At 35.8% G+C, this 72,089-nt stretch overlaps 2 protein-coding genes across 2 annotated transcripts in view; both read right to left on the bottom strand.

Moving 5' to 3' along the window:
• IDO2 (indoleamine 2,3-dioxygenase 2) overlaps positions 1-6,059 on the bottom strand; it is a 67,185-nt gene extending 61,126 nt beyond the window's left edge. The window contains exon 1 of the mRNA XM_008051637.2: positions 5,952-6,059. Coding sequence (XP_008049828.1) covers positions 5,952-6,047 — 96 coding nt within the window. The 5' untranslated portion in view covers positions 6,048-6,059. The remainder of the gene's footprint in view (positions 1-5,951) is intronic.
• Positions 6,060-22,265: 16,206 nt separating this feature from the next.
• On the bottom strand, positions 22,266-36,955 carry IDO1 (indoleamine 2,3-dioxygenase 1). The gene is made up of 10 exons (XM_008051636.1): positions 36,857-36,955; positions 32,822-32,917; positions 32,582-32,701; positions 29,921-30,039; positions 28,934-28,948; positions 27,370-27,469; positions 25,821-25,938; positions 24,829-24,880; positions 24,225-24,371; positions 22,266-22,875 (listed from the first exon to the last, which is right to left on the bottom strand). The coding sequence occupies exons 1-10, from the start codon at positions 36,953-36,955 to the stop codon at positions 22,527-22,529; spliced, it is 1,215 nt and encodes a 404-aa protein (XP_008049827.1). The 3' UTR covers positions 22,266-22,526.
• Between the last annotated feature and the right edge of the window lie 35,134 nt (positions 36,956-72,089).

Genomic DNA, 72,089 nt, shown 5'->3' with positions numbered 1-72,089 from the left:
TAATATACCATGAAATTTGTCTTCACAACCTTGAAGGTAAAAGTTTATAGCAACCTGTCTGAGGCACTAGCAAAGGCTCAGAGGATTTCTTACAACAGGGAATTCTCACCTAAGATAAATACTGAGCTCAGAGCATCTGCCCAAACCAAAATCTAAAGTGTAGAGTCACTAAGGTCTTACATGAAATGAGTTGGGGACTAGAATGTAACTAAGAGTAGAGTTCACATGGTCTTTTTTATCACAGCTGTATCCTAAGCATCTACCTAAATGCTCTTACACATAGAAAGCACTGAGTGTTTTCACTGAATTGAAATAGTAAAATGCCCAGAAAAAATTTTGAGAGAACAGTAAATTCAGGGATTGTTATTAATTTGAAATTAGAGGGACAGAGCAAATTGTAAGAGGTTGGAATGGAGGATGAGGAGGGGTTCTAAACAATTAGTCTCAAAATTAGCTAGTGATTACAAGTTATTTTTAGGGACTAGAAGGGAATTTTGTGCAAGTGGTTTAATTTAAATTAAAATATCAAGGGTAGAATAGAAAAGTTTTATATATCAGTTTAATCATATGGAAACATAAATGACCACGAATAACCAAAACAATTCTCAGCCAAAGAAACAAAGCTGGAGATATCACACTTCCAGACTTCAAACTTTACTATAAGGCTACAATAATAAAAAACAACCTGGTATTGGTACAAGAATAGGTATATGAACCAGTAGAGCAAGATAGAGATTCCAGAAGCAAAATCTCAATTTCTCAACCAACTCATCTTCAACAAAACCTCCACCACCAACCACTGGGGAGAGGAGAACCTATTCAGTAAACGGTGCTGGGAAAACTGGTTGAATACATTCAGAAGATTGAAACAGGACCCCTACCTATCACCATACACAAAAATAAACTCTAAATGGATCAAAGACCTAAATGTAAAACCTCAAACTAGAAGAACTTTAGAAAATGCAGGAGACACCCTTATGGAAATTGGAACTGGCAACAAATTCGTGATCAAAAACCCAAGTGCCTATGCCATAAGAGATAAGAGAGACAAGTGGGACCTCATCAAACTGAAAAGCTTCTGCAAAGCAAAAGAAACCATCAAGAGAGCAGGGAAATAGCTCACAGAATGGGAAAAAATATTTGCCAACTGTATATCTGACCAAAGCCTAACATCCAGGATCTACAAGGAACTCAGATGTGTTGAAAGGAAAAAAACCAAATAACCCTCTTAAAAAGTGGTCTAGGCGGGTGCGGTGGCTCTAGCCTGTAATCCCAGCACTTTGGGAGGCTGAGGTGAGAGGATTGCCTGAACCCATGAGTTTGAGACCAGCCTGGGCAAGTTGGCGAGACTTCATCTCCGCAATAAAAAAAAAAAATTAGCCGGGCATGGTAGCACGTGTCTGTAGTTCTGGCTACTCGGAAGGCTGAGGAGGAAGGATTGCCTCAGCCTAGTGAATCAATGCTGGGGTGACTGTGAGTGTGCCACTGCATTCCAGCCTGGGAGACCAAGTGAGACTCCAGCTACAAAAAAAAAAAAAGTGAGCTTAAAGATATGAATAGACACTTCTCAAAAGAAGATATACGGGCAGCCAACAGACACAAAAAAGTGCTCAGCCTCCTTAATTATCAGAGAAATGAAATCAAAACTACATTGAGACACCACCTAATCCCAGTAAGAATGGCCATCATTAATAAAGCAAACAATAACTGATGCTGGTGAGGATGTGGAGGAAAAGGAATGCTTCTACACTGCTGGTGGAAATGCAAACTAGTGCAACCTTTTTGAAAAATAGTGTGGTGTTTTTTAAAAGAACTAGACATTGACCTGTCACATGACCCAGCAGTCCTCCTACTGGGAATATACCCAGAGAAACTCAAATTATTCTACAAAAAAGACACCTGCACATACATGTTTATTGCAACACTATTTCCAATAGCAAAAACATGGAACTAACCATGCTGCCCATCAAAGCTGGACTGGATTAAAAAAATATCATACATATACATAATGGAATATTATGCAGCCATAAAGGAGGACAAACATATGAACTTCGCAGCAACTTGGATGAATTTAGGTTCTATCATACTCAGCGATCTGTTACAGAAATAAAGAACAGAGTACCACATGCTCTCACTCATTAGCAGACCCTGAACACTTACCATAATACTATAAGAAAGGGATTTGCAGTAGTGGGATACTGCCAGGATGGGGGTAGGGGAGACACAACGTCAATAAGGGTAACTGATCTCAAACCAGGCAAAGTGGGGACCAAAGGGAGACCCACACTTTACCTGTACAATATCACTTGTATGCCTAATCCTGAATTGTACCCCACATCTTTTTTAAAGCAGAACATAGATTTGGATATGCAAGAGGCTTACAAGTTTCTAAACACACATACACAAAGGCCTAGAGATAAACACACTGTAAGATAAATACTACCAAACACCAAAGCTATTTTGATTCTGTGATGAGGCAATGAATAATCAGCTTCATACTTAATTTTCCAAGTTTTATTTAGTATACTTTTACTAATTAAATAACAGAATACTTGCATTTAAAATATTTTTTCATAAAAATGTTGTGACTACCAATGAGCCACTTTGCTTCAGTAGTCTCTCAGTTTCTAAAGAATAATAGCAAACTAAAATAATCAGTAAAAATACAGGCAAAATAAAACTTCAAACAGTGAATTGTCAGCTTATGGCACTCATTAACTTGAGATGACATATAAGCAAAAGATTTATATCAATAATCAAGGTATGAGATATTATTAAAGGCAGTTGACAGATACTTATAATAATCATATTTCACATATTGAGGCCAGTTAGGTTAGAGATCATGAGTAAACTGTTCCAAGAGGTTCAGCTCTGGCATCCGTACTTTTAAAAACTCCCCAAGAAGTTTTGCTAAGCAGTCCAGAAATCACTGCTCTAAATCATCCTGCACCTAACATTCTTTGAGAAAACTCTTAAAATATCAATCACATTATGTCATTTACCAGATGTATTCAATTAAAAATCTGAAGCCTCTCAGTTCTGTTCAATCTAGCCTTCTGCTGTAACCTCTTTTATGCCAAACTAATTTCTTTGTGTTTTCCATGTCTAAAGAGAAATTACACCCCCCACAAACACACACATGGGACACATAACCTGGCAAAAGATTTTTGTAGTATATTAATGAATATGAGTCTGCAAGGCATTAATTTTCCACGCTGAAACGCTGGAACTTGGAAATGTTTGTGCATTTATGGGAACAATGGGATAGATTATTTGAAAAATGTCAGACTCCTCTTACTAGGCCAGAATGTTTTTATAGTTACTAACTTGACCATGTTTTCTTCAGAGAGAATTTTAAGTAACTATTTACAGTAAGAAACCAAAAAAGCATGTGAGGGAGATGCTGAAGGAGAATCTCTGCCACCGAGTGACACAGAGGAACAGCCCTCCTGATGCTTTCCTTTGAGTTAAAGGAAAGGAAGGCTGGGCTGTGCCCTTGAGCAGAGCTGAGGTCTGTGATTTCGCAATCTGTGATTGCAACACTGCTGTCTTGTGATACTGGTGACTGGGTCTCTCTGCATCTATGGAGCAACCTGGGATATATTTTGATGAAGCCATCCTTCCCCACCTCTTCCTGGAAAGGGAACCATTTAAAATTTACTCACCAATAAAATACAAGCAAAACTGAAACTATATTTTGAGAGTCCTGAGGAATGCGACTATAACAGAGTGGAACCAGTTTGCTAGGGGAATTTTTACATGAACTCACAAATGGAAATTTCTCTAAGAGGTATCCTTCAACTAAACCGCAGCACAGATTCTGTTGTGCCCAGGATGTCACAAGAACTTGATGCTGCTATTGTTTCTCATCTGGTTTCCATATTCATTTAAAAAGGAAATAACAAAGGGGAGAAGTCTAAAACTGTGGCCACACCCAATGTTTACCTCTTTGTGGTACTTTTTTATTCTTCCTCACAGCTCAGTGTACGTATTTAATCCCAATAAAGGCATGTCAAACTAGTGACCTTTTCTTCTTTGGGAACATTTCTTAATCTGGTTCTATACATAGAATACAACAGTCTTTTAGCAAACACTGGACAGAGGTCAGGAAAACTGGCTTCTAGTCCTTACACTATATTTATCAAAGTGCTTTTACACTCACTTTCCATAGCAATTTAATGAAGGTGGCCCCAGATCTCCATCCCATAAATGTGATACTAAGGTCAGGTGATATGTGTATTTCACTCAAAGTACAAATTAGGGTGACTGTCTCATTTTTATTTTCCCAGGACTTTCCTGGTTTATAATTCAAAGTTCTGCATTTCAGGAATCTGTTCAGTACCTAGCAAATGGGGAAACTTGGTCAACCTAGTGACAGTGTCAGATAACATAGTCCATTACTCTGGACCACAACCCTACTCTGCATAACACCCCCTGTTGTCATTACTTCAAATGCCCGAGTTACTTACAGATTTGTGACTTGATCTCAAAACTAACAGCTTTCCATAGAGGACTTAGGAAAGCAGTAAATAGTTCTTATCTTCATCTATATCACTCCAATAACACTCAGAAGTAAACAAGCATCAGAGTAGGCATTCAATAAAAGTTCATTCAATTCTAGACACTTTATCTATCTATATCTATCTATCTATCTATCCATTTATTTATGAGATGGGAATCTCAATTTGTCACCCAGGCTGGAGAGCAGTGGCACAATCATGGCTCACTGCAGCCTCAACTTCTAGGCTTATGCAATCCTTCCATTTCAACTTCCTGAGTAGATGCGACTATGGGCATGTACCACCATGCCTGGCTAGTTTTTATTTTATTTTATTTTATTTTTTATAGAGGCAGGGTCTCGTTATGTTGCCCTGGCTGGTCCTGAGCTCCTGACACTCAAGCAGTTCTTCTGCTTCAGCCTCCCAAAATGTTGACGACTATTCTTTAATCATAGTGAAGCGGCAAGTTAGGCTGGGGTGGGAGGGAGTTTCTAATAAGTAACTGCAATTACATTAGATCCCTAGATTTTTAACTTCGTGGACTTGGTCCTTATTTCAGATATAATGAAAAGAAAAGATGCCAAGAGTCTTGAGTTAATACTGAGTTCTGCTTTTGCTACTCATATGATTTTGGCCCATCATTTTCTCTGCACTGAAGCTAGCCCACATGTAAAAAGAGAGGGTTGAGACCAGATGATTTATAAGAAATCATACAGTTTTAGGATTCGAGAATTTGGACACTCTTCAATGAGATGAACAGTTTTGATAAGGGATAGATGATGAAACAGATTTTCATCACAGGTTAAGCCCTAAGTAGAAGTAAGAAAGAGGTACTGCTTGTTATCAAGTGTTTCTTCCTCTTTTCAGAAATTCTGGTAAACCCTGAAAGCACCCGAAGTCCCACATGTTCTCTTTTTTCTCTCCCATTTAGCAATTTAAGGTAAATGAATTCACATAAAAATGTCAGCAGTGTTGACCCAGAAGAGTTTATGAGTTGTCCCTCTTAGAGGAGAAGGATGGAATACGCAACAGAAAAATTCCAGTTATTTTCTCTTCAAGGAAACTGCATCTTGTTACTACCTTACATCACATTGTAGAACATACCTTGGAAGTACTGTGCTGCTATTGCTGAGACTTTATATTAGTCTGCATAATTTATCTCTATCTAAGTCCATTCTTTTCCTTGATAACTACAAATTGACTTATAATTTTCCTTGCCTAACAATCTAGTAAAAAAAAAGTTGCACAAAATCTTTCCATCTGAACTACTCTCTGCTGTAGCTGTCACTTCTCTTTTGTTGGTAATTATATTCTATGTTATGTGTAGCCTCTATCTCAGATGATGGCTTCATATTTATTTTGCATTTCTCTTAGTAACCACATACATTTCAAAACAAACAAACCAGTATTTCAAGAAACTTACTCTGACCTGGTTCAAGGTTCCATTCTTACCAGAGGATTTGGAAGAAGAAAGCCATACTCTTCAGAAATGTGATAACTTTCTAAAGACAACGGCATCATCTTCACATTCTGTCTTTGAGGTTCCATTATTTTGTTTGAAGTATCTGTACAGAAGCTGCCAGTGAAGAGACAACTGCTCTAAATATATCGAAGTTCCAGGTTATGGGAACTTCGAAACCTTGTCTTTTGGCTGCAATTGGTTTTTCAGTGTCTCGGACACAGGGAAGAACCTTGCCCTGAGGTTGAATTCCAGATGACCATGGACTTTCTCTGAGACTAGGCTGAGTAAATAAGTAAAGACTGCTGACTAAAACAAACAAATACGACCAACTTAAACAAAAAACTCTCCTTTTCTTTCACACACTCACAATATGAAAAAGATAGATTTTAAATCCAGAGACAAATTCGTTTTACTTTGGAAAATAGGAAGTAAACCTGTGGTTATAGCTGATCAAACCCTTACCCTGACAGGAACCTTGGTCCATCATGAATTTTGACAACTAGGTCAAAGTTACTCCAAAAGGAATAAACTATTAAAACTAGAAGTTGCATTCAGACAGTTGTTTCAGCAGTCAATGGTGAGGAGGGTAAGGAGGAAGCCTCTAAAGACCTGTTAGAAGAATAGAAGAGTTTTAGATGTAACTGAGCAGTATTGTCTAAGATTATGCTTGTTTCCATTTATTTTAAGAAATAATACTTATTTTTTGAAATATTTGATCACATTAAGTGAGGATATATATTTTTAAGTTTAATAAATGAGGCAAAAAACTTGAAATAGCCTAAAGAGATTACTTGATTTAGCCCTCTACTTTTATTAAACAACTTTTGAGAACCTATCACTAAGATAATGGTTTACTTACAGAGTAGACACTACCAGCGTTTGCAGATTAGTAAACCGAAGCACACACATGTAAATAATCCTGTTCAGCATCACTCTACTAATTATAGGCAGAGTAAGGAGTAGAGCTTATGTATCTAAATTTTCAATCCATTGTTCTGCTCGCTGGATCAGGTTGCCAGCCTGTGTGTCAAAGCTGCCATCACAGTTTGAATATGCACTAGTGGGGAGCCTGGCACAGTAATGTCCAGGTCATAGATTTACACTAGGGAGAATCTAAAGACCCTGCCCTTTGCTCAGTAGACCCTGAACTTAGGTCATAATGTTGTAAACAATTTCTTCTGGATGTTAACTTTTCCATACACATCTCTCTTTCCTTCCTTTTTCTAAGGTACTTACAAAAGCTAAAAGCAGGAAGTGCCCTGATAACTCATTTAACAGTTCCCATAGAAGTTTCGGTTTTAAAGACTGTGTGCCAAAGCAACCTAACTGATTTATAGTACATTCTGAGACACCTGAGAGCCATTCTCAATTATCCACTTCCCTTGCCTGATTGGCCTGGCTAGGACTTCCAGTGCTATGTTGAATAAGAGTGGTGAGAGGCAGCATTTTTGTCTCGCTCCAGTTCTTAGAGAAAAGGCTTTCAACTGTTCCCTATTCAGTATGATGTTATGGCCCTCATTGCATTGAAGTATGTTTCTTCTATACCTAATTTGTTAAGAGTTTTTATCATACAAAATTATCCACTTCCCTTCAGTGCAATATCTAATCAAACTCAAAGTTTAGTGTCTGAAGCTTTCTAAATGAAATTTCTCAAACTTTGTATATTGAATCATCCTCTTGTCCTTGTCTTCAAACTCAGATAAAAAGGATGGCCCAATTATTTTTTATGCCAGTCATATGATTTTTCATCTATTCCCTCTGCCACCTCTCAAGAATTTACTGTAATATAAATAACCATAGAATCATAAAATAATAGAACTGAAAGAATCATTATGTAATACATTATATAGTTCAACACCCTCATTAAACATATGAATAACACAAGATTTATGGGAATGAGATGGCATGTCAAGTGCCATCCTGGGAGTTGGCATCAGAATTGGTCTGGGACTTTCTTCCTGTTCCCTCAGGACTTACCAGAGTGTGGATCTCTGTTCTATCATCTGTTAGCTGTATCATTTTCCAATAAGTAGCTTAAAATTCTGAGCCCCTGTTTCCACATAAGGGAATAAGCAATATTTATCCGAGAGAGAGTATGTGATGAATTAATGAGAAACTGTAAGTGAAGCTCCTAACATGTAGCAGTGAATGTTAATTTTGTTTTTTCTTATTCTGGAAGTCCTTTCTTCACATCACATATTTCTGATTTTTTTTTCTACTTTCTGACTGTATCTTTTCTGTTGCAGTAGCTGACTCCTTTTTCTATTTCATCCCTAAACACAGAGACATTTTTAGCATTGTTACCACCATTTCTCTACCTCAGTGTTTCTTATGTATTTCCATCTGATCCTAACTATCATTTCTATCTCAGGTTCCCAAATCCTCATATTCATTCTTTACTTTTCTTGTTAGCAAGGTAATGTGTGAACTTGATCCCATGCTATTTGTGAGTCTGTAACTATCTCAGGTCCTCCCATAAAAACTTTCAAGAACCCCTCACTGTCAATGAAATAAAGTTCAAATTGTCTTGGCCTGGCATTCAAGGATGTCCATGATTCACTCCTAAGCACCTTTCTAGCTGTCCACAAGATTCTTGCTCAAGTCCTCAGAAATGATTGCCGCTCCTGAAACAACCAGTATTTGCTAACTTTTGTCTGTTAATTGATAATATATCCCCTTTCCAAAATAATTTCTTGACGGTCACAATGTCTAAACTCCACTTACCCTTTTAAAGTTTTTTTTTAAACTTTTCTTTATAATTGATATATGATAATGGTACATACTTGTCTTTATGGAGTGCATGTGATATCGCTATACATGCATATAATGTGTAATGAACAAATCAGGATCATTGGCATTTTCATCACCTCAAATATTTATTGTTTCTTTGCATTGGAAAGCAGAGAGTAGAAGAGTGGTTACCAGAGGCTGGGAAGGGTGAGGGAGGAGGGATAGACAGTGGTTGGCTAAGGGGCAGAAAATTACGCTTGGACAGCAGGCATGAGTTCTAGTATTTATAACACAGTAGGATGACTTTAGTTATCAGTAATGTAATAAATGTTTCAAAATTGCTAGAAAGGAAGATTTTGAATGTTCCTAACAGAAACTCTTTTTTAAAACTAATACTTTCATGAACACTTTTTCAGAATTGTGCTCCCTTGCTGCAAAATTCTATCATCAGTTTGTATCTCTTTCCTATCACATTTAAGTTCTACCTCCTTGGAATGTTACTAATGTATTCACCTTGTCTTTTATAAACTTCTTGAAAACAGAACCTATTTCAAACCCAAATTTGTATTTTCTTTGCACATTCAGTCCTGCATCTGGGGCTCAGTAAATATTTGTTGAATTAATGATCTCTTGATATCTCCTTATGGACCCTGTATTGTTAGAAGTGGGGTCTTCGTGTCAGGTAGAACTTTGTACCCACTTCTGCTGAAGCACTTTACTACCAGTCCCAGAAATTTACTCTCCAGTAAGGAACATAGGGCCACATCCTGCCTTGCATTTTTCTTTTTTATCAAGAGCAAGTTGGTTAAATATCATTGTGCCCAGAAACTTCCTTTCCTAATAGTAGAGCTGGCAGTTTTAGAGTCTTTGGCTCCATAATCAGCTTTTCCACAAATTACATTAGAATCAGTATACAATAAGGGTTCCATGTCTTTTAGGTTGGGTATTAGGGCCTTTGGAAATGGGCAGGGAGAAATTAGAAGAGGAAGAAAACATATTCACAGTGGAAATTTTTAGAACACCACGTACGTGTTTGCTGATAGCAACATCAGATAAACTTAGCTTCAGTTTCTAAATTAATAAAGTCCTAAATCTGAATGGTTAGAAGCAATCAGCCTAAACAGTACTGGGACAATGAGAGTGTTCTTGCCCAACTCACTGATTATTTCTTTGTTTTTACATTGAATGGGGACTTTTGAGTCCTTTCTTTGGTTGACCGCTCAGGCATTTGGCATTGCAGCCTACTCTTTCATTTTTTTTAACTCTCTTCTTGCCGTCTCCCATGTCATTTATTTCTCCTCATTTTATTGCACTTAATAATAATGATGAGAAGAAGGAGAAGGAGAAGGAGAAGGAGAAGGAGAAGGAGAAGTAATAGCTAATTATCTCTGAATTTTCTTTTGTGCCGAGTCCTGTGGTAAGCATTTTCCATGGAGCATTTCATTTAACCTTTACTACAGCCCCGTGTGTTAGATGTTACTATTATTCCCCTTACTCAGGTGAGGACACTGCAGCACCTCAGCAAAGGTAAGTTAAAGCCAGGACTGGAGTCTAAACATTCTCACTTTGCAGTCATTGCTCCTATCCACAGAAGCATGGCTTCCTTTCTCTACTTATTCTTTTCTGTTTTTCTGGTTATAGTTTATTATTGGTCATCTCCATGGTTCAGGCTTTGACTTTCCCCTCTTCTTCCTTTGTTCCCTCCTCCCTGGGTGATTCTGTTCATTCAACAAGGTCAGTAGTCTTCTCAAGGCTGATGCCACTCTGTTTCCTGATCTCCGGACCCATATATCCTCCCATCTGCTGGCCATTTCCCCTTGATGGCTCTAGAGATGCTTTACATGAAACATCTCAGCTCATCAGACAATTGCGAAGTATTGCCTGCTAAGGCATGGATAAAGGCTTATAGAATCTCAAGCCACAAACTGAAGGCCTTGAGCAGAAAGCTCACTGCTTTGGGACAGGTCTAAGTTGTACTTAGCACTTATTCTTTCACAACAGGAACTAAATTCATCTTCCTCTTAGACTTCCTCTTAGACTCCATGTCTTAGTGAATGGTATCTCTCAGAATTACAATGTAATTTGAGGGTCCCAGTGATGAATTAAAATGCAAGTTCCCTTGTTCTAAATTGTTAAGAATTTTAAGACCCTGACAACAGAGCATTAAGCCAAGTGTGGGGCCCTTATGCATGCGAGACCTGTGTGACCCCATGGAGCTGGTCCTATCACCCCTGTTGCCACGGTTGACCAGACCGAGACCTGCAAGTCATCCCTCCATCAGAGCCACATCCAACAGAACACCAATCTTGCCAGTCCAACTGCTTTCATATTTCTCACGTTTCTCTTTGTTTTCCATCCACTGTTTCCATTTTAAGTTTCTTATCATTTACTATTGAAATATTATACCATAGTAATCACCTAACTAATGCCTCTGCCTCAATTTGACTCCTGTCATAGTTCCTCTCATTTCACACTTGGATTATTCATGTAGGCTCCTAATTCATCCCCCTGCCTTAATTATCATCCCCATGTGACGTTATCCCACCCCACAATACTTCTTTCCAGATACTCCTGGAATCATTTAAAGATGTATTATTTAAATGTTTATCTACTTACAAATTTGCAGCCATTCATTTAAATGTTATTCAGCTATTCAAACATAATAAAGTTGTTTCTCTGCTTAAAATCTTTCCCTTTGTTTTCAGGATAAATCAAAACCACCTCCTGGCCTGGCCCTGGAAGTCAATTTAACTTCACCAGCACACCCAGTACTGTCTATTAGCACTTCAGTCATTCTTTCCATTCCTTTATGCTTCAGGGATTCTGAACTGTGTGCCCTTCCTCAAACAGACCGTACTTATCCTGTTGTGCTTTGCACATCCCTTTTTCCTCTTCCTGGAATTTTCTAACCTTTTTTTTTTTTCACTTACATGTATACAATCATTTTTAAAAACTCATCTCATGTTTTCTTGCATCTAGGAAGGTTTGTTTTCACCACACCCTTTCCAGTATTATCCCCTCCTTCCTTGCTCTGTCCTTGAAGGCTCCCATCTCCCTCCACCCTCCTTTCCTTTTCCTTTCCTCTAGTCTTGGAGGGTCCTCTGCTCTATGCTCCTCTTTCCTCTGCTTACATCCATACAGCCCTCATGGCTTTGTGTTGAAATAACCCATTTGTCAATTTACCACTAGCAGGCTCCTTGAGAGTAGGCTCAGTGCCCTTAATCTTTCTATTCCTATTGTCTCCTCAGGAACTAGCTCACCATGCTTGATTGTTAAATGATTACTGAGTAAATGAGTAGAATCTGGGTAGAGATTCTGATGCTCATAGGGTCAGGTCTAATCTCATTCATGGAGCAATCCTCTGAATCAATAAGGTATTTGATTATTCTTCTTTTAATGGCCAATGTTTTAAAAACATTGATAAATGCAATGATGTAAAAATGAAAAAAATCATGAAACTATCCACAGGGAACTGACAAGTCACCAAATGAAATAATGCACAAACACACACACACACACACACACACACACACACACACACAAGGGTAAAAATAACATGTACTAAAAAAGAATTTTTTAAAAATCTATGGGAACAGAGTTAAGACAGAGTTTTCAACAAGTTAGTTCTTTATTTTGGGTTGTAAGTGCCCTAAAACAGCATTCACAAATAGGAATGGACAGGTGGGTGGTAGTTATATTAGCATGATCAAACTCCAGAGACTCTGAATATCTTTGGAGAAGGGTCCAAAATGTATATTCTTCTAAAAATACTCTCTTCAAAAGATAGGTGATTCTGGTGTCCCCCTTTCCTCATTTAGCCTGCCTCCAACACTTTGGAAGTCAATACAAAATAAGAAAAAGTGTTCCTCCTCTGACTTAACTGACAGGGTTGTAGAAAGGAATAAGATTTAATGAAAAACTTTTTAAACTTTTAAAACATATAAATATACACAAATAATTATTATATCAAAATATTGTCCTTATGATCTGGAAAAAAAGTACTATTTTACTTTTGAGCACATTTTAACTTTTTTATTTAAAATTTTCATGATAATTGAGCCTATCAAACAATTTTCTTTATGGACAGAATGTGCAGACGTATATATGATTGAATCATAGGGTTGGAAGGGACCTTAAAATGATCTATTCATCTCTGATAATTTTAGATGTATAAGACAGACCAGAGAAGTCAAGTGAATTATCTAAGTTCATATAACAATTTCATTTTTTTTTTTTAAGTGAGAAAACAGGATTTATTGAGAGGACAGAAAAGCTCCCATAGTGGGAGGGGACCTGAAGGGGTTGCCCAACAATTTCATTTTTAATAGAGTATTTTTAAAGTAGTTCCAAATTTATAACAAAACTAAGCAGAAAAAGCAGAGTTCCGATATACCACCTTTGCCCACATGCACAACCTCCCCCATTACCAACATGGCTCCCTGGTTATAATTGAAGAAACTCCACTGACACATCATTATCAACGAAATATCCTGACTCACATTAGGATTCACACTTGGTGTTGTACATTCTGTGGATTTTGACCAATGTATAACGACATGTATTCACCATTATAATACCATACCGAATAGTTTCAGCACCCTAAAAATTCTCTGCCTCTGCCTGTTTATCCCTTCCTCCTCCTTAACCCCTGCCAATCGCTGATCTTTTAACTGCCTCCATAATTTTGTCTTTTCTAGAATTTCATACAATTGAATGCCTCCATATGTAGTCTGTTTGGACTGACTTCCTCCACTTAGTAATATGCATTTAAGGTTCATCTATGTCTTTTCATGGCTTGACAGCTCACTTCTTCTTAGCACTGAATAATATTCCCCATTGTCTGGATGTATCACAGTTTGTTTACCCATTTACCTACTGAAGGACATCTTTGTTTCAAGTTTTGGCAGTTGGGAATAAAGCTGCTATAAATATCTGTGTCCGAGTTTTGTGCAGACATAGTTTTCAACCTCTTTGGATAAATATCCAGGTGCACAATCACTGGATCATGTGGTAAGAGTGCCTTTCATTTTATAAGAAACTGCCAAACTGTCTTCCAAAGTGGCTATAGCATTTTGAATTCCCACCAGCAATGAATGAGAGTTTCTGTTGTTCCACATCTCCCTAGCATTAGTTGTTCTCAGTATTCTGAATTTTTGTTATTGTGTTGCAAATATAGTTGTGTCTCGCTGTTTTAATTTGCAGTTTCCTAATGACATGTGATGCTGATAATCTTTTTATATGCTTAGTTGCCATCAGTTATATCTTCTTTGGTGAGGTGTGTATTCAGATATTTTGTCCATTATGTATTTGAGGTATTCATTTTCTTCTTTTTGAGTTTTAAGAATCTTTGTATATTTTTGATAATAGTCCCTTATCAGATATGTCCTTTGCAAATATTTTCTCCCAGTTTGTGGCTTGTCTTTTCATTTTCATGTTAGTGTCTTTCACAAAACAGAGAATTTTAACCTGAATGAAGAACAGTTTATCAATTTTTTCTCATGGATTATGCCTTTGATGTTGTATGTAAAAGTAACTGCTAAACCCAAGGTCACCTAGATTTTTTCTCCTATGTTATCTCTAGTAGTTTTATGGTCATGATAATTTTTAAAAATGAATTTATTAGTAAATTACTTTAGAATAATTATTAAATAAAATAACAAGAATAAAGTAACTTATTTGTTACAGTCTATACAATTTATTTGCAGAAATATTTTCTCAGAAACTTCTGATACAAAAGAAATAGAAAACAAGCGTATTTTAATGTGTTACTTGTAACATAGATACAAATTATTTAAGTGTTTGCAAATTTCAATATCTTTCATCCATAATTCTCAACGTATATAAAAAGTAGGGAAACATATTTTTTTGTATGTGTGTGGTATTTGCCATATGTCAAGCAGTCTTTTGTTTTTTTAATAATTTTTTTTATTTTAAATATGTGGGGTACAACTCAGGGTTAGGTATACAAATGTTCGTTATGCAGGTACCCTTGTTGAAGTGTGCCTCCCTTCACCCACCCACACCCAGTTTCCCACTGCTGTCACTCCCACCCCGCCCACCCCTGGCAGTTTCCAACTACTGTCAATCAAAAGTAGGGAAACATTAAAAGCACAAATATAACACACATATTTTTACTTTAATAAAACAGTTCATTAAAAATATATGAAGGTGGCTGGGCGCGGTGGCTCAAGCCTGTAAACCCAGCACTTTGGGAGACCGAGGTGAGAGGATTACCTGAGCCCAGGGGTTCCGAGACCAGCCCAATCAACTTGGTGAGACCTCCTCTCTACAATACATCAAGAAATTAGCCGGACGTGGTAGCACACAACTGTACTTCCAGCTACTAGGAAGGCTGAGGCAGAAGGATTGCCTGAGCCCAGCAGGTGGACACTGGGGTAGCCGTGAGTGTGCCACTGCTATCTAGCCTGGGCAACAGAGTGAGAGTCTGACTTAAAAAAGAAAAAAAAGAAGGAAATAAGTTTGTAGGTATGTTCTAAAAGCAAAGTTATATTGAATAGCTATTCAATATGATAGATATTATTTTTTGGTCATGACATTATAAGGAGTGAAATTTCTTTTCCTTTGGTTCTCTCATTGAAATACAGAGACTGGTCAACCTATCCAGGTCCCCTCCCACAGCTGGGAGCTTTCCTACCTTCTAATAAATTCCTACTTACCAAAAAAAGAAAAAAGAACTACAGAGACTTTTGGAAATTAAAATTCTCTTTTAGAAAGGCTTTCTGAAATAGAAAGTTAAATTAAACAAAGTAGTCACTTCCCATTAAGCAAACAAAAAGTACTTTATTAAACATATCTACCTAAAAAGTTGTAATTGATGAAAACTTAGATTTGGTTAGAAAACATTAAAGGGTTAACCAGACAAAGTGGGGACCAAAGGGAGGCCCAAACTTTACTTGTACGATGAACACTTGTGTACCTAATCCTGAATTGTACCCCACATCTTAAAAAAAAGTATTTTAGAATTTTTTTTTAAATCAAAGGATTAAAATAAAGATACTGCATATCTGTTTGATGCAAACTGGAAAAATTGTATTTTCTCTGTACTTGATGATCTTGCCTCTTAATGATTTAAAACTGGTAGAAGATAATCTTGCCTGGATGATAAACTGGGAGCTACCTTTAAAATGTATCCATACAAAACCACTAGTTTACAGTGTAGTCCAAACAGCATTTTCCACAAAAATAGATGTCAAAAGTGGTGTTGATTTTGGAAGACAATCCTTTAGACTACTAGAAGAGGAGTTTGTCACAAAGTTGTAGCTGAATGACCATATTGTTTGTAATATAATAGGTATATGACATGGATCTCTATTGATGATCTATTCTTTTAAAAGATAATATCTCTGTCACTGGAAAGCTTGATCCACAGAAGGAGGAGGTGACAAGATCTTAGAGGAACCAATTCTACCAGATTGTCCTTTTATGATTACAAGAAAGGAGGGAGTGTTTCCATTTTTATTTTTATTTTCTGAATTTATATATTCCAATGTTAAACAAATGCAATGACCTTCATTAGCATGGGCCATATATATTTTTATTTCCTCTTTCAAACTATTAACTTCACTTTCTCCTTTCAAGGTATAAGATTTCTCAGTTATTTTTTAATCACTTGAATTAAATCTCTTTTGGGTATTTTTGCTCCATCATCATAACAAATCTCAAATCAACACCAGGGTAGTTTTTTTTGTTTGTTTGTTTTACCAGAATGCATTTATAGTGGCAAAATGGATAACTTTTGGAGGCAGACCTTATAAGCTGAATAAATTTGGAAGCATATTCATATTTTCTCCAGTACCTTCTGGTAAATATTAAACATGTATCTACTGATGTTGTCAGTAGGTAGGTTCATTCTATCAACAAGAGAAAACTTCTTCCATCATTTGGATAATACATAGTAATAATATTTCCACCACTGTATACATGAAGACCTCTTTCAGAAGTTTAACAAACATCTCTGAATGAAGCATGTTCACCACTGCCCTTTTGGTTTTCAACCTGACTAATTTGAACCTATACGCAGTTAGAGAAGATATAATACTTTAAAATGTACATTTCTGAAAATTTAATGGTGGCTTTTCACCTCAAGTTTTGCTTTATTCTGAAAAAAATAACCTTTTCACAATCTTCCAATACTACTTTATTTCATGTGTTCTTAACTGTGTCATTGTCAAAAGGTAATTTCCCAGTAAGTAATGTACAAAGTGTACAGGTCATGGCCCAAGCATTAAATGCAAGTCTATGTGAACTTTGCAATTTCTAGGATAATGTAATTAAGAGTTCTACCATGAGTACAGTGCTTTTTGTATCGCATTTTCAATTGAGTTGTTATCCCTATATTGGCAGTCTTGATGATTATATTATGCATAAGAGACTAGAAGGTGTGAGTGAGTTCTCAATGTCCTATGCCATGATAATGAAGATACAACATTCTTGTGATGATCTGGTGCATGAAGTGGTCAAGCTTTCTTTTCTGAGAAGGCTTTCATTCTGCTCTTTATATATCTGTTTCTTTCTCTATTATGGCACATTTCTAATACTAGGTTCACATAATCACTGTCTTCAAAATAGTTATAAAGCTCCAAGGTGGAAGGATGTTCCAGCTGATGATGTGTTTTCACTTCATGTTGAACCCTGTATTATTAAAATTTGTTTATCTATCATTTTGAAGAAAACATCCAATCTGGTGTGAATGGACCCCACCCTGTAGACATGAGCAAATTATCTCTTAGCAAGCACATTTCCCGCTTTAAAATTCTTTATCTTCTTTCCAATGCAGGTTCCCACATTTCCAGGCATCAGCCTCTGCACTCATTAGGCTCATCTTCCTTTGGTTGCAGCTTCTATGGCAAAGGCACAAGCATCTCAAGGACTCCAGGGCAAGATCCAAGATCAGGGACATGCTTCTGAGCTCCCATTTTGAAAAGCTTGAGCCATTGCTCCACATAGCACCAACTAGGCAAAAAATAGCTCTTTTTCTACCCTACCTCCACTACTCTCTTATTAATACAACATAATACAAAATCATGCACGAGTTGGGAATTTTGGGGGAATTCGTGCAATTGATTATTCAACATTTTGATGGGAAAGTTCAAAAGGAACAGAGTTCCCTTGTAGGAGAAGATTTTCCAATAGGAGAGGCTGTATTGTGTAATGGTTTGAAATATTCTGTAGACAGAATGGCTGGGTCAATCTTTTGCTTTGCCATAGTCATGTGGCTTTTAAAAACTACTGAAATACATGTGTATCAATTTTATTATGAGAAAAAATAGTTAATGATAGTAACTATCTCATAGATTCATTGTAACAATTAAGTGAATTAATGTATGTGAACCTTTTAGAATTTCAACAAGCTATGGAAAAATTAAGTATCGATGATCACTATTCATTTATAGTTTAAAAGGTAACTCTACCAAAATAGAAGTTTCTACATAATAGATGGTCCTGATGCCAACTTACAGAATTCATATTTTTTAATATTTACTTTTGGAAATATATGAGGCTAGGTCAATAAGTAAAGCTATATATTTGCTTAATGCTGGGAATTCAGAAGACAATTTTCAATTAAACTGGAGCAATAAATTTACCTTCAAAAGTGAGTAGTAAATTTATTTCCTGTAAAAAACTTTTCTCAACTTTCCAAGCAGAATGAATCATCTCTTAGTCTATGCCTCTATCACACACAATTTTTTCTTATTAGCCTAACAATTAGAAAGGTAATCACCCCAAAGAAACACAATATGTCATCTTGTCTCTGTGTGCTGATTAAGATTAAGGAACACGCTTTATTAACTTTTAAATATTAAGCAACTACAAGAGCTTCTATGTAAAATTAAGTCAAGCTGTCTCTGTATTGATGACTTTCCCTTCCTTAGAGGATTCCCACAGAAGCTGAACACATTTCTTCCTTTATATTATAGTAAATAAGAGCTCCACCTTTGGAGTCAGACTTCCTGGGTTGATACTCTAGCTTTGCCTCTCAATTGTTATATTCTGGAATGAACTTCTTGATCCATTGGCATATCAGTTTCCTCAATATGTAAAATGGTGAGGATAATAATACATACTTCTTTGTAGATTACATGAGTTAATATATAAAGAACACTTGAAGTAGTAAGCTCCAAATATGAGTTTTCTGTATGCCAGAAGCATTGGAGATGGAATTCATGCCTGTGTGGGTCATTGTGTCTCAGAGCTGGCTAGAATCTTAGAAATCATCAAGAACATGTTTACATGAAAAAGAATGTGTTCTGCCTGAACTTCTAACTTTTTAATTGCTTATTGTCACTTAAAACAATTCTGTGGAAATGAGCAAATTTCTATTTCTAGCTCATGGCTGACTAGTAACAATTGCATGACTCTGTGCCAGCTCTTGTATAAGGACAGGAGGTCAAAGTGGTATGAATTGAGAAATACAGCCGGGTACAGTGGCTCAAGCCTGTAATCTCAGCACTTTGGAAGGCAGAGGCAAGAGGATTACCTGAGACCAGGGGTTTGAGACCAGCCTGGGCAACTTGGTGAGATCTCATTTCTACAACAAATAATAAAAAAAAAAATTAGCTGGGCATGGTGGCACACACCTGTAGTTTCAGTTACTTGGAAGGCTGAGACAGAAGGATCATCTGAACTCAGCAGGTTGAGGCTGTGGTGGCCATGACCGTGCCACTGTACTCCAGCCTGGGCAACAGTGTGAGACTCCAACTCAAAAAAAAAAAAAATAGCTTATACTTCGAGAAATACTTTTCTTAATTCCATGCAAGATTATATTTAATATATTACAGTAAGAAAAAATAGAATTAAATAATACATAAAGAACTTCAATGTGCAAAAGTTAATTATAGAAGGCAAGGGCTAAAGAATACTTACTTTTCTGAATCCTTAATATGAAAATCAGACATATTTTAAGCTAAATTGTCATTACTTATGGAAAACAATCTATGGAGGAGTACACCACTGTGAATTTCTGATTTTCCCAGGACTTAGACTGGGAGAGAATTATTGATATCATTCAAATAGGAGCCATGTGACTAAGAATTTATTACATCTGGTTGAAACCTTCCCCTGTGATGGAATACCCTCTTCTCCCTCTGGTGACCCTGCTTGCCCCAAAAAGAGCATATGCTGTGGTGTGTAGAGAATACATGAGGCAGGATGTTGAAGCAGTAGGGCTTCTTATGAAACACATCCAGCATTTTGCTGTGCATCTCCCAGTCCAGAGATCTTCTAACTAGAGTAAAATCAGGAGTCTTGATTTCTACCACTTCGGCAGACAGAAGAAAATTGACTCTGAAACAAGTGCCACACCCTCTGTAGGTGGACTTGGAGCCCAGAGTCAGTCACTCTCTCACCCACACAGCAGCACTGCAGTGTCGGTGACAATACCCTTGCTTCTTCTTTCTTCCACCTCTCTTCTCTTCCTCAATGTCAGAATAGATGCAATGTTTTAAAGGAGATGGTGTGGGCTCCGGGTCTTTCTCTGGGATCCAGAGATGATCTGCATCTTAAGGTGATTCAATAATTCAATACTAATTAGGTAAAAACCAATACTGGAAGAGAAAAACACCTAAAGTGAAACATTTTGAGATCTGTGGGCTAGAGTGATAAGCGTTGCAGGCAGGAGAACACAGGATAGAAAACATCTTGACCTGGAGCCAATAAATGATACTCAGCAATTGACTCACTTATAGTCTAGTAATGCTTTATAGCTTCCTAATAATTCAACACCATATTCCATTCAGGGATTACAATAACTTGTGAAAGAGACAGGGCAAATATTATGTTTACTTTACAGAAATATAATGAGTTTGCCTAGGGTCACAAATGGTACAAATGGAACACAAAATGTCACAAATAACCGTCCAAATGTAACCCGTGTCTCAGTCTCCTGACTCATGGTTTAGATATTTCTGACAACGTCAAATTCTAAATGTAGTGATGTTTCTGGTTATCCCTTAAAAATTGTACATGTGAAGCCAGGCACAGTGGCTCATGCCTGTAATCCCAGCACTTTGGGAGACCTCATAGGGAGGACCACTTGAGTCCAGGAGTTCAGGCCTGGGCAACATAGTGAGACCTCCCATCTCTACATAAATATACATTTTTAAAATTAGCCAGGCCTGGCAGCGTGCACCTGTAGTTCCAGCTACTCAGGAGGTTGAGGGTAGGAGGATTGCTTGATCCTAGGAGTTCGAGGCTGCCTTGAGTTATGACCATGCCACTGAACTCCAGCCTGGACAATAGAGCAAGATTCTGTTTCTCAAAAAAAAAAAAAAAAAAAAAATTATGCATATACCTATACATATATATTTAGTATGTATATGTGCATGCAGATATACTTTTCTCAGTATAAATTATGTACTCATTGCAGAAACACTGACAAGAGAATAAAGAAGAAAATGTACCCCATCACATAAATACTATTACCATTGACAACCTGAAATACATGTGGCACAGAAAACTGTTATTACTCGGCCAGTAATACACTGGAGGGGGGATGGGAAAGCTGGTCATTTTTTTTTTTAATGGAATGATCTGTGCTAGTTCAAAGTTAAGGTTCCACTCCTAGAATATTTATGCCAAGTATGTTCAGAATTTGGTATGTTTTCTTGGAAGTCTAGTGAAATTTTGCTGCGAGCAGGAAGATTTCACTTTATTTCATTGGGCTGGGTAAATTTGAGAAACACTGCTAAAATGATTTCACAAGTTTGGCTTCTAGAAGCATTTGACTACATTTCTTTCCTTTAAACTACTTGGTAGACTCTTAAATTCCTATATTACGGCTCACCTCTTCAGAACTTTGGCTTTCTAAATACAAAGTGCTTGCTAATTTCACACTCAAGAGACCATTGTGTCCTTTCTGTCCTCTCATCTTCTGTAACATACCTGGCTCCTGGTTAACCAGTTAACTATCCCATGAGATCCTGCCAAGTCATCTCATTTTCTCTCCTCTCCCTCCCAAAATTCATTTTCTCTCTTACCTTGGCTACTTCAAGTTGAGAGATAGAAAAACAAAGATAAGGTTTCTCAAACATCTTAAGTTATCTCATTTTCAACTATTTGTGTAACCCTAAGTGAGTTACTTCACTCTTTTGAACCTCATTGTTGTCTTCTTTCAAATGAAGAGTCTGGCTTAGATTATTTTTAAGTTCCTCTCAAACCCATGCCAGTGTGTGAGTTTCTAATAACCTTGACCTCCAGAATAAACTGCACTTCAAAGGTGAGTTCTTTTAGCTTGAATTAATTTGTTCATACTTTCATTCATTCTTTTATATATTCACTCAGTGAATATTTACTCAATATCTACTAAAAACTGGGGTCCATGAGTCTGGCAAACAATAGGGCATCCCTGGCATCAAGAAGCTTAGCCCTGCTGATGGGGTAATGGCGTGGAGTAAGTTTCATCTGAAGAAAAATTTAATTATGGTTATAAGAAAAACAAGATTTATTATACCATATACATTTAATTATGGTTATCAGAAAAACAAGATTTATTATACCATATACATTTAATTATGGTTATCAGAAAAACAAGATTTATTATACCATATACATTTTTATTTATTGTAGTTCATTGTTATATCCCAATGATAAAATATAGATGATGATACTTCCAATATTAATTTTTAACATTCATGTATAATTATCTTTTGTTGTTTTTCTACAAGAAATGCACAGATATCAGAAAAAATTTATTTTGAGGTCTTTTGTAGTATATTATTGATAAATTGTTGCATATTATTAATTCACGGGTCTGATATAATGAGTGGTGACAGGAATACATCTTGGCTGTGATAAAATGTACTCCTGCTTAAGTTACATTAACCTTCCTTCAAGAGGGATTTCTGAGTTGTGCTTCTTACAGTTTTTAGGAAATTCATGATATCGGTGCCTCCAGTTCCTTTGTTTTCCAATCCTGAAGGCTCTCTTGACTGCTGGCTTGCCGGAATCACAATGTACTTAGTGACTATTTGCAGATGGTAGCTCCTTAGTGAGACCAACGCTCTTACACAGGCATCATAAGCCTCTTGCAGGCCAGGATCCCCTTTTGAGAGGACAAACTCACGGACTGAAGGACCTGATTCTAATGAGCGTAGAAAGTGCTGGTGAGCTGGTGGCATATATGTTCTCATATCCTGGAGGAACTCTGCAGCAGATTCTAAAGGAACAAGAGAAAGATGAGGGAACAGAGAGGACAAAGCATTCCCTGATCCAGAGAGAGGCAGAGGGAGGTCAGATGGTGTGGGAGATCACCAACTAACACCACACAGGGGTCACTGAGGTCAAGGCCATCTTATGTGAAAGCTAATGTCTAGTTATTAGTCTTGCTGCTAGCAATAGTAATTCTTGTAAAATATCGTTAATTCTGAAAGCCAAATGAGCTAAATTCCTTCTTTCATCGTAAAACATTTTGTTTGTACTTCCTTTCTCATTTTCTACTATAGTTGATCATTCCAAGAAGCTGATGATATAGACAGGGTATATATAATCTGTACCTGACAGATTATGACACTAAGTCTAAGAGAGTTTGTTTTATTTTTTATTTTTATTTTTTTGTAGAGACAAGGTCTCACTATGTTGCCCAGGCTGATCTAGAACTCCTGAGTTCAAGTGATTCTCCTGCCTCAGCCTCCCAAAGTGCTGGGATTATGGGTATGAGTCACAACACAGGCGATCATTTTAAAATAAGAGATAGAATTAAGAAAAAAAACCATATTTTTACCCAGTCCAGTACTTTCCCCTTTTACTGTTAAGTAGAAGTATAAGGAAACAGAGAAAAGTAGAAGGAAGTTCTTCCTGGAGCTTCTTCCTATCTTCCTTCAAAGCCCCTAGAAAGAATATACTGAGTGTGGTTCATCTTTAAACTTTGGTTCAGTAACTGTTCTGGCTGTTGGGGCCACAGGACAGTGAACAAGAGTGAGGCCCAGTCTCTCTTGTCACTGAGGTCTCTATTTCCCCAACTCTTGCTCTCAGCCGTGACTCATTTGCAGATGAATCTGATCACACATTTTCAGGACATGTGATACTGGCATCACCAGAGTCAATTCAACTTTAATTACATGTTCATATCTCAAGATGGAGAGAACGACGAACTTGGGAGCAGGTCAAGCTCTGCCACTTTCTAACTGGCTAACAAGGTGCCAATCACTGATCTTCTTTTAAGTTTCTGCATCTTTTTTTTAGATGAGAAAATATAGTTTATTTAGAAAGTAAATTAAGAGAGAAGCAATAGAAGATTCACCTTTCCAAGGTAGGAGAGAGGACCACAGCTTAGAAAACAGGGTGGGGGCCATAGCTCAAAGAGTACATGGCCACAACAGAGTTTAGTGAAGCAATGGTCAGTTTCTGCATCTTGGCTTTGAAAATGGGATGATGGCAACAGATCCCTGCTTCACTGATTCTTCTAAAAGCATCAGAGAAGCTCAGGTGAGATCCCAGTGGCAGGGTGCCTTTTAGATATCAAAATGCTGTGATATTCATGTAAGCGATAATTATTTTTTGTCATCCTCCACTCACCTCCACTAGCACTCTGCTGGATGCCCAGCAGGACATCAAAGCACTGGAAGATGCTGCTTTGGGCGGCGCTGCCCCCCGCGAACTTTTTTGGAGTGTCCCAGACCCCCTTATACAGCAAACCCTCTGACAGCTGGGGGTTGCCTTTCCAGCTAAGACAGGAAAGAAAGACAAAAATTATGCTTTGGATTGACTGCCAATTTTCAGACAGCACAAATCTTGCATTAGAGGTGATCGAAGGTGACAGGAGATGGATTTCATGATTCTTTTTGCACATCTCCTTCCCCCACTCATTTTCATTTATGAGAGAAATAGTATAATTCTGAGCATTTTGGGCATAAATATTCTAGGAAGGGAATATTATCTTTGCACTGGCACAGATCATTTCATTAAAAAAAAAATGACTTGCTTTCCCATTCCCTCTCCAGTGCATGACTGGCCAAGTAATCAAGTAGTAACAGACAGAACAATCTAGTTTTCTGTGCCACATGTATTTCAGGATATGAATTGTTATCTAAATCCAACAGAGTAACAGGGACCACCAAAGAGAGTTTGGTGTGTTTTGTGTGTTAATTGAGAGTAAACAAATTAAAGTATATGACTACATACCCAGACAAATATATGCGAAGAACGTTGAAAAACAGCTTTGGGTCCACATGCTCTGTGAAAAGATAGAATGTGTTTAATTAAGCAGCATCAGAGATATACAGAGAAATCAAAGTGTTGTGTACAGCTGATAGGGGATTTCAGTATGGCCTGCAGGAAAGGCATTAGGTCAATCCACGCAGAACAAACCCCCATGGACACATGCTCACTCTCCTGCTCTCTCCTAGGAGGCCAGTTCAACTTTGTCAACATTTATTTAGCACTACTTTATGTACTTCCTGTCAAAACAGATACAGTGTTTACATAAAGAAAAACAAACCCAAACTACAAAATGGAAACAAAAGACCCAGAAGCTCTACGGACCACACGCCGGGTCTCCTCCTTATTAGATATGAAAGTCTAGCTCCTTACCAAGGACCAATCAGCAGTAACTCAAAACCCAGAGATGAATAGTCATATGTTTGTTAAGTTCATTCAGTAGAGCAGATTTCCTTTTGCAAATGACTGCTTATGCACTTCTTGTTTCTTGCAGTTTTTTAACTATCAATTTTGTGACAACTTTTGGGCTCAGTGACTTTTCTGTGTTGTTTCTTAGTTAACTTGTGAAAAAGCAGTATTATCAAAGTGCACTTATACAAGCGGAAGCTACATTTTTCAGAATGTAAACCTGCTTCACATTTAGCGAGTTTCTCCATGGTTTTTAGTGGGAGACAAGAAAGCTCCTTAAAGAGATTAACCTTGGGGTTCAATCTTTATTACCTATATAACCTTAAAGGATTTATCTTATCTCTTTGAATTTAGATTCCCTGTAAAATAGAGTAATAAAACCTACCACATAGAACACACAATGATTTTGTGAGATAAAACACCTAGAGCAAAACACATACATGAGTGACAATTGCTTTTTTCTTTCCTTTTTGTAGTAATTCTACACCGTAGACAATCAGAAACATTTGACTGTCAGTCTAGAATATTGTAGAGCATACAATACTTGCCATGAATTTGGCGAAACTCTTCAAGAGCTTTGTTCAGGCAAGAAGCTATATCCTGCAGTGCCTCTTGCAAAAGATCCAGGTCCTGCTGTTGCACTGCATTGAATATAATGGGAATTATCTTAAAAGAAAAAAAAAAGACAAATGTTGAAGATTTCCTAGAACTAAACATTGATATAGAATAAAATTCTCCCAAGTCTTAATCCCTAAATTAAATTTGGGATTTTGCATTTTTTTCCTAAGATGAGTACCCTATTTGATTAATTTCCATATGTATATATGTGTGCATACATGTATATACATATAATTTCACAAATATATGGTATATATACACACATCATATATATATGCAAATATATGTTCCTGTATATGTATATACATAACACAGAGGGTGCCAAAAATATTGTAATACTCAATATATACCAATAACAAAAGATGCATGCAAGTCACGTTTGCCTTCTGCAATTACAAGAGGTGCTCAAAGCAGTTACCATCAGTATCCAGACACTTCTGATTATGGTGAACTAAAAGTAATACATAGATAACATATTTTAAAATGTATATCCTCTTTTTGTATACACACACACACACACACCAGTCTGGGCATGGTGGCTCACACCTGTAATTCTAGCACTCTGAAGGTCGAGGCAAGAGGATTACTTGAGCCCAGGAGTTTCAGACCAGTCTAGGCCACACATTGAGACCTTGCTTCTACAACAAATCTAAAAAATTATCCAGGCATGGTGGCATGCATCTGTAGTAACAGCTACTCGAGAGGCAGAGGCAGAAGGATCACTTGAGCCCAGAAAGTTGAGGCTATATAGTGAGCCATGATTATGCCACTGCACTCCAGCTTGGGTGACAGAGTGAGAACTTTACTCAAAAAAAAAAAAAAAAGAAAGAAAGAAAAGAAAATACACACACACATAAGCTTTAATTTGTTTTCATTAACTTAACATGTAATTTAGAGCTATCTACATAGTTATATAGTTTTCATTTCTACTTATAATAGTGAAAACCTATATATTAGAGTTCCAATGCCAAATTTTCTTGAACATTTTTATTTCTTACATGGGCTTCAAATTTGATTCTGAATATATGTCTCTTAATTTTATGTTTTAGGTGATATATAAAAATATTTATGTCTACCAGATAGATGATCCCTTATCCCCAATTAAATGAACTGGTACTAGTGGGCGTGGTGGCTCACGCTTGTTATTGAAACATTTTGGGAGGTGGAGGTGAGAGGATTGCCTGAGTCCAGGAGTTCGAGAGATGTTATCTCTAAAATAAATCAAAAAATTAGCTGGGTGTGGTGGCACACCCTTGTAGTTCCAGCTGCAGTGGCTGTGAGCATGTCACTGCACTCCAGCCTGGGTGATAGAGTGAAACTCCAACTCAAAAAAAAGAATAAATAAATAAAATAAAAATATGATCTGATGCTGTATTTGTTTAGGATGAAGTTAATTCATGCTTAATATAGTTCAGTTATTAAGTGATTGCTCTGCTTTTGTAAATTAACAAACACATTTTCAACTATGGATAGATTTACCTTGATTGCAGAAGCAGCTGCAATTTCGACCAATAGAGAAACCAGGAAGAATCCTTTACTGCAGCTTCCACCAGGAAATGAGAACAAAATATCCATGTTCCTAAGAAAATCAGTCAAGGAAGGCAAGAAGTTTAGCAAAACTTATGGTATATTTGTTGAGGACCTTATAGTTTTCAAGCATTTTTATTTATCCTATTTTATTTCAAGATAATTTTGTGAGAATTTTCTCCATTGTGTTGGGATTTTTAAGACTCACCTGTTAGGTACATTGTCTAAGATCATATAATTAATAGTAAGTAGAATAAACTGAGACTTGAAATTTCACTTCAGAACTTGAACGGGAAATTCCCAAGATAGTTCTGCTTTGATTAACTCATTAACTTTTTGCAGGTGATAAATTACCATAGACATATACACAATTTTTATAAAGCTATCTGTGTGGTAGAGTTTTAAGAGGAAGTCTTTTTGTTTAAATAAATGTATTCATATTTTTATCTGTGAATTTAATTCATTTTCTCAGTGGTTCATTTGCTTTACAAATAAATTGACTGGGAAATACAAATAATGGCTAGACTATTTTTCTCTTCTATTGATGTTTTGGCATTGGTGCATATCTATGAGTTTTGTGGTGGTTAAATTCCTGGTTTCTGAAGTCAGACCACTTCTGAACTTACTTGCTGTCTGACCTTGAGCAGGATATGTCATCTACCTCTGACTCATGTTCTCATCTGTAACATGGGACTGACCAATGATGTCATCCTCCTGTTTAAAAAAATCTTCCAATTCTCTTTTATTTTAAGATCCTGTCTAAACTCCTTATCATAGCCAATAAAGTCCCACACAATCTTTTAAAAAAATATTTCTTCATCTTTTTCCTATACTGTTATTTTCATCATTCATTATTTATCAGTGACATGAGCCATCCTTCCTCTCTGATAATGACCAAGATTCTTGTCACTTCAGGACCTCACACTTGCTGTTTCCTCCATATGAACATTCTCAACTTTTCACTCTTGAGGACTCAGCGTAAAGAACTTGTTTCAGGAATTCCCATTCACCTCTTTTATTTAATTATACAATTTTCATATATCTCCTTTTCTCTCCACTAGTCTAGATTCAGTGGAGCAGGCTCATACAGAAAATATTTACCTTAGTATTCCCATCTCTTAGTCCAGATTTAGTATATAGGTCAAAAGTAGTAAGAACTGGGTCAAAAAGAACTGGTTTGTATATCTTATTGACACATGAAACTAGTTCTGGACACCAAAGTCATTAAGTCATAGATACACATATGTATGTACATTTTGTATTTCTGCATATTAATTACATATGGATGTGCACAAGAAGTATTTTGTATATATCTATAGCTATGATATCAAATAGACGCAGTCATAACACAGTCATAAACATAATCTAAGGATTGGAGTTTTTAGGTCTTTACTTAAATTAATTTTTTCCTGAATTAAAGCAATAATTTCAAAAAAGCATTTGGAGTATATTGGTAAACCTACATTCACTTGGAATACAAGATAATTATTAGAAAAAATAAGAATAAAATACTTACTCATAAGTCATCGGTCTTATGAAAACAACCATGAAGCAGTGGGCCAATTGGAAGAGGGAGAGAAAAATAACCAATTTTAAATCAAATCAAAAGATTTGGAGTTACTATTATTAGATGATCTATCAGAGGTAAGATGTAGTCAGGTAAAAAATAAATGTATACACATTTCTTAAGCAGGCCTTGAAAGCATTTAACTTAATAACTTGTAAGTGAAATAAAAATTAAAAATGCAAAGAGTACACAAGGATAGTCAAAACTAGTTGTTACTAATGAGAAACTTTCTAGATCAAATTCTCCCATTTGGGTGTCTTTCCATTTGTAGAATACTACTCTTCAGGCACACACTCAGAGCTATGGGGCACTTTAATTTTCTTGTCCCTTTATTGAAGCAGGTCCCATTGCTAAATTGGTAAAAGAGGCCTAGATTCCAAACAGGATTCTCTGCAAACCAAGACATTGCTGCCTCTACTGCTGAAGATGTGTTGGCTATTAGCTGCAACTGGCTAATTAAACATGAAATTAGTAAAACTCAAAAACATGTTAATCAGAGGAATCCAGGCACAAAAAAGTACGTATTCTATGGCTTCATTGATATGAATCCCACTGGCTAAATAAACTAATTTTTGGTAAGACAAATGAGAATATATTTACTTATGGCAGGGAAGGGAATTAAGTAGAAAGAGACCCAAAAGCATATTTTGAGGTAATAAAAGATTTTGTATCTTGCTTAAGATGGTGGGTATATGAATGTATGCAATAATCAAATTCAAACAGAAAGTTTACAATGTATGTATTTTACTGTAGGCTAACAATACACCTCTCTCCTATGTGTACAAAATACTTGTAGTTCCAAGCACTGCAGTGTAAGTCTATACTCAAGAAGAGAGAAGAAAACTGTGCTGCCAAAAATTAAACCAACAGATAACTTCCTTTTGATTTAAATAACATGCACTCCATAAATTCCTATTATAATCACAGTTTACATACCCATTGGGATCCTTTTTCTTCCAGTTTGCCAACACACAATCTGCGTAAACCAGAATGGGAGGCAGTCCCAGCTTCTCAGAGAGTTTGCAGTAAGGAATAGCAATATTGCTTGGCAAGACCTAATCAAAACACGATATTTAGTTCTCATCATTCAAGTCTCCTACCTTTCCTTCTGCTTCCTGGGTAACAAAAAGTGAGCTGTCCTGTATAAGGGCACTTTGAAGCCAAACCAATGTAGTTTTTTTTCCTCCTTGTTTCGCAGATAAAATTGTTAAAAATTTATATTTTGGATGTGGGTTGATGTGGTGATTATTAGATCATAAAGGGATTTAAAAAGGCACAGAGTAAGAACAAAAGTTGCATCTTTGACTTTCTTTGGAGTTATTTTCGCTCATTCATTCATCTGTTCATCCCATGAATATTTGTCAATCATTTTTTCAATGCAAGATACCACAGTATCCACTAGCAATAAAAAGATAAAATCAATAGTCTCTTGGCCGGGCTTGGTGGCTCAGCCTGCAATCCCAGCACTTTGGGAGATCGAGGAGAGTGGCTTGCCTGAGTCCACAGGTTTGAGACTAGCCCCAGCAACTTGGCAAGACATCGTCTCTACAATAAATCAAAAACTAGCTGGGCATGGTAGCGCGCGTGCCTGTCATTCTGGCTACTTAGAAGACTGAGGTAGAAGGATTGCCCGGGCCCAGCAGGTCAACATTGGGGTGGCTGTGAGCGTGCATGCCACTGCATTCCAGCCTGGGAGACGGAGTGACACTCCAACTCAAAAAAAAAAAAAATCAATTATCTCAAAGATGCCTAAAGTCTTTGTAACTATGACTCTTGGATATGATATATAATGTTAAGTATAGACAGATTGCTGCCCTTAAAGCATAGTGCTCTTTCTCCTGGATGAGGGTTTATTTATGTATTTATTTATTTAAAGAAAACTTCACAAAAGAATGACAGGGCTTGGCCCTGAAGACTCATGAGCTGAAGAAGGAATTTCCTTTTTTCCTTGCTTTGTATTTTCATGCAGAAATAGATTAATTGGGATGATACCTTTGGCTAAACTGAGTGCTTTCACTCCTTCATCCTCAGAGAAGGAGTAGAAGTTCATCTAATTGTGGAGTTTGGAAGTGAAACTACAGCTCTGCCCCTTTTCTCCTCAACTGTTCTTTTTTCTCAACCTGGTAATTGTAGAATTGTACCCTGTTCAGCCACACAGTAGAACTCTTAGGTAAAACACCAACTACCTTTGTCAAACACTAAAAGCTTTCATGAAATGGCAGAAGCTTCCTCTGGAATCTGTTTTATCCTTTTGTGATTTATAGGTCAGACAGACACAGTTTTATGTGATTAGGATTGACAAATATGGGATGACAAATAAACTGGCATATTGCGTGGCATATGTACATGCTGAAAAAAATCCATTGTTTATCTGAAATTCAAATTTAATTGGGTCTTCTGTGTCTTTTTCTGCTTAATCTGGCAACCCTATATGGATAGGAAAACAGGAGCTTTAGTTGCATTACTGGATAAATAACGAACAGAGGTCAGTAGATTTTACATTTTATTTGACATCTTCTATTTATCTGCCCTATGCCAATCCCTAGGAAGAGGTTACTGGAAATTTCTTTTGGTTGAATTTAGAGTCAAATTGGTGTCAAACCTAAGTTATAATGGCTATGTGCTTTTATAATCACTACTTTTATTCAAGCATGAGACTATGGCTAATATATAAATGTATCCATATAAAGTACATATAAATAAACATATGATATGGCACTGTTTTAAAACCAAAGTTATCTAATGCTGATAAAAGTAAAATGAAACCAATATGACCTTCTGTGTTGACAGATGTCAGGTAGCACTTAGGCATTAACTAAGGAGAGCTATAAAATGTTCATACCTTTCAAAAGTCATCAGAGAAAAATGATTTCTGTTCAAAGATGTTTATTATAATGTTATTGACAATAGTGAAATATTAAAAATAAGCAAATAATTTATCAATTAGAGGCTCTAGTAAGTAAGCGAATTGTTCAGAAACTCAGTAAAATTTAGAATCATTTCAAATGACTAGAATAGCTGGGTTCAGTGGCTCAAGCCTGTAATCCCAGCACTTTGGGAGGCTGAGGTGAGAGGATTGCCTGAGCTCAGGGGTTCAAGACCAGTCTGGGCAACGTGTTGAGAACTCAACTCCACAATAAATTTTTAAAAATTAGCCAGGCTTGGTGGCGTGCGCCTGTAGTTCCAGCTACTTGGGAGGTTGAGACGGAAGGATCACCCGAGCCCAGCAGGTCGAGGCTGTGGAAGTCATGAGCATGCCACTGTACTCTAGCCTGACAGAGTGAGACTCCAACTCAAAACAACAGCAACAAAAAGATTAGAATGATAGCGCGGTAACAAAAAATTGCCTTCAATTATGTTAAAGAAGTGTGCCTAGCTACTTGCACTGGTCAGAGCAAGTGTGCAATATAAGTAAAAGACCAAAAATATAATAATAACAGTTGACATGTTAAGCCAGTGAATGTTCTTTTTTCTTATTTTTTGTGAGTTAAACTTTGCAAAATGCAGTTATAATACTTTTAGAAAAAAATTTACATTGAATGTAAATTGGATGAAAATCTGTCATGTAACATAAGAAATATTAGAAAATCTTCAAACCTTACGGACATCTCCATCACCTCGATCCCACACGTATGCCATGGTGATGTACCCCAGAACAAGATGTGCAAGGCGCTGTAACTTGTGTCCTTCAAGGTCATCAATGCTGAGCATAGGTAACTGAGAATAAATGGAGAGATTGACTCAAATCAATCCTGGCGATGTTTTAGACTTCAAAACCAATTGAAAAACATTAGGATGCTATACAAGAAGAAGACAAATATAATATATATTTCAAACCTTCTCAACTTCTGCTCGAAGTTGGCCAGACTCAATCAGCTCAGACAGATGTTTAACAATGAAAATCCAGGCATCATACTTATCAGGTAGCATTTCCTTGAAAAAAAAAAATCTTTATTATTTAAGTAGCAGTAACTGTGAAATTGTTTTGGTTTCTAGCTTATTGTCTGCCTTGCCTCTAAATCTTTTGTGCAGTGTTACCCTGATACACACTTACTTACCTGTCTAGAAACACCTGCCCTTGCCTGGCCACTTGTGAATGCAGGGCTAAACCTCCGTGCTCCCCTCTTCCTCTCTCTTCGGGCACTCCCATCTGCCCCTTTTTCAAATTTCACCTCAAAACTTCCACTAAAATTTTTCTGACTATTCAACACACAAATCTCCTTCATTATAAATCCCATGGATTATGTATTTTCATCCTGTTAAACAACTTACTATGTGCTACTTTTTTTCTTGGCTAGATTTCCATTTCCTTGAATGGAAGAAAAATGAGATATAGGCTTGGAGTGGTGGTTCATGCTTGTAATCTCAACACTTTGGTTGACCGAGGCAGGAGCGTAGCTGAAGCCCAAGATTTCAAGACTAGACTGACCAACATAGTAAGACCTCATCTCTACAAAAAATTAGTGGGCATCTTGGTGTGTGCCTTGTAGTTCCAGCTACTGAGAAGTCTGAGATAGAAGGATCACTTGCGCTCAGGAGGTCAAGCCTGTGGTGAGCCATGACTGTGCCACTGCATTCCAACCTAAACGATAGAGTAAGACCCTAACTCAAAAAAAAGAAAAGAAAAATGAGATGCATTAAATGAGATTTATTAAATGTCAATAGTGAATCCAGCACTCTGCTTAATAATTTCATATATATATTTATCATTTAGTACTTGTAATGGCCCAGGCTCTTTGAGATAAATAAGGAAACCCAGGCTCAGACAGTTTACATAACTTCTTTTTTTGCATATGTAGTTTATTATAATTTAAGCATAAGTGTTTCCAGCTTTCACAATTCATGTTCTTTTTACATTTTACTACCCAATCGCAAGGATTGTATCATGCTTTTAATTTTATAGCTCTTGCACTATCTGGCACATAGTACTGGACATATAGCTGGTACTGTATATATACATGTTGATTGCCTACTTTGGTTTCATTATAGGCTTGTTTTTTTTGTTTTTGTTTTTGTTTTTTGCCCAAAGTGCAAATGAAATCCAAATAAAAGCGTCTCTCTGGAGCTTACAATATTCATAATCTCATCTCAGGGGGAAAAATACAAACAAAAGATCTAACCGGGCTTAGTGGCTCAGCCTGTAATCCTGTGCCTTTGGGAGGCTGTGGTGAGTGGATTGCCTGAGCCCGCGGGTTTGAGACCCGCCTGAGCAACTTGGCGAGACTTCATCTCTACAATAAATCAAAAAATCAGTCGGGCGTGGTAGCGCACGCCTGTAATTCCGGCTATTCGGAAGGCTGAGGTGGAAGGATGGCCGGAGCCCTGCAGGTTGAGTGCAGGCCGGAAGCAGCCACTGCACTCCAGTCTGGGCGACAGAGTGAGACTCCAATTCAAAAACCAACCAACAAACAAACAAAAGATCTAGGCAATATCCTGTACGAGATAGAGGTCCTTGAGCAACTTTTCAAATACCCTGTTTCTATGCCTCCTCCACAAGGCGTCCATAGGAGTGGAGGAGGCACACCCATAAAGTCATCAATGCTGAACCCTAGGAACTGAATGCAAAAAGAGAGATTAAGTCAAATCAATATGGGTGAGCTTTTAAGCTTCAAAATAAAGGAAACATTATGAATAACTATAAAACAAGAAGATAAATATAAAATTCAAACATTTTAAACATCTGCATGTAATAGTCCTGTCTTAATCAGTTAGGGCAGGGTTTTACTAAGCAAAAATCCAGACAGCACACTTCACTAGATAGCCATTTTTCTTGCTCTTAATTTTTCTTTTTGACCACACAAAAGCTGGGCTCTAATGCTTTGAGTAATAAATGTAATACATGATTTTGGTTTTTTGTGCTGTTCTGTATTTCATTACATAGCCCACTTGATCTTTCAGTTGTTACGGTTTCCTCCAAATAACAGAAGTACATTTTTGTCATGTACCATGATTAGTATTTTATTTGGCAGAATTTTCAACAAATGTACAATTCAATCAATACTGTGCTCCTGGTTCAAAGTATCCCTAATTAGTATAATAATTAGTAAAGAATAACACAGAGGATCACTTAAATTCTGCTAGATTACGGAATGTATTTTGTGTATATAGGGAATCAGAAGATATGTTTTCTTTTGGAATAGGAACTGAGAGATTATTAGAGATGAAACAAGCATTTTTGATCTCATAATTTCTAGGAAAGGTCTGTAGTGAAGAACTAAGAGTAGCCCTTAATTTTTTTTCATGTTTCCAGACACTGAATCTAACTTTTTCAGCATCTTGCCTAGAAGGAGGATTTTTCAAGTAAGCAAGGAAGAGTTTTGTTCGGTTTCTCTTTAGGTCTTGTTTTAGCCTTTGGGATTTCTTCTAGAGGTATTCACAATTACCATGGTCATTGCATTTTTAAGAGAATTGACTCTTTGAAGAGAGAAAAAAATTTGATATGAAGTTTAGTAAATTCTGAAAAAGTTGGTTTTATTGTACCATTGATAAGCACATCCTTGAAGTCACCCTAACCTGGCATTAGTGTGTATATGGGGTAAGGTGTGCTAAGGCAGAGAGCAAGTTTGAATATTATTGATTTGCACGTATAAAGTAAACTAGGTGCTTTCGGCAATAAACCTAAAGCATACTCTTCATTTTGTTAAATTAACTTAACAATCTAAAAAGGAAAATTATATTGATAGAAAGGGGTTGTTTTAGATTTGCAAGTATCACCCAAGCTATTTACAGGATTTTATTTCTAAACACAGGTTGGAATCTCCAATAAAAAATTATTTTCTATATTTAAAGGTGCTCTCTAGAGTGTGGACTATGTTTGAGCTATGAACAAATAAAAATATACTAGTCTACAGAATTGTTACAACATGTAACTGGTTCATAGAAATCCTCTTCTACAATTTCAGGTAGCTTGTTAAACCCAAGAGTAAAAAGAAAAAAAAAAAAAAACCGTTGTGATCTCTTCTATTAAGAGAGGCAGTACAGCAGAATCATAACAGAATGGTTTTAAGATCATGGACCCCAGAGCCAGACTGCTTTGGCTCATACCTGCCTCTGATACTTGCTAGCTGTGTTTGATAATTACTTAAATTCAGCATGCCTTATATTTTTCATAAGGAAAATGAGGATAATGACACACATACCTTTTAGGATAGTTGTGAGAATAGAAAGGGTTAATACTTGTCAATTGCTTAGAAAAATGCTCAGAGTTTGATAATTAAAATACTGATGATAAATTGTTTTACATGGCATTCATTAGAAAACAGATTGATAAAAATATTATTTTTAAAGCAAATATTTTCATCATATACCTTGCAATTTGTGGCTAAAGCATGCAAAAAAAAGAAGTACTTTACACTCTCACTTGAATCTTATGCTCAGTAAACAGCAAGCAATATTAATATAACACAAAAGTTGCTTGATGTGCCATTTAATAGACTCCATCAAATTAGGAAGACATATTTTGTACAACTTAAGATAATCAATAGAAAAAGAGGTTTCCCTTTGACTCATGCCCATTTTTTTGCTTTTTAAAAACACGCTCTAAAAATACAGTAATAATAAACTTATTTATGACTTCTATAGTGCAATTATTTTCTAGAACTAAAATACTTGCCCTAGTTTTCTTATGTCATCACTCTCCATATGCAAGTTAGGTAAATAAGATGTGCATAGATGACTACATTTCTAGGGAGAAAATTTTAGGAAAAGTTAAATAAGACACAGTTATTAAAATTCTGTCTCCAGTTTTGGCACTGTCTTATCTGTTTGTTTAGTAGAACTTACTGAATTACAGTAGTTCAGTAGGAGTTAACTTGTTCTGTTATGTAATGAGAAGAGACATGCATTTCCCCACATTTCAGTATTCTTTCTTACCAGTGGATTTGGCAGAGCAAAGCCCACATCTTCATCTATGTGATATTCTTCAGTGATTTTCCAAGAACTTTCCAAAGGGGATGCTTCAGCAAGTGCCATTGTTGCAGACTGCTTCTCTGGTGCCTTTCAGTCTCTGAAGAGTTGTAGAACATCTATTTATTACAGTTGTTGCTATAGCCAGTGACCACAACTATCACGTAGGCAGTGAGAAATGACTTCCACTTTTGGAATAGTTTCATTTTCTAGTTTCTTTATTTGCAATTTGATAACCCACAAAAGCATCTCTGTGAATCATATGAAGAAACTGAAAGGATATATTCCATATCAAATCACTAGGCGTATCATTTGCTTACTGCCATACAGGAACCCAGAAAGAGTCTGATGGGAAACACAAAGACTATGAAAACAGGTGAACAGGAAAGAACATTCTGCTTTATGAGAACTGTTAAATGTTTGAATTAAAAGAAAGAGTTTTACCATGACTCTAGTCCCAAACTATCATTTAGTTATTTGTCACTGGCTTTCTTTTAGGCTTCCAGGGTTCTTTGAAAAGATCAGTGTCTTGTTTCAGCAACCCAGAAATAAAATCTGTGATACACTGAACCCTTAGTCAGTGGCTCTGAAGTAGACAAAAAACAGAAGCACACGAAAAATTAGAAAGCTGGTAACTCCCCAACCCTCCATTTTTCTTATCTAGACTTTTATAATGTTCATAATGATACAGTTTTCTCCTATTCACATTCCTCCTTATTTTTTATTTTTTTGAGTTGGAATCTCACTCTGTCACCCTGGCTGGAGTGCAGTAGCACAGTCATGGTTCACCACAGGCTCAACCTCTTGGGCTCAGGTGATCCTTCTTCCTCAGCCTCCCAAGTAGCTGGGACTATGTGCAAGTGATACCACATCCGTTTAACTTTTTAATTTTTTGTGGAGATGAGGTCTTGCTATGTTGCCTAGGTTGGTCTTGAATGCCTAGTCTCAAGCAATCCTCTCTCCTCAGACTCCCAAAGTGCTGGCATTACAGGCTTGAGCAACTGTGCCCAGCCCAAATTACTAATAAGCAGCTTTTAGGAAGACCTTTGCTCATGTTAGCTGTATCTGACTGTGAGGGACCGATTTGAGAACAATCCTACACACTTTGTAATATGTTAAAAGTTGAAGCAAAGGATAAAATGCCTTTAAAATGTTTCCTTCAAAAAAACAAATGAAGACTGCATTTGGAAAAGGTTCAGTTTACATGCAAGTCTATGGTCATTTTAGAGGCATTGGCTTACATAACGCTGAAGCAAAAGTAGAAGCCGTGTTGTTCCTTTTGAAGATCAAAAGGAAAAGAGTAGGAGTTAGGGTTCAGTACATAAAAGTCAATGCACTTTTGTCACCCAGCTTATCAGTACTTGAAGTAAATTTTAATAGCCCATGGCTTTGGTCACATTCTAGAATAGCTCTCATGCCATTCCTCTCTATTACGTTGTGGCTTTATTATTATTATTTTTAAGAGGTAGTTTTATAAGAAAATGTTCTCTGAATAGGAAAGGCAAAGGAAATTGAAACCAAAATCACACAGCTAAGAGAATACAATGACTACACTTCTTTTAAATAAATGATTCATGAAGCTAGTACTTTTGAAACCACGCCTAAGAAAAACAAAACAAAAAGGAGGGCCTATCATATTGATGTAAAAGTCAAAAAAGTAACAACAAAATATTGAGAATTAGAAAATGTGTGGTTATGCCTGTGATTTTTCATTCTCTGTATCTGAGGTTTTTAGTAATGAGTAAAAGTGAAGACATGTAATAAAGTTTTAGATGATTTTGTCTTGGAAGAAACTCTCAAGATTGATTTATTAAGAAGGATAGTTTGATAAAAAAATTTTTGACTTTGTTTATCCAGCTACCTCACTAAATCTAGCTTACCCTTGACTTCAGAAACAATAAGCTTTACTGCCTCAATTGTCTCTCTACCTTTTTAATTCCATCAACCTTTGGTTTCCTTCGTACCTCTGAAACTACATTGGCAATTAATGCTGTCTTCAGTCACCTTTATTTTTCTTCAGCCATAGCTACATCTCCTTTAAAACAAACAAAAAGTAAACAAACAAAAACCCTTTCATATGGTTTTGGAAGAGCATCTTAAATTTATGATCTCATTTGGATTCCTTATCTTCCTGTTTAGCTTTTTTACCTGTGCCCAGGTCATTATACTAGAGAACTCCTGAGATCCAGAACTCAGCTTTTTGCACTATGTCCTCTTATATGTGAGACTTTATAGAAACCTGTCTCCCTTGTATGTATTACCTGCTTTGGTAGCTTGAATAAATTTTTCTCTAACATCTCAACCTGAATGTCCTGTTATCCAGTTTCATGGGGAACTGTATTGACATCAGTAATATAATGACAGGATTTGCAGAGGGATTTTTGTTCACAGCCATGATAAGCACAAGTGTATTTCCTCTTAATTTCCTCCAAAATACATCCAAATTCTCTTTACTATTGTTATGCTAATTTATAAAATGTAGCTTTATTTTTAAAAATTATCAATTAGCCGGGCTCGGTGGCTCAGCCTGTAATCCCACGCCTTTGGGAGGCTGAGGTGAGTGGATTGCCTGAGCCCGCGGGTTCGAGACCCGCCTGGGCAGCGAGACCTCATCTCTACAATAAATCAAAAAATCAGCTGGGCGTGGTAGCACATGCCTGTAATTCCGACTACTTGGAAGGCTGAGGCGGAAGGATCGCCAGAGCCCAGCAGGTTGAGGCTGCGGTGGCCGGGAGCGGCCACTGCACTCCAGTCTGGGCGACAGAATGAGACTCCAACTCAAAAAAAAAAAAAAAAAAATTATCAATTAAAAAAATAAAATGATCTGGAGTATACAAGATCAATGAAAGACATTTTTTTCTCTCTTCTTTCTCTAATGAACTTCATTTATTAACTTAAAAAACTTAAAAAAATAAATAGCAACATTACTGATGTTCACCATTAATATTTATATGATTATGCTTTATACAATTTTTAAAAATTTGAGTCAGAGTCTCACTCTGTTACCCAGGCTGGAGTGCAGTAGCATGCTTATGGCCACCACAGCCTTGACCTACTGGGTTCAGGCAATCCTTCTGCCTCAGCCTTCCAAGTAGCTGTAACTAAAGGCTTGTGCCACCATGCCTGGCTAATTTTTTTGATTTATTGTAAGGATGAGGTCTCACCAATTTGCCCAGGTTGGTCTCGAACCTGTGGGCTCAGGTGATCCTAAGTGCCAGGATTATAGGTGTGAACGACCACACCTGGTCATTTTATACCATTTTTATGCAAGTTAATGATATCCAAATTTTCCTGAGTACTTACTAGTGCAATTTTTAAAAATTTTGCTTTTTTGTAACTAATTTGACTTTTATAATTGTCTTATGAGGAAAATTCCATGATTTCTCTGAGAGGGAATTAAGATGATTCAGGATTTCTGTGCTCTTATTTGCCTGAACAAAACAATACTCCCATAAGGAAGATATCATCATAGTTATCAAAGTATTGATATTGTTTTTATAGATCTCTAAAAGTCACTAAAATTATAATCAGGCACAAGATTCAATGTTGAGGGAAACAATAGTTTATAGAAAGAGACATACAGGGGATTCAATAAAAGAAATAACAGACATCATTTTTTTTTTTTTTTTTTTTTAGATTTATGTTAGAGTCTCATTTTGTCTCCCAGACTGGAGTGCAGTGGTATGATCATGGCTCACCGCAGCCTCCATCTCCTGGGCTCAGGTAATCCTTCTACCTCAGCCTTCCAAGTAGCTGGGACTACAAGCATGTGTCACTACGCTTGACCAACTTTTCTGATTTTTTTGTAGAGATGAGGTCTTGCTATGCTGCTCAGGCTGTCTTGAACTCCTCACCTCAAGTGATTCTCCTTTCTTGGTTTCCCAAAATGCTAGGATTACAGGCATGAGCTACCATACCCAGCCAGAAACTTGTCCATTTAACATATTCAAAAAAATAAAAAATAAACAACAAATCCCCAAATATTGCAGACACTGAAAATAATAACCAAATGAACATTCTGGAATCAAAATCATTGAGGAGCCGGGCTCAGTGGCTCAACCTGTAATCCCGCACCGTTGGGAGGCTGAGGTGAGTGGATTGCCTAAGCCCGCGGGTTCGAGACCCGCCTGGGCAGGCGAGACCTCATCTCTACAATAAATCAAAAAATTAGCCAGGCGTGGTAGCGCGGGCCTGTAATTCTGGCTACTCGGAAGGCTGAGGCGAAGGATCGCCGGAGCCCAGCAGGTCAAGGTTGTGGTGGCCGGGAGCGGCCACTGCACTCCAGTCTGGGTGACAGAGTGAGACTCCAACTCAAAAAAAAAAATCATTGAGGAGAAAATTCAATTATATACAGATATGTAAAAAATTACAGATTAAAGCCTGATGAGAAAAACAAATTAATGGAAAATAAATAGAGAGAGAGAAAGAGAAAGAAGTGTAGAAAGAGGGTGCAGTAAAGAAAATTAATATAGCTATAACTTGAGTCTCAGAGGAAAAGAAGAGAAAGAATGGAGTGAGGCAATAGTTAAAGCAAAAAGGGCTAAGATTTTTTAAAACTTAATGAAAGATACCAAGTTACAAATAGACAAAACACTACATACTTCAATATGGTTAAATTAAATAAAAATCACACCTAATTGCATCATAGTAAAACTGGCAAAACCAAATACAAAAATCCTAAACCTTAACATTTTCCAGAAAAAATGAAACAAATAAGGACCTTTAAAGAGACAAAATTTGACTGACAGCTGAATTCTCAAGGAAACAATGACAACCTGTGGACAATGGAATGATATTTTAAAAATGCAAAGGAGCAAAAAAGATAAGTCAAGCTAGAAGTATATACTCACAGATAATATTACTTAGAAATATAAATAAAATAAAAACATTTTTAAGGAAAAGAATAAGAATTGCCAGAAGCCCACAATCAAGAGACTATTAAAGGATCATTTTTAGTTTATGTAGAAGGAAAATTTTTCAAAAGTAACAATAAATGAAGAACACTGAAAGGGGTGACTATCTGATTGAGTCTAAATGACAGTCTATAAAATAATAACAATTACTCAAATAATAATATGTACTGTGCTTTACTTAGATTGATGATGTATAGATACAGACATACCTTGAATTTAAATAGATTACAACAAATTAATATGAATGTGAGGAAGGGTATAAATGATGCTAAAATTCTTGCAAGTTTTGGGAAGAGAAATGGGCAATACTTTTTAAAGGATTTTGAAAATTTTACAGATGTTTGTTTTAATCTCTAGGGTTACTAATTGAAAATGGTGTAAGAATGTGTAAGCAACAAGCCAGCAGATTTTAACAAAACTTATTCGCAAATAAATCTTAATCATCACAATAACAGACCTAAAAAGTGATCAGAAAGGATACTAAACAGGTAAATCAAAAAGAAAGTAAATAGTTCAATGGCAGATATAAAACCAAATATATCAATACTCACATTATATGTAAATAGAGAAAGCATTCTAATTAAAAAGTACAGAGATTATCATATTAGCCTTTTAAAAATATCTGTGTATACGTCATTTAAAATAAAAAGCTCTAAAATATAAAAGTACAGAAACTTAAGGAAATATATTATGCTAGTGCTATAACAATAACTGGTATAGCTGTATTAGGTAGGTTAGATTTTGAGGCAAGTAATATCATTAGAGATTATTTCAGTCAGGGCTCTTCAGAAAAATTGAACCAGTAAGTAGCAGATATTTCGGACGGATGACAGATCTCAAGGAATTGACTTATGTGATTGTGGGAGCTAGGAAGTCTGAAATCTGAAGGACAAGCTGACAAGCTGGAAACTCAGGCAGGATCTAAAGTTGCATTTCATCATCACAATTTTTCTTTAGGTAAACCTTGGTTTTTGCTTGTAAGCTCTTTTAACCTATGTGACCCATCCATATCAGTTGGTTTTACTTAAAGCCAATGGACTGTAAATGTCAACGACATCTATAAAGTACTTACACAGCATCCTAGATTAGTTTTTAATTGAATAACTGAGTACCACAGATGAATAAAGTTGACATAAAACTAATCATCACAGAAATAAAGGGCAACACTCTAAGATAAAAGATTCACTTTACCAGGAAGATACAGCAATTCTAAATTTCTATAACCCCAATAACATAAGTTATAGCTTCCAAACAGGTAAAGTAAAAACTGATGGTACACAAAAGACGAAAGATAAAGCCACAGTTAGACTGCAGGTTTTTAAAAAATTGCCAGTAACAGGAAAAGCAAGTCAAAAGTAAGTAAAGATATAGGCAAACAGGTAATTTGAACAACATGATTAAGAAACTTGACCTAATGTATAGAGCACCAACTCAACAATGCAGCATATATATTATTTTTAGAGTACAGCATGTTAAGTGAAATAAGCCAAAGAAAAATAAATACTGCATGATCTTATTCATGTGAAGTCTGGAAAAAGGGAGAGAGTGTTGATATCACAGAAGCAGATAGAACAGTGATTACTAGAGACTGAGGATGGGAAGACAGAGGGGAGGAGGGAGAGAGGTTAGTCAGTGGGTACAAAGTTAAAACATTTAGATATGAGAAGCAATTTCTCGTGTTCTATTTTGCAGTAGGGTGACAATGGCTAACATGGTTAACAGTAGGTTTAGATTTTGCAAAATACCTGGAAGAGAAGCTTTTGAATGCTCACACCACAAATAAATAATAACTGCATCAGGTGATGGATATAAGAAATGCCCTGATTTGATCATTTAAAACATATGTATGTATTGAACATTACATTGTACCCCATATATATGTATTATTACAATGTATCAATAAAAAAGGAAGAAAGTTGCATTTCCCTAACTTGTTTTTTAGTGTCATGTATATCAATTTGTCATCAATATCTTGTTTATCAAACATCTAGCATTTTTAAAAGCAATTTACAAATATTAATCCATTCCATCCTTACAACATACTAAAAGCTATGTATGTTATTATCTTCATTTTATGATATGAAATATAAAAAATGTATAATTAAAGTAATTGTCCAATCTCATAAAGTAAATAAGCTGGAAAAATAGCATTTGAGTCTAAGCAGTCTGGTTCCAGAGTCCATAATCTTAAAACTATTATGCTATGATGCCTCTCAAGAGGAGAAGCTATCACAAGTCTTTGTTCTATGTTTATTTGTTTTATTTTTTACTCTTGAGAGTAACAAGATACCTAAGTTCCCAGGAGAGAATTTCCAAAACTAGTTACATGTCGTGACAATTCTGTAAGTTTTATGCTAGTATATACTTATTTGTTAGTAGTTCATACACTTAAAATACACATTCCAGAGAGAGTCTTTCAATGCAGGAAATATATTTTTAGCCAGACATCTCATCTTAACAGTACTTAGAAATCTCAAAGTATTAAATAATAAAAGGAAAGGTGAAAAGTGATGTGCAATAAGAATAAAACAGGGAAAGGGCAAAGAGGAAGCAAACACAGATGTCAGATATAGAAAATGTAGTAACAAGAAGCAAAGTTAAAAAAAAAGAATAGATACAACTAAATAACAAATTACTGGCTTGAAATTATTATTAATTTAGCTAATTATTGTCCTTTGCTTTGTACTTCAACTAACATTAAAACTGAGACAATTATCATTTAATATATTTTAAAATCAATTCATAAAATATCATCTATCTATCATCTATCTATCATCTATCTATCTATCTATCTATCTACCTATCTATCTATCTATCTAATCTATTTAATCTGAGTTCTTTATTTGACTCTTAGGTCAAGTGGAATGCCAGATAGTCAATCCAATGTCCAAAATATTCAGCTAAATAGACTCTGAAATACTTTGTATAGGAGATCAGGAATATAAGAGAGTCAAGTATTGTGAGAATCAACAGTAATTGCACATATGTATATCATCATTATGATATCTTACAGAATAATTTCACTGCCCCCAAAATCCTCTATGTTCCACCTAGTCATCCCTTCCTTTCTCTCCACAACCTTACCCAATCGCTGATCTTTTTACTGTCTCCATAGTTGCCTTTTCCACAACATCATATAGTTGAAACCATATAGTATGTAGCTTTATTAGAGCCTCTTTCTTTTTTCTTTTCTTTTAAAAAATTTACATCTCTAATTAATGAGCATGAGCATCTATTCAAATGTTTATAGGCAAATTTTACTTTCTACGCTGAGGAATAATTTTTTGTGTTGTTTTGAGCCAATTTTGATTGGAGATATTTAATTATTGATCTGTAGCTCTTAATATTTCTCACAATTTCATATGCTAATTCCTGTTCAATTGTGTGTGTTTTAGAGAAATATTTCTCAAGTTATCTATGGTAAAGAAACATATTTATTTTTAATCAATCAAACCTGATACGATTGAAAGTTACAATAAAACTATTTATTAGAAAAATAGAATGGGTACAATATAAAAGATCTCATTTTTGTGATTAGAGTCAACAAAGATACATTCACATTTTAATATATACTCTTATTTATAAGTAAAGAGAATTTAGCAAAAATACTATTAAAATTGTACACAGTCTGTATTATGTGTATGTGAACAGGCAATTACTGTGATACCTACAGAGAACCACAATTATGCTTATAACTTTTTATTGTTACAATTATAAATATACAAAAATTTAAGAATGAAGTAGCAATTACATTAACAGTCTATAAGCACGCTTGAGCATTGTTTTAACATTCAAATTTTATATGGAAGCAGTACTTCAAGAGTATATAATTTATATACAGTAAAATACATACATGCTAAAAATACAGACATGCATTTTTGAAGCTATATACCTCTTTTTACTATCATCTAGATTATGATGGAGAATATTTCCATTATTCACAATGTTTCCTTTGCCTCATTTCAATCCTCTCTCAACCAGAGTCCTAATCATTATTTTTATTTTTATCATTGTGGATTAGTTGTGTCTGGTTTTAATTTTAAAATAAATCATGCAATATATATTCTTAGATATCTGACTTCTTTCATACAACATAATGCTTTTGAGATTTATTCATGTTGCATGTATTAGCCTGTCCTTTTTTATTGCTTAGGAATTTTTCATTAATATGAATACATCAGTTTTGTTGTTTATATATTCTTTTGTTTTGAGCATTTCATGTATTCTTATCTTTTGGCAGCTATGAGTAAAGTTGCTATGAATATTCTGTTCCAAGTCTTAGAAGATTTAGATTCATTTTTTTAGGGTCTTAAAAGTGAAATTCCTGTGTAACAATTAGAGATTGCTAAACAGTTTTCCAAAGTGGTCTTCAATTTTACATTTTCGTCAAAATTATGAGATTTGTTGTTGCCACACGTTCTTACCAACAAAGTTTTCCAGTCATTTTGACAGATGAAAGTAGCATTACAATGCAGATTATATTTGTATTGCCCTTATGACTAATATGTCGCACACTTTGATGTATGAGTATTGGCCATTCATATATTCTTTTATGATATGTTTGCCTGAATCCTGGTAAATAATTTTTAATTCAATTTTCTTTTTATTTTTGAGGCATTGTAGAGGGATGTTGATCTATTCTGGATACAAAGCCTGTTTTAGATATGTGTATTGAGATTATTTTCTCCAAATCACTGTCTTGTTTTTTCACTTATTAAGAAACTGCATATTACACATGTGCAAAATACATTGAGGTATATTTTTATTGAGAAATTTGTAATTTTAAGTAAGGCAATATATTACCTTTTAAAAAATGTTTGGGGGTGTTTTAGTGTTCTGCTAAAGAAAACTTTACTTACACCAAGTTAATAAAGACTATTATGATGTTTTCTGCTAAATAAATTTATAGTTACAATTTTCACATATATGGCTATGATTTGCCTTGAATTACTTTTTGTTTATTATGTTGAAGTTAAAATTTTGTTGTTGTTGTTATTTTGCTTTTTAGTTGTTTCAGCACCAGTAGTTGAAAATACTTTAAAAAAAATTTTTAATTTTAAAGATGTGGGATACAATTCAGGGTTAGATATACAAATATTAATTATGCAGGTACCTTTTTTGATGTGGTGTGCCCCTCCCTCCCCTGACAGTTTCCTACTACTGCCGATCCTTTTCTTAGAGTATTACAATAATTGTTCAAGGTCTGCTTATGATTGGGAACATGTGATACTCAGTTGTTTATTTCTGTGATAGATCACTCACTATTACAGACTCTAAGTCCATCCAAGTTGCTGCGAAGTTCATAATTTTGTCCTTCTTTATTGCTGCGTAATATTCCATCATGTATATGTCCCACATTTTTTTAATCCAGTCCTCTTTTGATGGGCAGCACAGTTGATTCCATGTTTTTGCTTTTGTGAATAATGCTGCAGTAAACATGCATGTACAGGTATGTTTTCCATAGAGTGATTTGAAATCCTCCAGGTATATTCCCAGTAGGGTGATTGCAGGGGTCATATGGAAGGTCCGTTTTATTGTTTTGTTTGTTTGTTTGTTTTGAGGTAGTGTCTCACTCTGTCATCCAGGCTGGAGTGCAGTAGCACACTCACGGCCACTGCAGCATTGACCTGCTGGGCTTCAGCGATCAGAAGGTCAATTTTTAGATCTTTTAAGAATTGCCAACCGGGCTCGGTGGCTCAGCCTGTAATCCCGCACTTTGGGAGGCTGAGGTGAGTGGATTGCTTGAGCCTGTGGGTTCGAGACTCGACTAGGCAACTTGGTGAGACCTCATCTCTACAATAAATTTAAAAAATTAGCCAGGTGTGGTAGCGCACGCCTGTAGTTCCAGCTACTGGAAAGCTGAGGCAGAATGATCGCCGGAGCCCAGCAGGTCGAGGTTGCAGTGGTTGGGGGCAGCCACTGCACTCCAGTCTGGGTGACAGAATGAGACTCCAACTCAAAAAAAAAAAAAAAAAAGAATTGCCAAACTGTTTTCCACAGGGGTTGTAGTAGTTTACACTCCCACCAACAGTCTAGAAGTGTTCCCTTTCCCCCGAATTCTTTCTAGCATCTGTTGTTTTTTGAGTTGTTGATGATGGTCATCCTGACTGGAGTTAGATGGTGTCTCAGGGTGGTTTTAATTTGCATTTCTTTGATGATTAGTGAAGTTGGGCATTTTTTCATGTATCTGTTGGCCGCTTATATGTCTTTTTTTGAGAACTGTCTATTCATATCTTTTGCACACCTTGTAATGAGTCTTTTTTTCCCCCAGCATGTTTGAATTCCTTGTAGGTCCTATTTGCAGATATCAAAACAGCTCTGCATTCAGGACTATTTAGGTTTCATAAACTGAATTTGGAAATGTTTTGTTTCCTGTGTTCTCTGAATGACTTTGAGTAAAATAGGTGCTATTTATTATATCATAGTATATATTGACGAAGTCATGCAGACTTAGGGCTTTCTTTGTTGGGAATTTCTAAATTATGCTTCAACTTTTTAAAGAAATGTACATCTAGTCTGACTTTCCATTTATCTTTGGGTAAGTTTTGAAAAGTTGTGTTTTTCAAGAAGTTAAAACATTTTTTTCTAAGTTACCATATCTGTTGGCATATAAATAATTTTAGTGCTTTTCCTTTTTAACAGTTTTACTGTGGAAAAGAACACATAACCTAAAATTTGCCGTAGCAACTATTTTAAAGTGTACAGTTCAGTGGCATTAAGTACACTTTGTTGTTTTGCAACATCACCACCATCTATTTTCAAAGCATTTTATTATCCAGATCTAAAACTCTCTTGCTGTTAAACAATAGCTCCCCATTTTTCTGTCCCTCCAGCCCTTGGCAACCACCATTATACTTTCCAATTCTATAAATCTACCTGTTCTGAGCACCTCATAAAAGTGTAATCATACAACATTTGTTCTTTTGTATCTGCTTATTTTACTTAGCATGATGTCTTCAAGGTCCATTCCATGTTGTAACATTGTTAGAATTCCATTTCTTTTTAAGACTATTTTATGTCTATATCATTGTGTGTATATATCACATTTTTTTCCTCTGTTCATTTTTTTTTAGTGACTATCTGGGTTTTTCCACCTTTTGACCATGGTGAACAATGATGCTATGAACGTTGATACAGATATCTAAGTCTGTGCTTTCGTTTCTTTTCAATATGTACCCGGAAGTCAAATTGGTGAACTACATGTTAATTTTATGTTTAATTTCTTTTAAGCATAGAACACTATTTTCCACAGTGAATGTGTCATTTTAACCCTGCACTAGTATTGGACAAGAGTTCTAATTTCTCCACATTCTTTTTTTTTTTTTTCTGAGTTGGAGTCTCACTCTGTCGCCCAGGGTGGAGTGCAGTGGCATACTCATGGCCACCCCAGCGTCGACTTGCTGGGCTCCGGTGATCCTTCTGCCTCAGCCCTCCAAGTAGCCAGAACTACAGGTGCTTGCTACCACGCCCAGCTAATTTTTGATTTATTGTAGAGACGAGGTCTCACCAAGTTGCCCAGGCTGGTCTTGAACCCGCAGTCTTAGGCAATCCACTTGCCTCAGCCTCTCTAAGTGCTGTGATTACAGGCTAAGCCACCGAGCCCGGCCATTTCTCCACATTCTTGTCAACACTTGGTATTTTGTTGTTGTTTATAAGATAGCAATTTTAATGGTTGTGAGTTGGTATCTTACTGTGATTTACTTTGCATTTCTCCAATGATTAGTGTGATGTTGAGAATCTTTTTATGTACTTACTGGTCATTTGTGTAACTTCTTTAGAAAAATATCCTTTGCTCATTTTTATTTTTTATTTTTTGAATTGGAGTCTCACTCCATTGCCCAGGCTGGAGTGCAGTGGCATGCTCACGGCCACCCCAGCGTCAATCTGCTAGTCTCCAGTGATCCTTCTGCCTCAGCTTTCCAAGTAGCTGGAACTACTGCCACATGCTAATACACTGGCTAATATTTTTTATTTATTGTAGAGAAGAGGTCATGACCAACTTGCTTGGGCTGGTCTCGAAGCTGCAGGCTCAGGCAATTCACTTGCCTCGGCCTCCCAAAGTGCAGGGATTACAGGCTGGGCCACCGTGCCCAGTCTTTTGCTCATTTTTAATTGGGTTGTTTTCTTTTTTGTTGCTGAGTTGTAGGTATCCTTTATCTATTCTAAACATTAGTTTCTCATCAGATTGAAAAAAAATGTTCTCTCTTTTCAAGGCTTCTCTTTTTACTCTAGTGATAGTATTCTTTGATGCACAAAAGTTTTTAATTTTGATGAAATTTGCTTTATTTTTGTTGTTGTTGCCTGTATTTTTGGTGTCATATCCAATAAGTCATTGTCAAATCCTAGGTCATGAAGCTTTTTCCTTACTTTCTTATAACAATTTTGTTTTATAATCTTAGCTCCTAGGTTTAGGCCTTTGACCCATTTTGAGTTAATTTTTATATATGATATAAAGTAAAAGTCCAATTCTTTTTTTTTTGCATTGGATATCCAGTTTACTTAGCATCATTTATTTTTTAAAAAATGTTCTTTCTCCACTGAGTAGCTTTGGTACCCTTCTAAAATCATTTGATCATATATGCAAGCATTTATTTCTGGGCTTTTATTTCATTCCAAGGTTGATATATCTGTATGTATGCCAGTAATATATGCTGTTTTTATTACTATAGCTTTGCAGTAAGTTTTGAAAAGAGGAAGTATGAGTCTTTCAAATTTGTTGGTCTTTCTCAAGATTGTTTTCTTTATTCGACATTACTTAAAATACTACATGAATTTTAAGACGGATTTTGTGTGTGTGAAAAAATACAATTGAGATCTTGATAGGGACTGTATTGAATCTGTAGATCATTTGGTTGTTATTGACATCTTAACAATATTAGTTCTTCCAATACATGAACAGAAATGCTTTTCCATTTATTTGTGTTTTTAAAAAATTTCTTTCAGCAATGTTTTGTAGTTTTCAGTGTACAACTTTTCATTTCAGTTAAGTTTATTTGTATTTCATTATTTTTGATTCTATTGGCAATGGAATTATTTTATTAATTTTTTTCAGAATGTTTACTGTTAGTCTATAGAAATGCAACTTATTTGGGCTATTGATTTTGTATTTTGCAATATTACTGAATTTGTGTATTAGTGCCAACAGTTTTTTGTGGAATATTTTGAGTTTCAACATATAAGATTATGTCATCTGTGAAGAAAGATAATTTTATTTCTTCCTTTTCAATTTAGAGGGGTTTTTTTTCTTATATTTCTTGGATAATTGCTCTGCCCAGGTTTTTGAATACTATATTAAATAAAAGTGGTGGAAATGGGTATTCTTTTCTTTTTCTTGATCTTACTGGAAAAACGTTTAAACTTCTGCTATTGGGTAAAATGTTAGCTGTGAGTGGTTTATATATAGCCTTTATTATGTTAATGTGGTTTAGTTCTATTCCTAGACTATTAAGTGTTTTTTTTTTTTTCCAGGAGAGTTTGTTGAATTTTATCAAATGCTTTTTAAAAAATATCAATTGAGATAATGATATGTGGTCTTTAAAAAAAATTTAATTCTGCTAATGTAATATATTACATTGAATACTTTTTTTTTTTTTTTGAGTAGGCGTCTCACTCTGGTGTCCAGGCTGGAGTAAATAGGCACACTCACAACCACTGCAACCTTGACCTGCCGGGCTTAGGTAATCCTTCCACATCAGTCTTCCAAGTAGCTGGAATTGCAGGCATGTGTCACTATGTCTGGCTGACTTTTTTTTTTTTTAATTTGTTGTAGAGATGAGGTCTCGCCAAGTTGTCTATGTTGGCCTCAAACCTGTGGGCTCAGGCAAATCTCTCACTTCAGTCTCCCAAAGTGCTGGGATTATAGGTGTGAGACACTGTGCCCGGCCAACATTGAATAATTTTTATATGTTGAACCATCTTTGCATTTCAGGAATAAATCTTGATTGTGGAGTATAATTATTTTTTTGAGGATTTATACTTTAATATTCATTAGATATATTGATCTATAGTTCTCTTTTCTTGTATTCTCTCTGTCTGGCTTTGTTATCAGGGTAATACTGACCCCATAGAATGCATTTAGAAATGTTTCCTTTCTTCAATCTTTTGAAAGAGATTAAGAATGATGGTTAATGCTTCTTTAAATGTTTGGTAGTAGTCACCAAGGAACTCATCTGATACAGGGCTTTTTTTGTGTGTGAGAGAGGTAGGATTTTGATTACTAAATCAATCTCTTTACTAGTTATAGGTCTCTATATTTTTTTTAGTTCTTTATGATTCAATATTGGGAAATTGTATGTTTCTAGAAATTTGTCCATTTCATCTAGGTTATCCAATTTGTTGGCATACAATTGTTCATAGTACTATCTTATAATCCTTTAAACCTTCTGTTATGTTGGTAATAATATCCTGTTTTACTGCTTCCTTCTTTCCTTCCTTCTTTTCTTTTCTTTTTTTTTTGTTGGAGTCCTACTTTGTTGCCCAGGCTGGAGTGTAGTGGCATAATCACAGCATACTGCAGCCTTGAACTCCTGGGCTCTGATGATCCTTTCACCTCGGCCGCCCAAAGAGCTGGGACTACAGATGTGTGGTACCATGCCTGCTTATTATTATTATTATTATTTTCTGTAGAGATGAGGTCTCACTGTGTTGCCCAGGGTGGTCTCAAAATTCTGAACTCAAGCCATCCTCCTGCCCAAGCAATATGCTAAATTTCAAGTCTGATTTTGCGTATTTTTTGCTTCATTTTTCCATAGTCATCTATCTAAAAATTTGTCAATCTTCTTCATCTTTTTGATAAGCCAAACTTTGGTTTCATCAACTTTTTAATTGTTTTTTAATTTATTCTCATTCATATTTATTTTCAATGCAATCACTACTACTTCTTTCCTTTTGTTATCTTTATGTTCAGTTTGTTCTTTATAGCGTAAAGTTGGAAGGTTAAGAAGATCTTTCTGTTTTTGATGTAAATATTTACAGTTATAATTTTTCTCTTAGCATTGTTTTCACTATATCTCATGAGTTTTGAAATTTAGTACTTTTGTTTCCATTTTTAAAAAATATCTTTTGTAATTTCCCTTGTGATTTGCTTTTTTGATTTAATGTTATTTAAATATTTCTTTTTATTTTTTAATGTTTTCAGTGTCTGCTGTTATTTCTCATTTCAGTTTCTGAGAATACTAACCAAGGTTGTATAGAGATAATCTTATATTATCTTCTAAATGTTTAGTCATGATTATATAAGAGAAATATACAAATGTCATTTTAGTAATCACCTCTCTCTTTGGTGACAACTTTTGATGGGCCCAAATAAAAATATCCCCTTCACCCTCTGAATGATTGATGAAAGTTGACTGACACCAAGCAAATTAATAGGAGAAAAGGCATACAAATTTTATTTTAACATAAATTACACAGGGGAATTATAGGAGAAGGATTACTCTATAATTCATTGGTTACAGGTGTTTATTCATATAACCATTTTCATAGGGGAGGGTAGATAGGGAAAGTGTGGTGCTTGGGTAACAGTAAATGATTTTAGGGGAAATGAAAGGGTTTGGCGAACAAAAAATGGCCTGAAACAAAATATGTTGGATCTTTAGAACAGACAATGGCTAGTAAATGACTCTTTGTGAAATACTGAATTGGACTGAACTAGAAGGTAGTGGTTTGTGGTAAAAGTCTGTCCAGATTTGTTGATAGACGTTAGTCTTTTTTGTCTGTGATATGAGTTAATAAAAATTCAGGAGAGATACCAGAGGTAATTGCTTTCTTCTTTGGCATATTTGAACTTTAGATAGGTTAGGGATCTTCAGAGAATAATTTCAGTGTCTGCTGGTTTCCAAGGGCCTTTAAGTTGAATTAATCATCATACCAGGGTGTTATATTTTAAAGCATCCATTTCTGAGCCTCGACATTCTCCTGTCTGAAACTTCCCTTGAAGTTTTATACACTGAAAGTTGAGTTTGTGATTATGGAGAGAAAATCTGAGTTAGTACAGAATGGCAAAGGGTTTCACAAACCAGTCTCTCGTTTCAGGGAATAGGCCAGTTCAATTCAAGTTATGTTTCATCTCAGGAGATGAGCTTTGTCAATGGGCTCTCAAAGCCAGGACTCTATATAATGCAGACAAAAAATCTTTAATAAGAGACATTTCTACAGAATCAGAAGAAAAACAAAGGTTAATGTTTGAAGTATTCTATAAACTAGTTTCTTAGAGAGTTCCAGATTCTCTTGGAGGGCATCAGCTGAGAGTCTGCCATATTTTTCTGGATTGTCGCTTGTGTATAGTTTGTTCATTTATAAACTGTTGCAGTGATTTTTCTTCAAAGCCAATTTGACTAGCTTCAGCCTGGAGGGCCTTAGGAAAAAGGCAGTGTAAATTTTTAGTGATTCCAAGTCAGAAATGTTGGAGAAAAATGTATAATGTTAATCTGTAGAGTCACAGCCAGGTATTGGAAGAAACTAAGAGTTTAGGATTTAATCCAGATCTCAGGCAAATAATAAAATCTCACAAAAGAGATGGAATCTAATCATAGGGTTTTTCTTTTTTTCTGAAACACAATTTTTCCGTTTTTTCACCAAGTGTAAATCATAGTAAGATCAATTCATTTGGAAAACAAATCTAAGTATTTTTATACTTGGCCCAACTATTTACATAAAGTACAATCAGAAAACTGATTTATCATATGGTCTCTTTTTAACTTGACTTTGCTGTAATTTTTTATAAGTAATATAAGATTAGATTTTTTAGAAACCACTCAAGGCTAGAAAGTCAAAGTCTCAGACTTTGTCATACCTGTACAAATTTGGTAAATTTTTCTCTTCTTAATGTCTCAGAAATATCTTGAGTTTCCTGGGTCTGTCAGAAGGTGACATTCTTTACTTACCACAAGCCAATCATGTGAACCACGTATTTAAGGTATCAGGACAGTTTTTCCAAAAGCTTCTATTGGCTTCATAATGTCAACCTCAGTTTCTTAAAGCTGTCTCATCATATCTGAAAATATGACATTTTAGTCAAAGCCTTGGTAAAATAACCAGTCTTTAATTGTGTTGTGTCACAAAAGGGAACAGATTCTTATTGAACTTATTTAAATAACTCTGTTGCCAAAAAAATAAGAACACTTAGAAATAGTTTCCAAATTCTAAAAGGATCAGGCAGAGAATGGTAGATGTTTAGATTTAGTTCACGAAGTACATTTTACTCGATTTCTATAAAGTTTAAGAAATTTTTTAAAAAGCGCTTAGTTCTGAAAAGGAAAACATAAAAAGCATCAGCAATAGTTTAAACAAAAAAGCTATTAAAATTATTTTGGTCTGATGTAATTCATTATTATTTTGCTTGATGTTGAGTTAACAATTTTATGAGTCTAGTTTTTCATATTAAAGTTCTGAAATTTTTTACCCAGTCCAATGATATGATCTTAAAGTTACTAGAAACCTGTGCTCAAGACTACTTGTTGTAGTCTTTTCCATGAACTTCCTTAAAGACAAAATATTTTAGGATTTGCAAAGAGCTTTCAGAAAATAAGTATCAGCTTAAAACAAATGACTGTAGACACATGACTTAAAATGGCCATGGTTAAATATGCAATTGACAAAAAATGTGATCATTTTTTTGTGGCCTACAATAGTTTAACATAATAGCCATAACTAAGACTAATAACATATACCAAGACTTTTCAGATTTTTAGGAATGACATACAACTTTGGAACACATACTAATAACATATCAAATATCATTCAAAAAAAGTTTAAATGTTATTTATTATTAAAAAACACTTTTCCATGTAATTGAGCATATCAAATAACCTTTTTTATTATCTCTCTTTTGGAAGCTTCATTGGCTCTTGTAATATCTCAAAGTTAGTTAAATGTCAAAAAGACAATTTTAGCTTTTAAAATATAATTTTGGGAAGTCTGTCAAATACAGCAACAGTTTAAAGCACTTGGTCAAAATAAGAAAAGTTTAAAACACTAAATCCAATTTGAATCACAGGTCACTGCAAAATAGTAGAGATTCATTTAGCTAAAGTGATAATTATTTCAAAAAGCAAACACTTTTGCTCTTTGATAAAGAGGAGACTTCCAGATAATCAAAATATCTACAAAAGACAATATAACGTCATGAAGCACATAAAATCTTTTTTTATAATTTAGTCAAAAAATGAAAAAATTTTAAAAACATTTTATATTAACACTGTGAAAAACTTGTTTAAAAAATAAAATCAAACATTAGTTTTGTCTTAGTATACCTTAACTACTAAAAGCTAATTTTAATTAAAAAAACATAAGCAAATCCATTCAATCTCATTCAGCTTTGAGTATACAAGATAAAATTTTCATGAATTTTTATAATCTCTTGCAATTTTTTTATTCTCTTGCCTTTCCATACTTTTTATATCCATTTACTTTTATCTGTATCATTATTTTCCTCCAATCATTTATTCTGAAAAACTTTTAAACTAGACAAAATTACTTTACCTCTAACAAAAACCATATCCTCATGCCTTCCTTATAAACTTTTCTCATAAAAAATATAACTTGGCGTTTTTTTGTACATTTTGCACACAGAATTTCTTTCTCTTTTTTTGGTAATTTTAATTACACATATTAACTATAATTTTAACTCTTAGTACCTTAATTTTTAGTAAAAAATTTATGAAGCAACTGCTTTATATCAGTATTTACAAATGAAAACAATTTTAGAATTCTTGACAACCTGTTTCCTCATTTTTTATGTTTATTAAGCAATCTGTATATATTTAGCTTTTCTATACCACCTAAAAATAAGACGTCAATGTATACAAATATAAACTTATGCTTCATAATTAATGTTTCAGTGTTTTAATTCAAAAATGGCTCAGACATTTCATAATTACATATTATTTAATTTAACATAACATGACTATAAGATTTTAAATCACTAAAAAAAGATGTTTGAAACTATGAAAAGTTTGCATTTACCTAGCTTGCTCTTTTTTTTTTGAGTCAGGGTCTTCCTCTGTCACTCAGACTAGAGTGCAGTTATGAGATCACAGCTCATTGCAACCTTGAACTTCTGGGCTCAGGTGATCCTCACTTCTCAGCCTTCCAAGTAGCTGGGACTACTGACACGTGCCACCATGTCTGGCTAACTTTTTGTAGAGACAAGGTCTCACTATGTTGCCCAGGCTGGTCTCAAATTTCTGGGTTCACATGATCCTACTGCCCTTGCCTTCCAAAGTGCTGGGATTACAGATGTGAGCCTTTGTACCTGGTCTAGCTTACTCATTTTTAACCAATATGTTAGAATTGTTCATAGGAAGCAAAGTTATAGTCATTTAAGCTATTTTTTTTTTCTTTTTTAAAAAGCAATACCAGGTCAATCCTGAACCTGTTCGTCTCATCTTAACCAAGGTCTTTGAAATACTGGGCACAGGTAGTCTTCTCAAATTTCCCCTGCACAAGTCATCCTGGGTTCAAATACTTACATGGCATCCAAGATAGCTATGGAAACAGGGCCCATCTGGGTGGTGGATTTATATACCAAGTACAGATCCCAGGACAGAGGACAGAGCTGTGAATACAATGTCTGAAGAATTTGGCCCCTCTCAGCATGGCCAGGAGGCAGAGCTGAATGAGGGAAAACAGGGCGATATTGAACTTGGCTCTGCCCTACAGCTGGTGGCCCCAGTGCTGCAGACACACATATGTTTCCAAGCTTCAACAGCATCAACTATCTAGATCCCAGAAACTAGAAGCTCAAAACCAAGGACATAGATTCAAAGCCATATGTGTGTAAGGCTTTGGGGAAACCCAGCAGCCAGCCCTTATCGCTTTAGCTCACAGACAAATCACCACATTTCAAAAATCTCACAGAAGCAACAACTTTAGGATCTTAATGTATTTAAAAGAGTCAGCCTAAACCTACCTGACCAGCAGCTCCACGCAATAAGATCTAATTTAAATTCTAAAAGCATTTTAAATTTTATCTTACCAATTATTTCAAAACTAATTTTGTTTACTAACGATTACTAAAATCACATGGATTTGAAAAGCATTTGGCCTTATTCCTGAGTATATGAATGTTTATTTATTTTAAAGTCAATTTGTTACCATAAGTCAACATACAAACATAAGTATAGAAATATACATAGTCCAAAAGAATATCTCACACACACACACACACACACACACACACACACACACACACACACATACACACACATACACATTCAAAAGCCAAGGGCATCAAGAAGCTTAATGCAAAAGAAAGCAAAGCTTTAGACCCGATAGAAACCTGCCCATAACACTTGGGGCTCTGTAAGGAAGACAGGGAACCTCTGCCACCCCCAAAATAAGTCAGTGGCATCTTTTGTGTATGGTCTTCAGGAAGTGTCAGGGTTACCAGATGTCCCTTCTAGATTTCTTCATGTGGTACCAAAGGTGGTAAAAAGGAGAAGTAGAACTAAGTAGAATTTTTTAAAAGCAGGATTTATTGAGAGTACAGAAAACCTCCCACAGTGGGAGGGGACCCGAGGGGGTTTTCTATAAGGAAATTTTAAGCTTTCTAAAGCGGCAATGAAATGTTGCATTTTGCTAATAAAAATTATGCCAACAAAAACGGAGCATGTAATTTTTCTAAAGGGTTTTGATTGTCTGGAAAAATAAAATTCCAGGAAAGGAACAGGAGCCGAAAGAGAAGCAGCAAAAATGCCTGAATGCCTATTTTTAAAAATGTATATATAATATGTGTGTGTGTGTGTGTGTGTGTGTGTGTGTGTGTCCCCTGAATATCAGCTGTTCATTGAGTTAACTTCTAACTTCTGGCCATAGTATTCTTAACAACTTAAAAAAAAGTTTTTATTATCAGATTTCAGCTGAAACAGTCAATAGCCTTGGTTTTTAAACTTTTTTTCTCCTTTCTTTTAGACCAAAGTTATCTATCAAGTGACTCAGAACTAAAACCAGTATGTCTTTTATAACTTAACCAAGAACACACACAAGGCAGCTCCAATGAGGTGCAAAGAAGCAGATCTCACAAGATCCAGAGTCACCCCCCACAAGACTAATAAAAGGAAAGTAAGTCCTCAATAACAGAAAAACAATAGTTGTCCTGGGAGGAAAGAGAGTCAATAACAAATGGGTACTCCAAAAGTCGAGAATCACACAAGTATAAATGCAAAGCAAATAATTAAAGCTAATTTTTATATATTTTTATTTTTCTCCTGATTTTTAAAGACCTACATCTCCAAGATACTGCTTCCCTGCAAGGGAGTCAAACTCCAGACTATGGCAATGAAAGAGTAAAGTCCTAGCCAGTAGACTACAGGCTGGAGTGTCTTTTCGTAGCTCCTGCAGGTTGATTATAAAGTGATTTTAACTTCATTTAAAATCTGGTTTATGCCTTTTTAAAATCTTGCCAAAGAAATTCTAAGGCTAGATTTTTTTTTATATCTCATGTAAGTACCAATAAGATAGCTACTTAAGACAAGAGCTCTCTAAAAAGTTTTATTTTAAATATAGCCAATTTATTTATTCCAAATCAACTCAAGTCAATACTCCCTTTTCATGGAAAGTCCCAGAGATAACTTTCTGGGTTTACAATCCAATGGATTGAGTGGCATTTTTTAAATGAATGCAGATGATGTCATCTTTATGATTTTCTAAAAGTTTTACTCCTAGAAATAGACTAAGATAGCAAAAGACTCATTATCACAGACAGTTAAGGACGATGCTTGTGTGTACAATTCCCCTGTATCCCACTAATTTGTGAGGGGCTGCCCATCACAGATCCCTTAATCTGTGACACTAGGTAGGCCCTCCTGAAATTAGACTTTTCCAGGACTAACAAGAGTTGGGACAACAAAAATCTCCTTGTGGATAGAACTTCTAATGAAGACAAACTTCTCTGAGAGCTTGGCAGTTTGGGAGCAGAGAGTATGCTGCTGAATCTTACATGTCTTGGGCTTACAGACTGGCCACCGGCCATGACCTGAAAATCATGCTCCCTAGATGGTGGGAACTAAGAGAGAGTGCTCCCACTTGATCACAAGGACATAAAACAAGATGAAGGAGGAACCTCAAGCAGTTTTTATTTCAGGGACCCCACAGTACATTTGTACACTGGTCTGATTAAAATTGTAAAACTCACCAGATTGTGGGGGGCTGGCTCAAACAACGGGCTTATAGGGGCTTTATGTCCATGTTCTATCCTATGATATTCCTCTACATGACAAAACAACACAGGAAGACAAGATCAATGAAGAAAGAAAGGCTATCACTGGGGAAAAAGGATCAGAAAATATGAATACTCACACACACACAAAAAAAACAGGCCAGAGATACTATACCTAAGACTAGTCACAAGTGCTTTTCTTCTAAAAATTTTAAATATGGAAATGAAGACAATGATTTCAATGATTTTTACTGTCCATTCAACCAGATACCACAGAAAGAGAAAGCGAGAGAGCCAGAGTCTGAGTGGAAGAATTTCTTACCCTTCTGCTGACTTGCCAGGTCCTGGGTACCCTTGATTGCAGCTTTCAGAAGAGCAGAGCAGCTTTGGGTTGCTCACTGCACCAAAGCTGTAAGGGCCAAGAGAAAACTTTCCTTTAGCTCTCTGAAGGTTCACTGAAAATCAAATGACAACGGGCAGATTACTAGAAGAAAAGGCATACAAATTTTAACGTGCGTAACCCAGGGGAGTCATAGGAGAAAGATTACCAAATAACCCAGTGGGGAACAGATGCTTATATACCCTTCTTCATGGGAGAGGGGAGATGGGGGAGTATATCAATTTGAGGAACAATAAATAATTTTTAGGGGGAAATGAATGAACTTGGAGAATGTACAATGACTTGAAACAAAGCCTGTTGGGTGCTCAGAGTAAACTATGACTGGTAAATGATTTTCTTTGAAATACTGAATTGGGCTGAAATAGAAGACAGTCTTTTCATATTAAGTATCATATTAGTTAAGTTGAAAACTCTCGAAAGAGATCAGAGGTAATTTTTTTTTTCCTTTGGCAGGTTCAGGCTTTAGACAGATAAGGTAACTTCAGAAGACAGCTACTTCTAGCATTTGTTGGTTTCCAAGGGCTTCTAAGTTAAAACAATCTGCATACCAAGGTGTTATATTTTGGAGAATTGGTTTCGAACCCCAATATTTCCTTGGAGATCTTTGTAAGATAGACTACTCTAAAATGGAGTAGTTCATATAACTTTTTAAAACATAATTTCCAGAAATAGAACAATACATTGGCAATTATTTACCTTTTGTCTTATATTTATTTTTTGCTTAAGATTTGCCTGGTACACAGAAATGGAGTAAACTGACTACAATCTATTTTTCCATTAGTCACAATTAGACACTCTGTACAGAATACAAAAGTACACTATTTATAAATAATAAGTTAAATAATATCAGGTGGAATTTGAATCAAGATACACAGGAGGTTGACATTTGCAATTTTATTTTATTTTTCTTCCTTTCTCTTCTGATTATGATCTCAAACTTGTTTAAATCCTAGAACAATGCAATAACTGCTAAGTAAAATAGGCCCTCTTTCTAGTGAAAGGATGAAAAAAAGTTATTCTTATATGTTGGAAATTATGGGGGAGACAAGGGTAGGGAACCTCTATTTTTCTCTTTCTTCTTTGCTGAAAAGAAAGAGAAAATTTTTCTCTCCGGCCCACTCTGAATCTAGCTTTAGCTGCAAAACAGAAGTGGTGACACAGGTACCTAAAACCCCAAAAGAAAAATTCCTGGCCAGAGGACCTAGAAAATGTACCATACATGTCTGAAGAATGTGGGAAGAATGCCCACTATTTTTCTCTCTCTCAACACTTCACTCTAAAGCTGACTCAAGTCTTGCATGATTGCACTTCAGTGCAGAAGCCTAAAGCTCTGAATTAACACCATCTTTCTGAACAAAGAAACTAGAAAAGGCCTCAGGGCAACCAAGTATGTGAGAGAAATAAAAAAGAGGAGAGCACTCAAAAAAGGCATCTACTAATTCTGGTATGAACTAACATAAGTTCTGGGCTCTATCCTGAAGTGTGCACTCACAGAGCAGGTCCAAAGAAGTATAGTATATATTTCGAGAACTGAACTGTGATATAAATGACTGCCCAAATTCCAGACTAAACCTTGAGTGCTGCATATGTACCAGGCAGATGCAAATAACATAGACAAAGCTTTGAAAGCTGAACTGATGTTGAACTATTGCCCCTCGAAAATGAGACAGAACTTTGGTCAGAAAATACGTTGATTGCCTGCTGAAAGAAAAATTTAAAAATTAACATTTATGATATTTTAAAAGGATCTAGAATCTGGCAACATAGTATTTTAAAAGGTAAACATATAATCCAAAATTACATGGCATTTGATGAATTATGAAAATCAGACCAAAATTTAAGGAAAAATACAATTGACAGTTACCAATCCTAAGAGTACACACTTGATAGCAGTCTTCTATTACGTAAATATGAATATTCTTAAAATTAATCAAAAGACAGACATTTCCATGAAAGAAGCTACAAATAGAAACCAAATGCAAAATTACAATATACAGTATAAAATAAATGTAATGCTTGAAATAGAAAATGCACTATGTTGGCAAACTTAAAGACAGATCAGTATAAATTATTTAATCTCAACAACAAGAGAAAATTTGATTAAAAAAAAAAGAACCTTAGACACCTGTGAGATAATGGCAAAACATGTGTGTCATTGGCATCCCCAGGGGAAAAGAGAAAGAAGCTGATGCAGCATTAGATATTTACTGAAAATTTCCAAAATTTGATGAAAACGGTAAATTAACAGATTCAAGAAACTGAAACAGTGTTAATTTTTGAAAAGTACATGTGGTCATGAAATTGCTGAAAATCAAAGATTTTAAAAAATCAACACATCCAGAGAAAAATGGTACATTACACATGATGGAACAATAATTGAGATTATTGTAGATTTCACATGAGGAACAATGGCAATTGGATAGCTATAAAACATCATTTTAATTTATTTTTTATTTTTCAGTCAGAGTCTTATTCTGTCATCCAGGCTGGAGTACAGTGGCAGGTTCATGGCCACCCCAGCATCGACTAGCTGGACCCAGGTGATCCTTCTGCCTCAGCCTTCCAAGTAGCCGGAACTACAGGCATGTGCTACCACACCTGGCTAATTTTTTGATATATTGTAGACACGAGGTCTCACCAAGTTTCCCAGACTGGTCTTGAACCCATGGGATCAGGCAGTCCTCTCACCTCGGCCTCCCAAAGTGCTTGGATTACAGGCTTGAGCCACCGCACCAGCAAAACATTTTTTAAAGCAGTAAAAGAAAAAATACTGTCAACTCAAATTTCCATCACCAGTGAAAGTATCTTGCAGGAATGAAGGTGCCATAAAGACATTTTTTTGATGAAGAAAAATGAGGGACTCTTTCAATAGAACACCTACTCTAAGAGACATGCTAAAGCAGTTTGAAAGGTTGAAGGGCAATGATGCCAAACAGTTACAGTAAACTGTAGGAATGAAGGAAGAGGAGCAGAAGCGCAAAAAAGCCTTCCTAGTTGTGTTTGCAGGGTTACTCAATTGGAATTATAGAAATATTATGGAGCTGCTCATCCCAATTTTGTTTCCCCTTCCAGGAAAGAGTTTAACCACGAAAAGTTTTTCACATGATACAGTATGGGGAGAGCTAATTGTGGCCAGAAGATGGTTATCTTTAATGACAAGGGCTGCTAAGATGACCAAGTGCTCCCAGAAAAGGAGGGAGTCTGGTGGATACAAGTCTGGAAAAGGAAGCCTCTGGGTTAGGCAATGATTGTAACATGCAAGGCAATTAAGCTCACAAACTCATCCTAGAAAACTTGCTACGTACTTCATTGCTGAGTATCACACGATCACCTTCGAAGTATTCCCCTTGCAGAGCTATGCACCGATGTCAGCACCTTGTCCACCATTCATCAAAGGAATTTTGGAACGTTCTGGAATGGCCATCAGAGTTGTTGTTGTAGTACCCTTGATGTTGTGAATGTTATCAGTTGTCTTTCTCTCAATATTTCCTTCATCTGCAGGTAAAGAAAAAAGTCATTGGGGGCCATATCAGGTAAGTAGAGAGGATGTTCCAATACAGTTATTTGTACAGTGCTGCCAATGTAAGAGTACACGGCAAGTTCACGAATTTAATTGTCACTCCTTAAACAAATAATGACAACATTGATGGCCATTTCAGAAAAAGAGTCCCAAAACTGCTTTGATGGGTGGACTAGGCACTGGTGCTGGTACATAGCTCCCAAGGGAAGTACTTTGAAGGCAACTGTACTGATATCTAGCAATGATATCCAGCAATGAGGTATGTAGCACTTTTTCTAGGATGGTTTGCAAACCTAATTGTTGGAGCTGGTAGAGACTGCACCAGGATTATTCTTCTGTTAATCGACATTGACTGCCATTGTGCACCCTTGTGACATTCTTGTTAAGAAAAGTCTTACAATCAGCAACAGATTGCTGACAGTGAATAAAACAAAAATGAGCTTAAATCAAACTATACTACAAAGCTATAGTAACCAAAACAGATAATAATTGCATAAAACATAGATCAGTGGAACAGAATACAGAACCCAGAAATAAACCTAGACATTTACAGTGAACTCATTTTCAACAAAGGCTCCAAGAACATACATTGGGAAAATAACAGTTTCTTTAATAAATTGTGCAGGGTAAACTGCTTATCTATATGCAGAAGAATGAAACTAGATCTCCTCTCACCATATAAAAGAGTCAAATCAAAATAGTTTAAAGACTTAAATGTAAAACCTGAAACTACAAAACTACTGGAAGAAAACTTTGGGGAAATGATTCAGGACATTGATCTGGGCAAGTATTTCTTGAGAAATACCTCAAAAGCATAGGCAAAGAAAAAATTGATAATCAAGTTAAAAATTGATCATATACAGCTAAAAATATCTACATAGCAAAGGAAACAATCAACAAAATTAAGAAAAAGCCTACAGAATGGAAGAAAATATTTACAAACTATTGAACTGACAAGGGTTTAACAACCAGAATATATAAGAAAGTCAAACAACAACAATCAACCAATAGAAACTCCAATAAGTGGACAGAAGATCTGACTAGGCATTTTTGAAAGAAAATATACAAAAGACCAACAGATATATGAAAAAATACTCAACATCCCTAATCATCAGGGAAATAAAAATCAGAACCGCAATGAGACATCATCTCACCCAAGTTAAAATGTCTATTATCAACAAGACAGACTATAACAAATATTGATGAGGATGCATAGAAAGGAAAGTGCTTATATACTGTTGATGGGAATGTAAATGAGTACAGCCACTGTGAAAATAGTATGGAGGTTCTTAAAGAAAACACTAAAAATTGAACTACCATATAATTTGGCAATTCCACTGGTGGATACATATCCAGAACAGAGGAAATCAGCATACCAAAGAGATCTCAGCACGCCTATGTTTATTGCAGCATTATTCACAATAGTCAAGATATGGAATTAACCTAAATGTCTATCAACAAATTAATGGATAAAGAAAACGTGGTATATATACAAAATGGGATATTATCCCACCATAAAAGAATGAAAACCTGTTTTTTGCAACAACATGGATGGAACTTGATTATATTATATAAACTAGCATAAATAGGATGTCGTAATGTCTCAGATATACTTTTAAGAAATGAAATATAACAGGTTTTTCAAGCACAGAAAGACACATCACATGTTCATATGTTGGAGCGAGAAAAATTGATGTCATGGAGGTAGTGAATAGAATGATAGTTACCAGAGATAGGGAAGGGTAATGGAGAAGGGGGGCAAAATGTTTGGTTAATGGGTGGGGCACAAAAATACAGTTAGATAGAAGAAATAAGATCAAGAATTTGGTAGCCCAGTAGGGCAACTATAGTTAGGAATAATTTATTGTATATTTCAAAATGGCTAGGAGGTTAGATTTGGAATGTTCTTAACACAAAGAAATGATAGATGCTTGAAGTGATGAATATCCCATTTACCTATATTTGCTTGCATCAAAAATCACATGTACCCCATAAATGTAACTATTACATATCCATACAAACAAAAAATGAAAAAAAAAATAGAAAAGTGTTTACCATGGCTTCTCTATCATCAGTGTGTATGAAGTTAAAACTTCCAAATGTTTTTCCCCTTATATGTTCCTGGGAGTTGAAGCATTATAGTCCTTTTGTCTTTAACTGTAAACAAAACCAAACAAAAAAACAAAAGCATGTCCTTGAGGAAGGGCTTAGGTAAGGCTAAAATGTGTCTATTAAAACACATAATTCTTCTCCATTCTCATCCCTCAGATGCTAGCAAATTCCTTTCTCTTCTTGACTGTTGTCTTTTTGTAGAATGAGTTGAATGAGAATCATGATTGTCTATGATACTACATAGGTTCATACTTGTACTAATTCTCATAAATGAGAAGAAATAAGTCATTTTGGGGAACAGACCAATGGGTGGATGGAATGGATATTACTAAACTAATACAGAGCTATGTTTTTCCACCAATAACTATGTCTAAAACAAAGTTCCAAAGTTTTATAGTCATTGTTAATGCTCATGTTATGGTACCCATGTAAGAAAGACATTTTAAAATTCTTTTCCAAATTATGAATAATTTCAAGTTAGCAATAAGGACAGTATAAACTAGCATAAATAGGATGTCGTAATGTCTCAGATATACTTTTAAGAAATGAAATATAACAGGTTTTTCAGAACATTGCAGACATGTAAGAAACAAATAATCATAGTTACAATTGAAGCTCATGTGTCTCCCTTGCTCCATAAAAGAAAGCATTCTTGTGTTTCAATGTATCATTCCCATGCATGATTTTATTATTTTGCTACTACAGATATGAATCCATGAAAGCAACATAGTATGGTTTTATAGATATCAGCTATCATTTTTCTGGATGTACTTTTGAGAGTTATGTTTCAATAATACAGGCTAATGAATATAACTCTAAGTCATTCATTTTTATTGTTGGTTTGCATTTCATTGTATGAACATATAATAATTTACATCTATATTCAAAGTGATGAACATTGATGCAGTTTCTGATTTTTTGTTCTTATAAATAGTGCAGCAGTAAATATATATATGCTTACTATGCACATCTATGAGAGTTTTTCTTTGGCAGTGTTTTCCAAACTATGAGTTTTGACCAATTAAAGAGTTGAGACCCATTATTAAATCATAAAATCCATACAATGGTTTGGGATAAAGATATTTTTAAGAAATGGAATAGAGTAGAGAATTGAAGAATAGAATACACATTTCAAGTAAATACAGTTTAACAAAATGTTTATTTCTTTTGTTTCAGTGACATGTGGATGTGTACAGCCTGGGTCCCATGTAAAATACTTACTATGGCAGTGGTCAAAACGTCTGAAAAAAAACTTCCTGTAGTTTATGTCCATAAAAGGGGAATTTCTGGGTTTTGGTATGAATGTCTTCAGTTTTAATATACTTTTCTGAATCACTTTCCAAATTGATTGTATGCAACCACTTCATATTTCTTGCCCTCAGCATTTTTAAGCATTTCTACATTTTCACATTAGCCTTTTGGTATTTTCAAACATTGTAAGATATTTTTTCTTAGAGTGAAATAAGCATATAAAAAGCATACCTATTATGATTTACAACTCAATTCATTTTTATAAACTTAACTTACTTGTACAAATAGGTAATTCCTTCTGTAGGTAGAGATGCTAACTAATGAGAAAGGGGTCTATACCTTGTTAAACAACAGCTAATAATAGCCACAGTCTGTTGCAGGCATATGCTTCTCCCAGTGAGGGAATAGAATGCTGCTAGTATTGTCTGGGGAGATTCTCATGCTGCTTATCATGACAAAGTATGTAAAATATTTTATAAATATTAATAACTTTGAAAACTTATATAAGTTTGACATGCCAAACATCAAGTAGGGCATAATAATCTTTAGTTTTTGCCACATGGGTAATTCAGCACAATCTCTCAACCACCAGGAAGTAGAAAAGCATGGAAATCTATCCAATTTATCATTCCTATTAATTCAGGAAAGTGAGTTTTTAAAAAATTTTGATTTAATTTTGGAAGAACGTTTGGTATACTAGGGACCATTACCACCAAGTGTTGGGATACTCAGATTCCTCATCAGCATGTCATAATCCCTTGCCAGTCATCAGTTCAGAGGAGAGTGAAACTATTTTACCCAGGACTAGTTAAAAAGTAGTTTGTTCCTAACTCTATTGAGTTTCAGCAGCCAGTGAGATTTTGTACAAAAATAGACAATCTAAGTGCTGGTGAAAGCCGCAGACAAAATAAAATTTGCCTCTTAGATCTTTCCTTTAAAAAAAAGAGAAAGCACATTGCATGGAGTGACTTACAGACACTGACACCAACCTGATGAAATGGGTCACAGGAACACTGCTGCTGACAGCAAATATTTTACCCCACTTGTCTGAACAAGCCTCGGTCAGAAGAGAAGTTATATAGTTTCCAATTCGAGATGGATCATATGAATTGGTTTATTTATTTTTTAATAAAATAAGGGTAGGGCCTGGCACAGTGGCTCATTCTTGTAATTCCAGTACTTTGGGATGAGGCAGGAGAATCACTTGAGGCCAGGAGTTCAAGACCAAACTGGGCAATAGTAAGGTTTCATCTCCACATAACTAAAAAAATTAGCGGGGCATGCTGGTGTCTACCTGTAGTCCCAGCTACTCAGGAGACTGAGGTGGGAGGATCACTTGAGCCTGGGAGGCTGAGATTGTAGTGAGCTATAATTGCACCACTGCAAATAAATAAAAAATAAATAAGAATAAAGTAAGGGTAAGGTGATTATTCCTAGGGAATTCTGGCTTAGCATTGCAATTATTGACATTTTATTTTATTTTCTTTCCATGCTAATAATAAAAAAGTCTCAAGGTAGGGTAAATCAACATTACTAGAAAACCAATACAGCAAAATTGAAATTGAGTTCATAAACATATCAATATACTCTGCTTTTTTTTTTTTTTGAGTTGGCGTCTCACTCTGTCACGAAGGTTGGAATGCAGTAGCACACTTACGGCCACGCCTCAGCCTTTAAAGTGGCTGGAACTACAGGCACGTGCTACCATGCCTGGCTAATTTTTGATTTACTGTAGAGTTGAGGTCTCGCCAAGTTGCCTGGGCTGGTCTTGAACGCGCAGGCTCAGGCAATCCACTAAGCTCGGCCTACCAAAGTGCTGGGATTACAAGCTAAGCCTCTGAGCCCGGCCTCAATATACTCTTAAGGAGAGTTTTTATCCAATGAGGTAGTAGTGATGGTTTGCAGTCTTTAACCATTGGATTTATTTTCTTGACCTAGTATACATTACATTGACCAGGTTTCATACTTAAAACCCACAGTCAGATTGGAAATAATCTTTTAAAAATGTGAGACTTTTATTTTATTTATTTATTTATTTATCAATATTTTTTATTATGATATTGTGGGGTACAGTTAAGGGTTAGGTATACAAATACGTTTCATTCAGGCACTCTGTTGATAAGAGGTGCTTCCCCGTCCCCAGACAGATATTTGATACCGTTAATCCCATCTTCCTCCCCCCCATAATTTCCCACTACAGTCAGTCATTTTCTTATAGTATTACATTGGATGTTAAAGGTCCATTATATGAGTGGGAACATGTGATACTCGGATCTTTGTTTCTGTGAGAGGTCACTCAGTATTATAGACTCTAGTTCCATCCAGGTTGCCGCGAAATTCATGATTTTGTTCTTTTTTATGGCTGTGTAGTATTCCATCGTGTATATGTACCACTGTTGGGAGCCAACATCTATAGCTACATGGCTGAGGCCTGTAAAGGCCCATCTGGAAGATCACCTCTGACATAGGACATCAGTTATACCTATGATATTGGCATGTGATTAGTGACCAGTGAGCATATATGACAGTAAAATTTATAAGTAAATCTCTGTACACCTGATGGAAAGTTGCACAGTAGAATTATTTTATATGACCTTGTCCCTTCTAAGTTGTACTTCTTTCTAGATATTTTTTTACTTCTATTTTCTTGTAGACTGGTTAGTCAGCTCTTGTTCCCAAAGGCAGTTTCTCCTAGGATTAAGATTAGAAACTAAATTATCATAATAGTTTTATTGCCCTGCCCCTAGCCAGGCAGGACGTTTTTCTAGTTTGGTTACATGCCGGAACTCTGTTTGCTTCAGCCCGAGGTCATTGTCATGGTAACCGTGCAGCCCATTATCCAAGAGTGTGACAGCTACTATTTGATTTTTAGAATAGACTTGTTTGTATAAAACATACCTTTAAGACGATACAATTTCCATAGAAAAGATTTAAACAGTAATAAGCATTCATAGAAAACTTTTAAGTTTTGTTTGAGCTTCTAAGTTTCCTTTTCTCAGATTATGACTTTAGTTCCTATTCCTGTAGGCCAATTTTAAGAATACCAAAATTTTCCCAACAGTGCTGTTTTTGCTTCTAATATAACAATAGGAAATTTTACACGTAGCCATGTATTAATGTACTAGGAAAAAAGATTTAAGTTTTGGGTTAAAGTCCAATCACTAGATCATATAAAAATTAAAGTTTAGGTTTATGAAACTCATATAAGTCATGGTAAGGAATGAGATTTGAATTAATTGTTATAGAACTACAGGACACTACGTTGAATCATAATAGGTTAATAGAACAGCTAAGTCATTTAACTAAACTTATAGATTATAGTATAGTGTTAAGTTGATAATATTAATTGTTAAAAATCTTGGGAATCAGTGAACTTGAATTGAACCTAGAGTTAACTCAGGAAAGTTTTTTGTATTAATCAGGGTATAAAGCAAAGAGTATAATATGAATAATTCATTGAATATTATGGAAAACACTTTGTATTGAAATTGTGCACCTGTGACCTTAATGTAAGCACGGCAGGCATCATGGAATTCGAATTGTTTGCTTGGAAATTGCAGATCTCGTGGTGTTCTTGTGATGCATAGTTTGTAAAGCACGGAACTTGTACGCCCCCAGTAAGTGATTATCACACTGCTGGAGGGTATAGAAAATGGTATATAAGTTGGAAGGAGTCCGAATAAAACTTGGCTCCAGTCCTGATCAGACTGTTCCCAGAAGAACTGCCTCCGAGTAGTTTCTTCTCGCTGTCCAGATTCTCTGGTGCGGGTCCTAACCCACCCTTGGTCAGTGCTGGTCACCGACATACCACATTTTTTTAATTCAGTCCTCTTTTCATGGGCAGCATGGTTGCTCCCAGGTTCTTGCTATTGTGAACAATGCTGCGATAAACATACGTGTGCAGGTATCTTTTTTACAGAGTGATTTGAGTTCTTCAGGATATATTCCCAGTAGGGGGGTTGCGGGGTCATATGGGAGGTTGATATTTAGAACTTTTAGGAATTGCCACACTGCTTTCCACAGAGGTTGCACTAGTTTACACTCCCACCAACAATGTAGAAGTGTTCCCTTTTTGCCACACCCTCTCCAGCAGCTGTTATTTTTTGAGTTGTTGATAATTGCCATTCTGGCTAGAGTTAGGTGGTATCTCAGTGTGGTTTTGATTTGCATCTCCTTGATGATTAGTGAGGTTGAACATTTCTACATGTGTCTGTTGGCTGCTCGGATGTCTTCCTTTGTGAAGTGTCTGTTCATATCTTTTGCCCATTTTATAATGGGGTTGTTTGTTTTTTTCTTTTCAGTATATTTTAGTTCCTTGTAGATCCAGATGTTAAGCCTTTGTCAGACCTGGTGTTGGCAAAGACTTTTTCCCAGTCTGTAGGCTGTCTCCCTGCTCTCTTGATGATTTCTTTGGCTTTGCAGAAGCTTGTCAGTTTAATAAGGTCCCACTTGTCTATCTTCTCTCTTATGACCTGTGGGTTTCGGGTTTTGTTCAGAAATTGGATGCCAGTTCCGATTTCCATGAGGGTATGTCCTTCATTTTCTAAGGTTCTTATGGTTTGAGGTTTTACATTTGGGTCTCTGATCCACTTGGAGTTAACCTTTGTGCATGGGGATAGATAGGGGTCCTGTTTCAATCTTCTGCATGTGGTCATCCAGTTTTCCCAGCACCATTTACTGAATAGGTTCTCCTCTCCCCAGTGGTAGGTGGTGGAGGCTTTGTCGAAGATGAATTGGTTGAGAAATTGAGGTTTTGCTTCTGGAATCTCAATTCTATTCCATTGGTCTATATGCCTGTTCCTATACCAATACCAAGCTGTTTTGATGATTGTAGCTTTATAGTAAAG

Source organism: Carlito syrichta, unplaced genomic scaffold (genome assembly GCF_000164805.1).
Source record: "Carlito syrichta isolate Samal-C Ts95f unplaced genomic scaffold, Tarsius_syrichta-2.0.1 Scaffold213046, whole genome shotgun sequence".
In the NCBI taxonomy this organism is placed as follows: domain Eukaryota; kingdom Metazoa; phylum Chordata; class Mammalia; order Primates; family Tarsiidae; genus Carlito; species Carlito syrichta.
Note: the sequence above shows the minus strand (reverse complement) of the source record. Positions and strands in the feature narration are given on the sequence as shown.

Coding starts and splice junctions, on each gene's coding strand:
- IDO1 (XM_008051636.1), bottom strand. CDS start 36,955: ATGGCACTTGCTGAAGCATCCCCTTTGGAAAGTTCTTGGAAAATCACT. Junction 32,702..32,821: donor TTCGAGCAGAAGTTGAGAAG/GTTTGAAATATA, acceptor ATTTATTCTCAG/TTACCTATGCTCAGCATTGA. Junction 22,876..24,224: donor ATCCAGCAGAGTGCTAGTGG/AGGTGAGTGGAG, acceptor TCATCTTTCTCT/TGTTCCTTTAGAATCTGCTG.